Source organism: Venustampulla echinocandica, assembly GCF_003357145.1.
Source record: "Venustampulla echinocandica strain BP 5553 chromosome Unknown scaffold_15, whole genome shotgun sequence".
Classification (NCBI taxonomy): Eukaryota; Fungi; Ascomycota; class Leotiomycetes; order Helotiales; family Pleuroascaceae; genus Venustampulla; species Venustampulla echinocandica.
Window position 1 is genome coordinate 11,995 of NW_022474220.1, and position 68,732 is coordinate 80,726.

Sequence of the window (68,732 nt, forward strand, 5' to 3'; positions counted from 1 at the left end):
GCGGTCCCGAGAAAACTGGCGGCGCCCTGAGAATTTAGATTGCCATAACCGACATTGCTATAATTCATACCATCATCAGTTCCCACATCGATACCTTCGTCCTCGATGCTGTCTTGTAATTGCAAGCCATCGTTCATCACAGCGTCACTAGCGATGAGCGGAGCTGCATCCTCGTCACTTGCTTCGTGGGCTTGGTAGGCAGGGAGGCTCTCGACGGCCGCGGGATGTATAGTCATCACGTCCGCACTAGCCGAACCAAGATTTGGTCGACGGGGAGCTGCTCCTACTCCTGTCAAGGCGCTCGACGACCCACGAAAGGTATTTCCGACGAGGCCCTGCTCTTCCCCCGACTCAGCTGCATCATCTTCTTGAGAATCGGGAGGGTTATCATAGTCTTCGAGGATCTGCTTAAATCTCTCTCCACCAAGTGGGCCATCCGCTCGGCGCCTATAGAACAATAGATATGCACTTTGTGTCACAACGTGTCTAGGATCTTTTGTCCTCGAGACTGAAGAATCTACGAATTGTTAGTCAAATGAGAGGATTGTAAACAGACGAGTTGCCTACCGTTGTACTCGTACCACTCGCCATCGAAGAAGTTCTTGGCGAATGCAGTGTAATGTCCGCCACCAAGCCCGCCCCAATGATCATCGACGGCAATCAGATCGTAAATTTCTTGCTTGCCTTCCTGCGTTTCGACAACGCGTGAGGTGAGATCAAGGCCTTCGATTGGAAAGTCTACCATGACATCGAGTTTATCCCGACGCAGTGCACTGGAGCTAAATCGTTTCAAGTGCATAACAAGAATATCAGGTGTTTTCCAGAGTTCGAATTTCTTGCTTGCTCTCCGGTGCTCTTTGCACCGAGGGCAGTACCAAGTGTCCATCTCCGACAAGATCTCTTCCTTGCCGAATTCATTCAGGCAGTCGTCCAAGGTGATGCCATTTTTCCGTCGTTGTGCACGTGCCCTCCGTCTGGCTTCGAGTTGCGGGTCTGGTAGTGTTGGTATGGCACTGATAGTGTCACGGCCTCGCATTGTGTCCTCCGGACCATCGGCCTCGTACATGGCATTAAAGGCCTCTGGATTCCAATCAACGACAATGCCTTCCCCTAGACATATGAGTGGTCTCTCATCGGCAGGTTCATGGTCCAGTTCGTCGCTAGAGCCGCTGAGTTTGCGTGTTCGTTGATTGCCCTTCTTTGAGTAAGTTTTGATACCACGATTGCGACGTCTGTTGAAACCTACTCTAACCCCAGCTCTTGGTCGGACAGGAAGAGCCTAGTCTTCGGTTAGGATTTGCAACAGAAAGATTTGATAACTCGATCGTCTTATAATGTATAGCAAAGCTGGGACGATCGCAATTATGCAATGAAAATTTAACTTACTTTAGGCACTGAGGGAGCAGAGAGTTCGTCCTCTTCACTCGACTCCTCGTTCATTCGAGTCTGACCCGAGAAATCATCGTTGCAGGATTGATCATCTTCAGTACTGCTGTCCGATCCAGCTCCACCATTTGATACCTCAAATTCGTCCAGCGAGTCGTCACGCGATTGTTGGGTCTGGGGAGCCCTCGATGCGAGGGATGGGTAGGTTTTGTCCTCATCAACGACATTCCAGCCCGAGGGGATTAATTCTTTTGCCCCAGAGAAATAGCCGAGAGTAAACATGTTTTGAATCGAAGGATTGAGATGTGACTTCGGGTCTAGGAATTTGGGTCGACGTTTATTGAAATCCTTCAGAGGGGTACTAAAATAATTGGTTAATAATGGCACACGATTTGGGATAAAGAGCATGCAGTACAATGTCTTCTCAGGACCTGGAGGTTTAGGTTCTCCAGCGCTATTCTCCGCCTCGATATCTGCTCCGCTGCATTCTTTCATTGCTACATCCACGAGCTCGGGTTCCCCGTCGACAGAGGTTGCCACAACCTTACTCCCACCAGCGGAATCAGCATCAGATCCAGTTGTAAGAACAATGTCGGGATCGACGCTATCACTGGCACTTGCATCGGCTTCATCGTCTTCTATAAATTCTTGTGACGTAGTAAATGTTGCGACTTTCTCTAGGACCTTTCGCTTGATTATCTCAAGATTCCGTGCCTAACGAACAATCAGCATATAACCCAGGGCATAATCACGACACACCTACTTCTTCTGGATTTACAACGATGAAATGCGGTGCTGCCACAAGTACCCAAGCCTTCTTGAACCGGTTAGTTCGCTCGGGGTTGGGTCTCCGGTGAAAGACAGGGACAAGCAGCCTCTCCGCGAGCGGGTCATTCCAAGGCGGGACGTCCTCATCGTCGGATTCGTTCATGTTAAAAGTGGTAATGGCCTTAAATTTATGCTTTTTACCTGGCTTCTGGGGGCGCCAGTTTGTTGGTTTGGCTTCCAGTTCATATACAGCCACAATGTCATTGTTTTGAATTTCTTCGGACGCCACGGTAAGATCATCGTAGAGCTTGTAAAACTTGCTCTTGAACTCCTCTGCAGCGAACAGCCTCTCGACTGGAACATCAACTCGTTTACTAATAAACTCCTTCATCGCCAACATAGTACCCTGTTTGTCCATGTCGACATTGATAAGGACTGGCCGATCATTCAATGGGAAGAAGTACACGGGATGTTGCCAAGAACTCTCGATCGGTAATTGCAATGTCAGATTGTTGAAAGGATCAAAAGTGATACTGATTTTCGAACAGACAGGACAGACCAGGGTTGATTTGTACATTCCGGTAAAGAGATCTGCGATGACCGAGTCGTCTCGTCGCTTGGTAATATCCCACACCTTCGCAGCCATTTCTCGGATAGCCTCAGGATTATTCACCATCTCATCCGTTGAATCCGGCTTCTCGATGTATGGCTTCTTTCTGATACGGCTTAAATCCTCCTGGAGTCCGTCGAGTAGGAATCCCAGGAACTCTTGAGAATCTTGCTGGCCGTAACCTGAGAATGACGGCGCATATTTACCAATGGTAGTCTTAAAATTCCGGGGGGCAATTGACGTCGGCACTGGTTCTTTATAGATTTCTTGCAAGAGGCGCTCGTATGCTACAGCAACTTGCCCGTTATTTCCCAAAGGGTTATCGACGTTCAACTCAGACCTGGCTGCACCAGTTAGGAAATATTTAGTCAGCTCCTCGACACTCCGAACACATTGAAGAGCGGAATTCATGTAGCAAGTATTTCCGAGGTTGCTCAACCCAACGGTCCCAAGAGTTCGGCCAGTTTTTTGTGTTCGGCCCCGCGTCATTGGACCAGACGGGGCGGGACTGTTTCTACCGCTATTCGGTGCACTTTGCGAGATGGCGGTACGAGTGAGGGTTGTAGAAGTGGTCTTGGGGCCCCTCGGGGAAACATAGATAGACACGTAGGTGTCATTGGTGACCGCCTCGTCAATGACGATTGTTTGATCGTCACCTAGCCCCACAAACGCGAGGTCCATATTGCCATTGTAATTGGAATCCGTAGTAACATCACGCTGAGTGAGTAATTCCCTACCATTGTCTTTCTCGAGTTGGAGGAATGTGGTCACGTCGAGTAAGAGATGTGTCCAAGAGTCCTGCGGTTCTCGCGGGCGAGCCACGCTGTCTGGCCCAGAGGAGCCAGGTCGGGACGATGGCGGCGTGACAGCATTGGAAATAGGTGCGACGGGATCGGCTGCAGGTAATAATCTGGGAACCCGCCAGACCCGAACCTTTTTTGAAGGATCTATCCCAGATTTTTCCTTGATCTTCTTTAGGAAATCGTAGTACCTGGCCGACCTACTAAAGACGAACACCGGAGCCGGAGGATTGGTAGCCTTGAGCATTTGTGGAATAGGGATCGGGTTGCCCTGCGCGTACAACCTATGCACAGTGAAGATGGCCAGATGATACTCGTAGCTTATATTTGGAATGCCGGTTTTGTCCGGGTTCGTGTTGTGTGCATACCGCACAATTGGGATAGACCCAGGCATGAGGCCGTACCACAACACGATAAGGTCCCAGGCGTCTTGAGGGCACAATATAAATTCGGCGAAACCATAGCCGTGCTTTAGCTGTGCAAATTCAACACCGTCAGCGTCCTTTATGACTTGCTGGATGATGTCGGAGTTGTCCACGGGCCCAATTTCTCCTTCTGGCTCCACTTTGCTGTTTTGAAGTGCCTCCGAGCCTCTATCGGTGACACGTTGGAGCCATCGCCTGGATACCAAGTACACCTTATCTCCTTCGTTGGGCGGGTCTTGTGTAGCCGCCTCACATATTGTCGTCACGGTCTTGATCTGAACGTCGATGGGGGGTATTTCTGGATCACTGTATATCAGCCTAGTAAACATAAGAAGTCACTGAACAGTTTCACCTACCAGTATCTGATTGGGTTGTGGCAGCAGTGCTTCGTCCTTGTTCCGTCGAACAGCTAGCTGAATCTGCCTCGTGCTCGTTCCTCAGCATATCCACCGATGGTGCCTGACTTGCATTGGTGGAGTCTTCGACAGCCTCTAATGGCGCAGGTTGGTCTGCTGTGATCATTTCCACATCATCCTTCTGGGTCGATGCTACCTCAGCTTCCTCTAAATCCGAAGCCCGCCTCTTTAGCGGTGACGATGACCTCTGCGAAAGATTCGATGCCCCTCCCATGATAGCTTTACGCGCAAAACTGCCGATAGGTGACTGGCTCCGATTTATATCGTGGTCGTTAGGGGCAAGTGAGGCTGCTCGGGGTTGTGAAGCTGATGTATCAGCACTGCGATCGCCTTCGATGGAGAGACCGGCGTACGCTGCGCTGGGCGAGCTCGCCGCGGAAGAGATATAATCGAAGCCCGAGAGAGACGACGAGCTCTGGAGATACGAGGGGATGGGCGGAGGAAGGGTTGCTTCGGAGTCGGGTACGTCGAATCGTGGATGGGCGAGTGGCAGAGCCTGGCAATCTTCAACCGACTTCAGCGGAATGTCTGGGTCGCCAACCCTATCAGAGTCCGGATTTTGGCCTTGTATATGCTGCGGGGAGAGCTTTCTTTTCTTTGTGGAAGACGTCGTGAATGCGAGCTGCCTTTGCAGCTCTGTGTTGGCCGGTGGGAGCAGTGTAAGTGTCGCGAGAAGGGCCTTGATCTGGACGATTCCTTGTCATAGGCGATTGCAAGACTGCGGGGCCGACAGACTGCATGCAGGTTATTGGTATTTCCTGGGATAGGCAGATGAATACATCGAACGTGGGATTGGCCACAGATGTGTTTTTGGATATGTAAGGAAGAATTCGCGTTGATCTGTTGGAGGATGGTTGGTGGTTGTTTTGTGGTTGTCGAGGAACCTTCACTTTAGTGGCACTTGCCGTCTAGCGAGACGTGAATTGCATCTGAGTTTGTATGTATCCCGGAAGCTGAGGCAACACACTATGACGAGGTTCACATTTGAGAGTCAATAGCAATGTCAATACCAATACCAATACCAATACCAATGGCGCAGTTTGGCCGGGGAGGGTGAGAATCAGTACAGAATTTTCCGTTTAGCCTGTCAAGTGGTAGATGAGAATGGATTGAGGTTGAGGTTGTGGTGGTGATTGTGATTCAGCCATCACCAGGTCGGCCATCACCAGGCCACCGCCGCTATCCCTATGCTTTCATTATCCATGCTACCAAAGATGCTTTGGTCTTCCGTTAGTGTGTGTTCCGCCATTTAGGGAGATCAAATCCGGTCGTGAGGGCTTTTCCATCTATTCTGATCTGTGCCCTGTGAAATTTTGATTTTGCATCGGCGGGTCTTGGCTTACTCGTATGGCATCAAAGAAGGCATTTTTATTTACAAGCAAACTACTGTTTCTTTTATATGAATCGCTACAAGTAAGATATCTAGCGAGCTGTACTACGAGCGCTGATTACCTTCTTTTGGGGTTCAATTTTTTTCGCGGTTGTCGTCCTTTTTTCATTCATACCAGACGCATTCGATCCAGCCTGGTCACGTGCTTTAACCTAGGCACCCCCCATACAAATAACAACCAGTGATTGGGCAAAGAATGGTCTTTGTAACGATGTATTGGCCCAATACCATGTGCACCTGCATAGACACTCTCTTCCTAAATTTTCGCTTTTCGACATGAATTGGGCGATTCCAGAACCATATGAGTAGGTGGCAAAGAGCTTCTTCTGCCAGTTCCCTGGCTACAATGCCTTTAAGCCCCCAGCCCCACTTTGATTACTGCTCGCTGCTGTGAGCAATATCCCATATTCTACTGCATTTAATAAAGACTAGTTTTACTTTATTTATTTTGTCGTTAACAATAACCCCTCCCAATAAAGACGTATATGGGACCAAGATTTACATCCTTATAGAGAAGTTTTTGTTCTAAAGAGGAAATACATGTAAGGAAATCCAAGGACATTCTTAATTGCAAGATTATCATCATATTTTATACTAAAACTTTGTCGGAGCCAGGAAAAGCATACCTAGAACTAAGGTACTCGTATATAGCAGATCATTATCGATAAACTTGGAAGCGTTATTGTATTACGCCTCCAAAACATGCCCCACCAGCACCGTCTTAACTACACTAGCAATTAACCTCACGTGATTAATTATAACCTAAGCCATAAAAATAGCAGTATCCTAGCCACATTTGATATAGAGCTATACTATGTATGTAGTTACTTATTGCAAGGTTTTTTCGACATGTGTTTTCGGCAGGTTCCTTTAGCTGGCATCTTGTGGGCTATGTCCGTGAGCACGACTTTATTAGCTCTACCTACCTCGAGGTATACATAAAGTTTGGAGCCAAGGGAAAACGGACCAATGCAGGGTATTGATCCCTTCCTCATTCAATGACATTGAGTGAAATTAGCTCTATGGGACTTTGCTAAAAAAAGCATGGCCCATTTCATGATTTGCGGTTCCACGTGACTTCACCGTCACACATGGTCATCTTTTAACTCGCTTTTTGAAAGAAGGCGAAGAATTTGTCTTATGAAGTTGTTACGTAGATGGTAGCTCAGAAAGTTCTTTTTGGATACTAGAACAAACATCATATAAGAACTTCGTAGACAATTTCTGGCAGACTAAAATTAAGTTATCTAAATATCTTAAGAAATTTTGCCTTTGCTCATCGTGATCCGGGCATTGCTTAAAGCGCATTCTTGGGCGACTTTGGTGCAAAACTCTTTTCCCTAGAATTGTAAGGCCCGACGACTCGCACCTAGATATAAATCCGATATCGCGTAAATATCTCACTATTGAGATACTCAAGTTGTACGAATATCTCACTAGAACTGTGGTATTAGTTACGCGAATATCTCCGGTACCTTAGGTAATAGCTGTAGGCGCCTGATATTTCTAGCGAACAAAATCTTGCACCAAATTCGCCCAAGAATGCGCTATAATTGCTAACCATGGCCCTGTTAGGTTGTTTCTCAAGCTGGTGCTGCATCAAGAAATCCATGTCATTACAGCACATGTAACATGTAGATGGGACGAAGCAAAAGCTTACGTGCTTTGTACGAGGTATGATGGCCGAGAAGGAGGGATTCCAAGGCTCAACAGGCCCAGCCGAATCTTTTTCATCCACGCCAGAAATGGTATGGACTGCAATGATAACGCGGAGTCACCGGTACGAGGGCCTTGTGCCTGCGAGCTGTCGTCATAAACTCCAAAATGGCTCACTGATCATACAACATGGTAGGAAAGTGGGATTTGTGACGTGGCGGTGCAGTTCAGTTCTCTACTTCTCCATGTCTCTATGCTGGTCCTGCCTGCAAATTGCAAGCCAGCCTTATGCCTTATGCCTTATGAGCACGCTTATGTGCACAGCCACACCCGCAATTCACCGCTTTGCTCCGTACTTCGAACCGAGTGCACAAATCATCGCCCTACGTCCGTGAACTGCATTGCATGTCCATGTGCAAAGTGCCTATGATGTGCGGTGATTCTTACAACCTAATACTCAATCCCATACCCGCTCTCGCTCTCGCTCCTGCATTTGCCACAGAACACTGCCCTTTCGGTGAGACCATACAGTATAGTGCTAGTGTCGCAGCATTACTCGTACTAATCAATTATCTGCCCACTCACGGGCTCCCTCCTCCGCCGTGAAGTGTCATCGGTCAACGCGATTATTGGCCGTGGAACGACACCAACCAGTCCTCACCGGAACTCCAGAGGCTGCTGCAGATGACTGCATCCACCCCAAGGGTAAGCTTCAACTGCTAGCAGCCCTATCAGAGTTGTTTGTGGACCTGTTCCAGCCTTTGCATGCCAAGCTGATGGCTGAAAGCAAGTGCTAAGTCGAGGTTATTTTGCCTTATGAGTAACAGCTTCCAGGCCTAGCAACCCCAGGTTTAGTAAACTGCGCATATTTGCCTACAAGGGCAACGTCAGATATAAATCCTCAACTTCCCCATCTCTTTTGGCAGGTCCATTCTCAAGCTCAGCCCAACTCATCTCTCCACTACCCAGGAGTTGTTTGTGTTGAGGCGTCTCTTAAATCTTTCGTTCTCCTATTGCTCTCTTCTCCCCCTTCTTATTCTCCCTATATCACAATCACCGCGGCGAATATATTACATACGATAGGTTTGGAGCAGTCGTGGTTCGCCATGAATTCCTCTAACCCACAGTATGGCGCGGCGTCGAGTACAGCCTGGCCTGGCGGCCACAACCCCGACCTAAGCTCGCCAAATCCCCAAACTGCTCTTCTGGAACTCCTCTTTCCGGGCTTCTCTCTACTCTCTTCTGGAATATACAAATATACTAAAGTCGACCTCACGGTTTATTTTCCCCTGCTCATGGCTTTGGGCCTTGTTACATTCGCATCACGGTACATTTCCGATTGGGTATGGGGCTTCATGGATTCGTACATCATGTCCACCGCCGATATCAGAATTGACGATGAAATGTACAATATGTGCATTTCTTGGGTAGCTAACCAGCAATTTGCCAAGCGCTCTCGCCGTTTTGTTGCCAACACAAATCTCAACAGCCGAACGTGGTTTCTTTGGCGGGAGTACGATAATGAAGATGATGAGGAAGAGGAGCAAGTCACGGTGGATTTTGACGAAGATGGCAACCCCGTCTCCAAGGTCAGCGGCAAAGAGGAGAAGAAGGTCCGGTTTACACCATCCTTTGGCACCCATTATTTCTGGTATCGAGGTCGCCTCCTCCTCTTCTCGAGGACCAAAGATGTGCGACAGGGTAGCTACGGACCCGTCAGTGAGCGAGAGGAGATATCCCTGTCTAGCTTTGGCAGAAACCCATCGATTCTGAAGCAGCTCCTGGATGAATGTCGCTCTGATTTTATGAAACAAGATGAGAGTCGCACGGTTATCTACCGTGGGGGGCTGAAATCTGGAACCTCGGAGCCACAATGGACCAGATGTGTGTCCCGTGTATCTCGCCCCTTCTCAACGGTTGTGCTCGACGAGAAGCTAAAGCAAGGCCTCTTGGATGATATGAGAGACTATCTTCATCCCAACACTCGCCGCTGGTACTCTAACAGAGGTATCCCATACCGACGAGGCTACCTCCTCCACGGGTTGCCCGGAACAGGCAAAACTTCTCTTAGCTTCGCCATTGCAGGCTACTTCAAACTAAAGATTTACATCGTCAGCCTCAACTCCCCATCCATGGACGAAAATAACCTCGGTACCCTCTTTTCCGAGCTCCCAAAACAATGTGTCGTCCTCCTCGAAGACATCGACACAGCCGGTCTAACACACACCCGTGACGACAAAGAAGAAACCGATCTCACAAAAGTTCCCGGGAACAGCACCGCCGCCAAACCCTCCGAGCAGGAAAAGAAACCGCAGGGTCGTATCTCCCTGTCTGCCCTACTCAACATCCTTGATGGTGTGGCTAGTCAAGAGGGTAGAGTTTTGATCATGACAACGAACCATATTGAGAAGCTCGACGAGGCGTTGATCCGCCCGGGCCGTGTTGATATGATGATTAAATTTGATCTTGCCACTCAATCGATGCTCTCAACCATTTTCTGCGCTATCTTTGCCACTCTTGAGGGCGATATACCTGTAAAATCCTCTCAAGCCGTCATCCGGGGCCCGAAATCCACTTCCCGTCGCTCGGAGAATCAGATATTGGACGAGCGGCAACAAGAAAAGGAAGCGATAAAGGCCGAGATGGAATTCCTAGACCGGAAGAAGAAAGAGGATGAGAAAGTAGCGGTGCTAGGCGAGGAGTTTGCAAATATTGTTCCAAACATGACGTTTTCTCCTGCGGAGGTTCAAGGATATCTTCTGAAGCATAAGAGGGAACCTGAGAGGGCTGTTCAGGAAGCTGCCGAGTGGGTGAAGACTATGATGACAGAGAAGAAGAAAGAAATCGAGAGAAAGGCAAAGGAGGAGGAGGAGAGGCTTAGGAAGGAGAAAGAAAAGAAAGCAAAAGAGGAAGAAGAGAAGAATGCCGAAAACAAGGAAGATGAAGGAAATGACAGTTCCGAGGTTAATGGAGTCAAGGATGACTAAGAGCGAGGTCGATCCACTGTATAGATTTCTCATGATACCCAGCATTACTTGTAAAACTAATAACACGATGTTTATGATATTACCCTTCTTCTCTTAGTTTCCTACATTAGTAGCATTTCAAGTAAGTGAGCACACATGTAAATGCCTCTAGGGAAATAGGACTCCTGCCACAGGGTCCCTCACTTAAACATTAAGCAATTTTCAAAATTTGAGCACTTGAACAATAAATATGCCCAGGGAACCCATTTTCTACGACTCTACTAACTAGAGTCACTGGAATTGGCATTATTTTAAATAGCTAGAATCGGGCGACGTTTTCCAAGATCCAGCGGAGCTGGAAACAGATAGGCTAAATCTTTTCGGACACATCATTCTCAAGATTAAGCGCCACACTTGCCGTCACATTTCAAAGAGTCTAACCTATCTTCATTATAAATGGATAAATGTTATAAATTCCTTTTGATATTACATTTTGAATAGACCGTTTGCGAGTTGCTGTACATCTCTGCAATACTTATATAACAGAGACTAGAATACCTTGTTACACTTAATACATTTAGAATAGTAATAAAAGTCTCAATACTCCACCAAGCTTCAGAGGTTTAGAATGATGTTAATTTTTTATAATTATCTCTTCGAGCTCCTTCTCCTTCTCCTCGTCGTCGATGTCCACGAAATTCCCATCCCACTCCGCCTTCTCGTGTACTATATGTAAACTTTCATAACTGTTAGAATTCCTACTTAAGACGTATAGGCGCATAACAATGTCTGTTAATACTTCACTTTATTTGAGGCGGTTAATATTAGGTAATACCCCACTGTACTTGAATCATTCAGACATATATCAAGCTTGAATATCTGTTAATACTTCACTGTATTTGAGATGTTTACAATCAGTGAATACTCCACCGTACTTGAGACATTTACAACTTGAACTGGCCTTACCGCTCAATAAGGAAATGTCATAAAACGTCTCACATTCGCTGAGGCATTTAAGGGCCATATTGTTAAAGTATTCCTTCCATTTATGTTGCGTAGGCGCCTGTCGACCTACGACTATAACTCCATGCTAACTCAAACTTAAACCCTTTTTTCCTTCAATTCCGGGTGCAAAACAAGCAGGTGTATAGCAAAGCAAGTGCAATGCAATGTATAGCAAAGCAGCAATGATAGCAAAGCAGCAATGATAGCAAAGCAGCAATGATAGCAAAGCAGCAATGATAGCAAAGCAGCAATGATAGCAAAGCNAAAGCAGCAATGATAGCAAAGCAGCAATGATAGCAAAGCAGCAATGATAGCAAAGCAGCAATGATAGCAAAGCAGCAATGATAGCAAAGCAGCAAAGCGGGCAAGAACAAACAGCCAACTAGTGCCAGCCATATTCACCACCCAGAGCAGTTGGTCTGCCTGCCCAGTTAACCAGGCTACCACCTTGGAAAAGTGGATCCGTCCAGAACCAGGCGTAAGATTGGATCCAAATAGTGGAATCCAACCAAGGGAGGGCTTGGTTAAGGAAGTTGATCTGCTCGTCGGTGGTGCCTGCCGCGTTAAACTAGTATAGGGAAAGAGCAGTTAGCACAAGTTCAAATTTCTGCCGGGGCAACGGAGCGGCAGCACGGCGGTATAAATTCAAAATAGCAGGTGCAACCGTATAAAGAAAAGTTGTAAACTTACCTCTGTAATCCAGATATATCTGCCGCCAGAGATGCTATGTACTTGATTCATATACCAGGTAAAGTAGGCAAAGTTATTGGCGTGGTCGTACCAATGAACAGTAATGAAGTCAATAGGGCAATCGGAGCACAAACGCATGAAGTCCTTAAGCCAGGTCAAGTTCTGGTCACGGTTGGTGATAGCAGGGGAACCCAGAGATGCGCGGCCACGGAACGGAGCCATGTGCTGGCGATAGCCGTCTGCAGCATCCTTTGGAGAAATGCAAGACTGGCCCCAGTCGCATGCATCGGGCTCGTTGAAGGCTATAAGGTGACCGGAACCACGGGAGAGGGCATTGTTCGCATTGTTCACCCACTGGAATTTCAGACATGTTAGTGAATAGGGGCGCTGGTAGTAGCGAGTATGGGGAGTCTTACACCGTCAACGTGCGCACCATCCAAACCCCATAGCATAGGGATAAATTCGAGGTTACCAGGGAACCCATCAGGCATTCGCGATCCCCAATTGTGAGCCCAGCTGACCTTGCTTCCTCCCCAGCATTGGATCCAGGTAGGAGGGTCGTTGAAAGGAACACCACGCTTGCCAACGGCAGCTTCGGCTTGAACGGTGAGGAGACCCAAAAGAAGGCCAGCCAGCTTCAAGACAACAGGGATTAAAGAAAGCATCTTGGGAGAGTGCTAATGATTTGAGGATTCTGTACACTGATAAGAGCCCGAAAGCGATCTTTGAAAAGTTGCAACTTACATTTAACGACGTTATTTGAAAGCTTTAGCTCGCCGACTCGCCGAAAGTAATAGATCGCGACAATAGGATGTCGACGACGCGTTGGCGAAACTCACAAGAAGAGATGCAAGTGAAACCTTTAAAGATCGTTTAAAGAATTTGCAAAGGGGTAGAACGGTTGTGAGATTGTTTAACGTTGGATGTGGGTCAAGAAGAGTTGAAGTTGGATGTAGAGGTAAAAGAATTGTTGAGTAAAGACAAAGATCTCTGGAATTTATAGACCGCTCGACGCGGAGGGGAATAACCTCATCCTCGGGTTTGTATATCTGTCAAACTGCTCAGCCTTGTTGTGAATACCGGCAGAACTAGGCGGCCAATGTTCGTCGGTAGAGAGACAACATAGAGTCATAGACGCGAATCACAAAATGTCATCACTTAGACAACTGCAATATTACTAGGGGGATCAACATCAACAAGCCCAAGTCTCTTGTAGGTGTGAATCCGTTCTGGATTGGAGCAGATTATTTAAGCACCAAGAAAGAATCAATATAAATTGCTAAAGAACAGCTGTTCTTAGATATGCATTTCAGTAGGTACATGATACATGTTGTTTACTTTATGGAATACCTAGGTTTTCTTTTAAGCACGAAGACAAAAGTTATAAATAACTTAAACATAGACACAAGATACAAAATATTACAAAGCAGGCTTTGACTTAAACACCTCTTACGCTGTATTATTTGTAGAAGCTAGGCGAGTTGAAATAAGCTGCCCCTATAGATAGCGTTATGATTGCGTAGATGTACTGTACTTACATTGCAGGGAATTGAATGCAGGCAGAGGAAATTATAAGGCAAAAACATTAGTTATGATGAGTTAAAGGAAACTCCTTCGCCATTCTTTGTTAATAATGCAAATGTAAACGCATCTGAGAATATATGTGCTACAGCCCCTGAATCCTCGACTCGTAGTAAACGGCGGAGCTCGGAAAGCAGAGAGCTCGCATTTCTTCGGCACGTTAGAATAAAAGCAAGGCAGATTTTACAATTTCATTGTTTTGGTTGATAGTATATGTATTAAATAACAGACTAGCCATATATGATAATAAGGTTCAAGACACAACGAGTATGCAAAAGTTGGAGCTAGATATAGCTCCTCTTGTTTCGAATCATCCCATAAACGAACGTCTAACTAAGCAATACGTCCGATAACTAAGGACAAAATGGAGAGTTTAGGAACATAGTAAACATTATAAGAAACAATAACAAGGACTTCTATTTCCAAAGCAACTACTACAGGGAAACTCCACACATTACGCATTTTGAAACTATATCCAACGCTGAGTCTATCCTCGGCTTTGAGGGGAAAGCACACGAGAATTATTAAACTTAGTAACTTTTTCAACTAATCAAGCATCAATGCACCGTTTATTCTGAATGCCACTTGGCATTACCAGTCCGACTTTGTCATCGTCTTCAAATTCAAACATAATATGTAGTCTCTCTCGTAAGCGACAAATTACTCTATGCTATCCACATAGTGCAAGCCCAAACGAAACCATCGAAACCCCTTTCCCCTCCCCGGTTGATTAAGCCGATATAATCGGCACCCAACCCATCCCACTCTTCACCTTCAACGCTGGGAAGAGTCTCGACCTCGTCCCCCATCCTTAGCATCCCGGCCCATAAAAAGAGATCTCGGGTATGTCCCCCGGCGCGGCAACAGCAGCGGCTCGGAGGTACCCATCACGCTAAGTATATTGCAACGACAGAAGCAGCAAAGAGCCACTGAACGTTGAGGCACTAGCCCCAGGGTGGACTCCGGCCATGTTTATGTGTAAAGATATTGTAGCAAGTAGATCTAGCCTCGCCACTACCAGGTTTAATCACTCTTGGAGCTTTTTCTGATCGGCGTTTTTACGCGCTCTAGCGGGGCCATATGCGGAGAATTATATACATGGAGTAGCTGTTTAGAGCTTCATTGGGCGCGAAGTGGTGCGAGCTTGAAGCGAGTTGCAAGACTATGCATTATCTTCCTCCAGACTCTGGATGCGGAGTGGGGGAGGGGAGTTCAGTCGAGACCCATAAATTTGCACTAGCTGCCTGTAAGGAGACCATTGCATATGCTTCAACTTCAAAGAACGGAAAGATAGTCTCTTCGAAGTAATGTTGGGAAGGGATATCTAATTCCGAAAGGGCCTTCGGCACTTGCTTGGGATTGGCTTGATGAAGCAGTGCAATGTGTCACAAAGCAATGTGTCACCAAAACGTCTTTGACATATCTCAGGGTCTGTCATGAACCCCTTTCACCCTCGGCAGCGCCGTACGTAGCACAATGAGAGAATCACATCCAAGAATGAGGCCGTATGATATTACTTATCATATTGGCACTGCCAGGGCATAGTAACCTTTCATGTAAGCCAAAATCAGGGACTCATCTAGTGTACAACTTCACCTTGTTGGCGTAGCAAAGGAGGAGTTTCAACATCGTGGTCCTACTTGGAGTTGGCCGCGGCACTTGCCACCGTGAGAATATAGCTAGGTAGGTTGCCCCTCAGCACCAATTTTTAGTTTATCTTTGAGGGTTTCATGATTTCCGCGATCTCCGTCGATCTTGCCACTCCATCACACCTTGCAACGCACCTAGTATACTGTGAGTTAGCCTGTTGTCTATACTTAAGATAACGACACCCTGAGCCATTAGAATCCATCCGTCTTCTATCTACGACTAGCGCAAACTTAGTTCACCGCCTCTCCTTTCCCCGTGTATAATGAGTGGTCGTTGATTGGTATGATAGGAAAATCTTCGTCGCCCCGCCACAGCGCCAGACTGAGACGCCACATTTTTCGGGCAGTCATTTCCCCTCACGCCAGTTCATGTTAGGAGCTAGAGTTGTATTGTACCCCTCTAACAACTTCATCGACTACACCACATCCCTTTGACTTTGCGTCTGCAAAAGTCGACTGGGCTGGAGGATTGGAGAGGAGGACCTTTACTTCTCCGCAAAACTCAATGCCAACAGCTGCAGCCATAAGATTCCTTCCCATAACATTGCGCCACGATATTACAGCCTATCCTTCTCAAATTATCAGTTGGTCATCTAGACACTTAATCAGCATCGAATTCTCCGCCGGACTAAAATGGCAGCAGCTACACCGATATGATTCCCCGCAATGCCACGACCGCCCGATGTCGTGCATCCACACATCTAGCTCGAAGCATCATACTTCGTACATGAGTAACGGGAAAGTTCACCCAGAACACTTGAACAGCATCGAGTTGTCCACCACACTCAAACGCCAACAGCTACACCGATATTTTCCCCGCAATGCGGCCATCGTCTGATCTAATGCATCCACGCGTCCATCTCGAAAACATCCAGCATGAGGTACCAGAAACCAAACTCTGCCCGAACACTTGAACTGCACCAACTCACCCCAGAATGATCAACCCTAGCAGGATGCACGTATCTCGGTCTATCCGATTTCCGTACAATATCATCACCGAGCGATGTTGCACTACCTTCTTAAACCAGAAGAGGAAAGCCATGGACCTGTATCAGAACACTTGAACTGTATTCAATTCTTCGCAAAACACCCATTAACCAAACTTTCCACATTCATTTGCATATATTTGCCTACTCTACCGTTTTCCGCATGAATACGATATTCGGCATATCTTATTTAGGCGTGTCCTCAAACCGTTCATTTCACATGTCAACTGATCAGCTCAAGTAAGCAGGCAGGCAAGCACTTGCTCGCTCGCTTCTGCGCCAGACATATATCGAAACTGTACGATACGTTGATGCCCCGCAATCGAGCAGCAGCAGCAGTAGACAATCTGCAAGCTGCTACAGTAGTTCCACTGCAGGAGGTCAGGCAGGCTCCCTCCCACTGATCCACCTCCACGCATCCACGCATCCATCCATGCCTCCCACAACAAAACTGGTAATAGGGAAAAAGTCCAGCCTTAATCTATCGATGATTACGCTGCAGATCCCACAACTCGCGGCTGACAAATATTTCTAAATTTCACTCATTGGAAATAGGAAGCCCAGCCGGCCAGTCAAGTTCAGCCGCCTACCTATGCCCCAATTCCTGGCCAAACGCACTACGTAACGCCCAGTTGAAAGCCCCCTCCTTCCACACCGAGGCAGCCGTTTTGTGCAACCCTCCTTCTTCTACTACACTGCATGTAAACAATTCGATAGCCGAGATAAGACACGCAGCGTAGAGCACCCTGCATGAAACGAAGGACTTGGAAGGAGCGCAATCTAGAGGTACATTTTAATAAGAGCAGTATGCGTCTATCCCCAAAGAAAAAGGGGCTTGCATCTACCCAGATTTGTACGAGCGGCGTAGGTGAGCGAACGAGCCACAGCGTAAATACAAAACGATACGGGAGAGCGACCGCCCAGGAGATCTAGACGCTGCGAACTACTGAGCTAAGGCCCAACTGCGGGTACAGGGCGGGCGGCGGCCTCAGATTTTCGATGGATGCGGGCGGGCGAGGTCGATGGATTGCGCCTTTTCGTGATGGTGTTGTACAAATTAAGTTTGGAGGTGGATCTGCTCCATCTGCATGGTCCATTTTCCAGGGGGCGGCGCGGCGGCGATGGACGGATGCGGTTGTAGTGTTAATAAGGGATATACCAATTCCATTTCCTTGACCAACAGTTTGAGCTTGGAGAATGTCTTCTTCTGTGTTCATTATGCTCCGCGGAACGTTAGTAGATATTGGCGTCTGCGAACCAACATCCGTGCGTGGCCGCTTAAGTCCGATAGATAGATAAGGGATGTTATTCGATAGATAGACACACGCCCACCCCCGCCGCCCCCCACCAGGTCCGCCATGGAGTCTAGAACTACGAACTACGACACCCAAGAAAGCGTCAAAGCTCCTTCGTCCGGAGTACGTACTGCGTACTGGTATGCTGCAATCCAGCACCTCGAAGACACCATTGATAACATCATCACAATATGGATAAACTCAGGACGACGACGCGAAAGCAATTGCGCAACGAGCAACAAACGATAACAAGAAAAAAAATATTAAATTTCAGACGTTCGCACGAGATATACCGAGTACTACGTACGTACAAAGTCGTATCAGGGAAAAATCCTCTCGTATCGGAGCTACCCGAGACATCGAGACATCAGGGTGCCGCAGGTGCAACACGAAAAGAATTTTCGAAAGCGGCGTACAGAAAAACTCTACTCGCAGCTGTTTAAGCTTTTTTTTCCTGCTAATATCATTTATCCTGATATAAAGCGGAAATTTTTAATACCTCATCGCGGATCTTTTCCAAAATTATTCCAAGTTTCGATAGGTAGCAGCCTGCTACAAAGAAACATTTTTTTCATCCAACTTGCGCTGAAAATAGAAAATAATCACCGGTTTGGCTAGGATTGGGACATTTGGCTTGGCGTGGCGCTAAATGGTGATGCGGTTTGTTGTGGTACCCCTGTCGTGCAGAAGAATCCGCGCCAAAAGATATGAGATGCTTAAATCTTGATGTCAAGCGTATAGGTAAGAGTGATGGAGAGCCAAGGTGAAAAGGAGCTTGGAGGAAATATAGAAAGGCGTATGTATGTTGTGCAGGTTTTTAGGATCGCAATTATGGATTATTTTTGTATACTATGTTGTGTTGTATTATGAGTAACAGAATCTCGGTGTCCAATAATTGAAGATATACTAAATCAATAGCAGAGCCCTCCTGGTGCGAAGTAAGGTTCAGCGCTACTCTTAGCTACCGCAATGTAGCTACTTCCTCCGTAGGGAATTTAACGCAAGGAGAAGGAATACATCGTGGAGAACGGGGGTCAGTGGCAAGAGATGAGAAGGCTGATGTACCTGTACTTACGTACTTTACCCATACATAAAGTTGCGAGAGGCGGCTACCATGATACGAGGTAGGGGTCTAGAGCGATGGTGTTGCTGTAGCCATTCGATAGAAGCTTCGTACACTCGTACCAAAGCCCAAACAGCTCTCTCTTCGCACGGAGTATCAGTGACAAAAATTATTCAACAGAAATCGAAATTTTCATTGTGGTGGCGAAGAAGGCGGGAGGTAAGTACTACGTAGTACTCCGTACCCAAGGGCCAAAACTGTGGCTTGCACACCATCTCTCCTGCCGCTCGCATGGGCCCGTGGTGGCATATGGCCTGATGGGCCGGGCTGATTGGCGTAGCCGGGAAACTACCAGGCCTGGGGCTCGCCTAGATGTGGCTGGGATTTCCCTGTTTTTCTTGCATTCCGGGTTTGCTTGCACGTTTTGTGTACCGAGGGGCAGGGGATCAGGTACAAGGAACAAGGAACAGGGGGTAGGGAACATGGGAGATCCAACGTCGGACATGGGCTGATTTGATGGGGGGAGTCGAACCGCCACCACCACCGACTGATTATTACTGTCTTCAGTTTACTACTGCTGCACTTCGTACAGAGTCGACGACTGTACAGACACCAAGGCCGGAACCGAACCGGACCCAGGGGAATACTATAGGTACATACCAATTGTGCACGGCTGCAGCCTGTAGATTGGTTCAGGACGCTATCAGGGTCTAAGACCGTAGGGACGCGGGTGATTAGGCAGTGCCGCTTACTACAGTGCACTACTCCTGCGGTCGGGTCCAGAGCAGACTAGAGTCTGGAGTCTCGAGAAGCCGCGAGCGAGCGACGCGGCATGCACTGACCGTGAACACAGCCTGGCTGGCTGGATGGTGTTTCTCACCGCTATCTCCAGAATCATTACGGAGTATTCTTATTTGTGATGCAGGATGCGTGAAACTTGAATGATGCCCTGCAGCTGGAGTTTTGCCTTTCCTCTCGCTCCAGCCATCGATCACCCGTGAACCGCTTTCCACTGGTTCCCCGTCAATTGGAGCTGCTGATAGGCCGACAGCGTCGTGCTGATTACTGCTGTAGCTACTCAAGGCTGATGAATGAAACGCCAGCCAATGTTACTATTGTTTCGATTGGCGAAACACCTTCGCATAGCAGGGGACGTAATCACGGACAACGGCATATGTGAGGAGGAGATGAATGGTTCTGAAGTACGATGAAGTCATCGTTGGGATGCATTGCATGGACTGTGGACAGCCCCAAACGGCAAAAAGCAACGGTGTGTACTGTAGCATCGGCACGTCTTTAAATTTCATCAATCGTCGGCTCGGGAAACTTCTGGATGATGGACAACGGACGATGGGCGGGGTCTGATATATCAGGAGATACCAAGCGGATACCAAGAGGGTGGAGCAGCAACCGCGTAGTAGGTAAGTAGATCAGGTACGTGCAGTACATACATCGCCGATCATCTTCTTGAGCCGCAGAGCAAATATAGTCGGAGGTCGGCCGTCGTTCATAAATAGAGCGTGATCGTGGCCTGATTATTTGCCCAAGCCCACGATCCAGTGCTTTGCACATATAGTACATAGAGTAGTACAGCACTTGGCAGGCAAGCCAGTGTCAATGCGCACAAGGCGCTTGGTGGTGACGACCACGCTCCCTAGACCTTGTCCGCATGCTATCGTTCCCTGTCATGATTTCCAACTTCCAACTTCCAACATCTAATCCCATGCGGACATCAGAGGCTCATGGGGGAATGAGACGGCATTTCAAAACCCAATCCTTCGGGGTATTCCCGGATTGCACACCGCAACGGGGCCCGCTGGTGACAGCTTCATGAGAGCATCGAGCAGAGAGCCCATCAGCTGTGCCGTTATCGTGGGGGAAATTGGTGCGACGGGACTGGCGGGAATGACCTTGGGGGATTCCACAATCAACGAGCAAGTGTTGATTTGTGTACCAATTACACCCGTATCAGCGCGAATGGCAGCACAGCAATTTTGCCTGCCATGACAGCCGCTTGGCCGATAAGACATCATCTCCTGGACCCCTTCTCCATACTATCCTCCTAATACTTCGTACTGATAGCCGTTTCCGGCGCCGAAGTGTTACGGCATCGTCTCAACGAGTCGATCTGACTGGACGGAGATTTGCCATTAATATCAAACCCTGTGGTAGTCATCCATCATCCCTCGCCGCTTTGCTGCAGCGTGCAGACGACGGCATCGACCGACATTCTGGTTCTTGTGGCCCGCCGGTCTATGGTGATGGCCAGCCATGAGCCCGGTAGAGGGCTGGTAGCTTACGCAATTCTTTGCCCGTAGTAGCTTCCATCAGACCTGGTACACGGGCTGACAACGGCATGTGTACTCGAAAATCCGCGTGGACTTGAAGTTGAACCGGATGGCATTAGTCTTCCAGAAGAATGGATATTATCAGTCAGTCAGTTCCGCTGTCCACGAACCATTATTCATTCGGTTACACCGGCAGGCCACCTGCGACCACAGCAGTTGGTATCAACTATCAACGGTGGAGATGCAAGACTCAAACAGCGGCCATGCCCCCAGCTATCGTCCTCGCTGACGCCAAGCCAATCGAATCTGAGCAGGTCGTCTGGGGTTTATATTTGACTTTTGCAAGGGAGGTCCCGAGTGAACCGATGGCGCGAGATACCTTACCTACCTACCTACCTTATGGTGTACTGTACTGTACCTAGCGATCCGCTCGTTCCAGCTGCCGCCCGGGGATGTCGTGGGATGAGGGGCCGCCGATATCAAAGGCATCAAAGTAGATTGTCCCTTCTGTATAATGAGCATATCACGCAGGACTCGCTACCAGAAAGAGGCATGATTGCCACCACCGTCATATCAAGCGTGGCCGGCACCGGCGGGGTGAGAGGCGGTTGGTGATGGGATTTGCCGATGGTGCGATATTCTTATCAATTCTTGAGATTGATAATGTGCCGACGGGCTCTTGGGTCGCAACTGAGATTATTAATACTTACCTCTCGGTTGCCGCTTCACATACGATTATCTCGGCGTGCTCGTCTTACCGAAGTAAAGATTCGCAGTGGCCACCGCGGATCGTTCCCCAAAGACGCTCAACATGAGGTCTGTTTCGTTTCAAACGGAGGGACTACTGGTAACTGTGCCATATGGCGCGCTGGGCTATCCATGTGCTGACTACGGAGGTAGAGTTGGGGCAATGGAGTACTCCGTGTGATAAGGAGAATATCCTCCGTAGTAAAATAATATCCCGGTCTGAAGGCGTTTTTACGACGGCAGAGAGCGGAGTTCTCGGATTCCCATACCCCATTCCCATTCATGACATGAAGCGGTACGGGTACAGTGATCATGCACACGGGAAAGTGGTTACGAAGGACGACGTGCTTTGTACGAAGGGTACGAAGCACGTACGTATTCCAAAGCAGCTCTCGAGTCCCCTCGCCGGCGAACTCCTAAAATCCTCTCGGATCCGTCGAGAATCGAGATCGCGCGAGGCCGGACCCCTGCATGGCCCAGGCTGCATGCGGGTTGGCGGTGGCTTTTGGTGGCGCGCTTGGCATTCCGGGGCGGGGCGGTCGCTTCCACGTCTCCCACCATTTCCACCCCTCCACCCCTCCACCCCGCCGCCCTTGGCTGCCCACCCCTTCCGCCACTCTCAAGCCTGTCTCTTATACACATCTAGATGTGTATAAGAGACAGGAATGTAACAGAGGATTTCTCGTTCGATCCTCGATTTTTCACCCGTTGAGAATCCCATGGTGAGTTCGGAGGTAGACGACTGTTCACAAAACATCTAGCACTATGACTAGAGCGGCCCAAAACGCAGACCCTAACACAACACATCCGTATAGCTAGTTCGCTGGCCGCTCTTGGTGGCTCAGATGCTCAGATGCTCCTTGTGCGCGTACCACCTGCTGTATACTTCCGTCCCCCGGATCTTCTTGTACCGGATGGGGGTTGATAACGTTTGCGTACCAAGTGCTTCGTGGTCGAATAGCGGTGCTACTGCTAGTGCGCACCAGCCGTGGGAGATCTGGGCTTTTGGTAGATAAGGTAATGACTGTGTACAATAACCGCGTACAGTAACTGAACTTAATACAATAATACAATACAATCCATGATACAATCAATACCAGACTGCCAGCCGCCACTCGACCTCCTCCTCACTTACTACCTTGCTACATTGCTACACTATTACTACACTACTGCTTGCACCGTACCACCCACTGCTCCACCAGCGCACTCCACCGCTGCACCACCCAAGTCGCCGCAGTCGCCCATCTATCTGCCCATTGTCCAGTGGCCTCCACCACCCAGCGCCCAGTGCCCAGCGTGCCCCGACAGTGCCCAGCAGCCCACAGCAGCCCACAAGTCGCCTCCAGCTGCCCACTGGACCACTCACCCAGCTGCCCACCACCACACGCTCCTCCTGCTAGAGAGCTACAGGCATATAATATAAATAATATGCAAACTACGCTACCGCCTGCACTTGCGCCTTATTAGTATACATTGGCCGCCAGCTACAGCCACCCACCCCTCGCAACGCACCGCAACAGCACCTCAACGCAACGAGACCGGGTCTTTATTGCAGTGCATTGTCCCCCTTCCCAACTCCTCTATCTACTGCATGCCTGCTCCTCCTCCTCAACCTCTTCCTCCTCCTCATCCCCCTTCACCTCGACGTCTCTAGGCCATTGCCAGCCTTGGATACCGGATACTGGTTGCTGGATTCCTTCGTTTTGAAATATCCCCCCATTCCGCATCCTCCGCCCTTTATCGAACGGCCGCCGCGAATAATCATCCCCCATTCGCCGTCTCGCCTCTTTATCAAAGACGTCATTTGCACAAAACCTCGCAGGTTTTGCTGCTCCACAACCCACCCGCACGCAGAACGGCACAGTTGAGCTGAGCTCGGTTGCCGGTGTTGGTTCATATTGCGAGAATTAAAGTCACGGGCGTGCAGCGGTTCCGTGCCTATACAGGAAGAGAAAACAAAGAAGGGACAGGTAGAAAAGTCAGCATTGACTTTGACCTGGCACTTTCCGTCCTCTCAATCCGGGCCTTTTTGGGATCGTCATCGTCGAAATCGAACGATATCGACCGCCGGATCGTCGCTGCTGTTGAGGAATTGATTTGAGCACGATAGCTGGAATACGCCGTGCTTGGACTTTCTTCATTCGCATCCGTTTCCCTTCCTAAAAAAAAACCTCCGCCACCAACATTCTCTGCCCACTCTCGTAAGTCTTGAATAAACACAAAACAGCTTCTCAACCCAACATCCATCTCCATCCTACCTCATCTCATTCCTTGGATCGTAATGAATCTCGAACGCTTCCTCTCCCGCCTACCTCCGCTATATATCAGTGGGCTCCAAACTGACTCGCTCTGACGTATAGTGCATCCATAATTTCTGCTGGAGACGGGATCTTCACTGCGAAGCAACTCGACCTCTCCATAGCACCCCATCTCCCTAATTAGCATCACTTTCGCCCCATCCCCGGCACGTAGCGCATCCGTCGTGCCAATGCCTTACACTCCTCCCTCCCAGCGATCTCCAGCCGCATCTGCTCCTCACTCTCCAAACATCAGCCGTCGCTCGTCATACCAAAATAATACTCACCCCCACGTCGGCCACCGCGATCACCATCAAAGTCACTCGGTCTCGAGCAGACCTGAGCTCCCCCGATCGACCTCATACCTGACCCGGCATCGTCGGACCCCTTCTGTCAATACGACCACTACCTTCGAACCGGCTTCGGAACCATCACCACCGGGGACGGCAACCCAGCAGAATGATTCGAATGCCTTGAAAGCCCTAGGTAGCCTTAGACAGTCACCGCCGCCCTTAACAAATAATAGGCAAATGCCTGCGGGGGCCGTCATGTCACCGCCCGATTCACCACAGCAGAGTAGTGATGACGAGATGAAGAGTCACAGAGATCGAGAGTTAAAGAACTTGGCGGAGCTCCAGGCGGCGATCAGGATAATAGAGCAGACCAGGGAGACCTCACCCGACCAGACCGCAGAGCAAGCTGGAAAGGCCAATCAGTATCTGACTTCGATGCCACCGTCCCAAGCAGAGGCAAAATTGACGGCGACAAATGGGGATAGGGCAAAACCACCACATCATATCCGTGGTCACCAGAGATCGAAGACTGATACACCGGTCTTCGTCGGCTTGGGGAATGACGGCTCTACCGAATCCCCCTTGACGGGGTCAGACGAGGAATCCGTGAGCGATGGCGATGGCTCCGACTTATTAAAGCGAGGCCTGCCAATGCTGAGGAAGAAGTCTGGTGAGCTGGTCAGGCCAGCATTAAGACCCTCGTCAGCACGGCGGCGGCCGTCCAGCATGCCTGGCACGCCGACCTTCTCCAAGGCGGTTCACTTCGATGCAAACCTCGAGCATGTCCGACACTTTCTCCAACTTGAAAGACCAATGGCAGTCAGTGCAGGTTCGTCCCCAGTTGAGGCGTACGATAGTGACGCGGAATTCCCATTTGGAGAAGATGGGGCTGGTGGACGAAACCCACCATTCGATTGGGAAATCACCGTCGCCAACTTCCCCAACCAGACACCTGAGCGATTGGCACAACCTGTCAGAGTCGAGCGAGTCTTCCTGTCAGCCGATAATAAGACCTTGGTTGGTACGGTTGCTGTGGCCAATCTGGCATTCAACAAGTTAGTTGTGGCGCGGTTCACCCTTGATTACTGGAAGACCACGTCAGAGGTCGTTGCCGAGTATAGCCACGATGTGCGGCAGCCGAAGCACAGTGATGGATATGATCGATTCAATTTCTACATCAGGCTCGCAGACCAAGCTAACCTCGAGGCCAAGACTTTGTTCTTCTGTGTGAGATACAACGTCAACGGCCAGGAGTACTGGGACAATAACAACTCGATAAATTTCCAGGTTGACTTCCGGAAGAAGCATAAGCCACAGAATGGGAAGAAAGGCCCCCTAGGAGCCGCATCCCGACCTGTTGGCTCCCTTCCCAGAAGCGGGAAGAAGTCACCACAGGCCTCTGAAAAGCCAAAGTCGACGCCTCCTACTTTCGACGACTTCGCAGATGGCTTTGATTCTAAATACAAGTTTGATCTAAGGCAACCCGTTGGCGAGGTCCTGGGAGACCCAAGTTCATCATTGAGGTTGAAGGGCGTCAAATCCGCTGTCGATCTTAGTGATAATCTTACTCGACGAAATCCAAATGGCCAAGCATTCGGCAACCGCTATGACTTTGGTGCTTCGCTATCTGCAGCAATCCAGGCTGCTAATAGCGTCCTTGGTGACCGCAGTGGGCTCACGATGAAGCCTCCGGCTAAGAAGCGCGCTCCTAGGTTTGTCATGGATGCGGAACAGACTACCTCGCCCGTCGCAATGACAAGCTCCCAATCATTGAGCAAGCCATCCCCACAAGCCAGAACAGGAATCTCAGCTCATGTGCCTACCCCCGAATCCCCACGACCACATGGGACAGAGAAACCTATCATTGCTTCTCAATCCTATAACGAGCTTCTAGACAAATACTGCTTTGTACGTACCAAGGAGCACCACTGGGGCGCCGCCCCCGTTGACCAACCCCATAAGTACCGTCGAGCTAATTGATACTGTAGTTTGGGTCCGCGAAGAATTCCCCACAGCTCAAGGATGGTACTCTACGATCTGGCAAATACGAAGGTAGCAGTGATAGCTACGTCCTTAATTCCGCTGATTCTACGGCGACCAACTCTCCCTTGATGATGGAGAAGAAGCCATCGCCCCCGCGAACCCAGACACCAAGCAATCAGGGTTCTCGCTCTGCTTCGCCGGCCCCAATGACGGACCTCATTCCGGTTACGTCTCCGGGTTATCTTTATAACAATCACGCTACCTTTCCGTTCCACGACACTCATACTCCAACAGCGATTCTTGGTTGAATATGGGTATTGCGGGACTCTTCTCTCTCAGAATGATCCATCTTGCGGCTTATCAAATGAACGACTTGCTCCACGGAATGGCCTGATCTGCGTAGGCTGATATGATAACGGGAACGATGATATGTTCCGACTACCTCTTTGCTGAGCGTGGTCACGGGGATCCAATAATATGCCTGGAAAAAATAATGGCGGGGACTCGGCTGGGTGGATAATAGCAATCTTCCCGTCCTGTTTATACTGAACGACTCTTCGGATCCGACAATGGCTTGTGATCAGCATTTTTTGCGGGTGGGAGCAACCGGCAACAACTTAGTTTGCCTTGCTTCCGATTGTACATTTGAGCGGCTTTCTCGGTTTCTTGCATGTCCTATCTGCCGCGCTTTTGCGCTTTACACATTCTTCCACTCTTCCGGACATAGACTGGGTTTAATCTTCATTTTATTGTTTTTACAGAGAGCTCTCATTTTGAGGCTCAATAGGGGCATTAGGGAAGCGGAAGGGTTTTCTTCGGCGTTTGCGATTGCAATTGTGTTTTTTTTTTTGGACAAAAGCCGGTATTGCAACAACTAAGGGAACTCATTCGGGAAACTGCCCGCTGGGTTTACGTACATACGATGGGATGAGAAATGGGAATATTGCATTGCGTTTTGAAAAAGTGGTATTATGCCACTTAACACTGGTACTGGGCGGCTGGCAAACAATTTAGCGATGCTAGGAAGGAAGGCCGCTAGTTTAGACCTTTATGGTATGGCGTTTGTCATTAAGAATATAAGGCTTGATGATGAACCTCGAAATTGCTGGATTCTATAATTGCATTAAAATGTGACTGGGCTTTATCATCCCTCGCCCTCCCGCCTAATATAGTGGTTTGACGCTAATTTTCTGGGGAATCGCTAATAACTCTACAGTGTATATCATAAATTCCCCGTATTAATTGTGGTTTATCCAGAACAATCAGCTCGTTCCACGTGCTCGCCAAGCTATGGCACACGTGAACCCTCGCTGCTTTGCTCACCCTCCTCACCCTCCTCACCCTCACCTCACACACCCTTCATGTGTACGCCTACCTCCTAGGTAGCTTGCGGCAGCCAGAACTGGATCTCCACACCACTAAGCATTGGGGCCTGTCTTTTGGCTCCCCGGCTTTCGGTCTCCTGGGTGCCTATTTCGGCTGCTGTGATAGCAGAATCCACCCATCCCTGACGGGCCGGAGCCATTTTGAACTCAACTACTATTTATTAGGTATCCCCGGCCTGTGAGCCTAACGCCACGCTTCAGAATAAGTCCTATCAAACGGTTATAGCTAGCGACGTGCGTCGGTGGTCAAGCGGAGTCCAATCCTAGCCTAAAATTGTTATAAGAGACTTATACAACTTCATTAGGACATGTTAGAGAGATTCTGAATTGAAGCTCCCAAAACTTCATCATTTTGATCCAGCGGCATGATGTGGCGCACGGCAGAAGGCTTGACATTCAAGGCCGGTTATTAGTCACGTTGTTGGAATCTCCAGGTCATGAGGATGATGCTCTTTCTTGATTCTTTATGAGATGGTAGATCAGAAGGGCCGAGTTACAGAAGCAGAATCAATGTCTCTTATTCGCCTAGGGGTCCTCTCCTACTGATGATGCGGCGAAGCTGGGTATGCATCGCCTGCGGACAAGCAAATTGAGCAGAATCTACAGCTTCTTCTATGAATATTCGGTCATTGCTGCCTCCTTTATGTACCTATCTAGCTAGGAGCTGGAGGACAAGCGCAACTTCCTCCTCCTCCACCCCCGCCGCCAAGATTACCGCTTATGAAGACCACAAGCACAGCCGCGTACGCCGCCGTCGCCGCAAAGACTTGATCTCTCTTCGCATCTGTCAATAGTCCAACACAAGCAGCAAACAGTACAGTCCAGAAGCACAGCATTCCAAGTAAAACGGGTTTTGATCCGATGATTGATAGAGATATGATGGCGCCGAACAACAGGATTGAAGCGAGGATGAGGGAGAGGATGGTGGAGAACATTGAAAGCGTCGCGTGGGAAATCAATATCTGGGCTCCTCCTCCTGAACCGTGGGACGTCTTGAAGAATACGCCGAAGTTCTTTTGTATGAAATCTGAGAGACGATCTTGGTCTACAGGGACTCGCAGAGCGACGAGGTCGTGGGGATCGGAGTACGTGTGTTCGCTTGCGCCCCAAAGTTGTGGTATGCAATTATTCGGGTCCTTTTTCCCAGTTGGGTCTTTAAACCAGTTTTGCATAGCTTTTACAGTGGTTGTGGAGGGTGGTGGAGAGTTGAGTAGTCGTTGGTGGGCGGAGAGCGCTTCATCTGGTGTTCGATGTTAGTTCATTGCCTCGTTTGCAGCATTTAGATTTCAGACACTTACGATATTTCTCCAGAGTAGTTCTGATTTTCATAGCAAGCTCCATTTTACTTCTTTCTCTCCCGACTTCTTTCGCATAGTTTGCGAATGTCTCCCAGTCATGTTGACACTCTATGGATGCCTGGTTCAGCTGGTCTCTTGCTTTCCGATCCTCTTTATCGTACTGATTTTGCCGCTCTTCTAATTCTGCAAGCTCAGCTTGGTAGAAAAGGAGATTTCGTGCCGAAAGTGCGTCAAATCGTCGATAAATAGTCGTGCTTTTGTCAGGATCGGCTGCGATCTTTGCAGTGAGGCCTATAAAACCTTCACTAATGGGCGCTGCAGGCTGTTCAGACGCCGAGCACAGCGTTGGTGCCGGTTCTGATGAGGGCTCTGATACCTGACCAAGCTCTAGATCTTGCGATGGCATAGAGAAATACTACATTTCTTCACGTTGATGACTTCTGATGTTGTTTCGTGAAGATGCGATGTTCCATTGGGAGCGCGGGGTCGGAGATAAGAATGAGGCGGAGCAAATCTGCCTCACGAGACGCCTTGCCAGCATGCCAGGACGGAATGCAAATAAGGAAATTCACAAGAGTGCCCCTACTACACCTCCCGAACGATACTCATCATGAAGTTGGTTGATCGTTTTGCACTCTATCACTGATTGTTACGGCCCCCTACTCTTTACTATCCACCACCTTCATTTGTCAACTTCCAGGTTTACTTGCCCTCTTGTGTGGAGATCGCTGGCCTACTTGGGGAGCTGGAACACTTGTAAATCCAACCAAGACGGAAAGGAAAATTGCGATGCAGCAACAACACACAGACTTGAATGATCTTTGGGATCGGCATCTGCGACGAAATCACAAAAAAGCGCTGTCATGGGCGTGCGTGTACTGTGAGGGCAGGAAGAATTTCCTATCCGCTGATGAGCTTGTCGAACATACGAAGTCAGCACACTCTCGAGGGGCCTATGTAGAGGTGATGCGACGCCTTGGAGCAAAATTTGTTTCCGCGGAAAGGTTCGTCGGCTGGACATTTTCTTAAAGTCTATACTTCACTGCGACCCTGCTTTGAGTCCGTATCTCAGCAAGCTACATCTTATTTACACTTCAATTTAAATTGAGGCTGATTATTATATCACTACTCAGAACACCTCAAAGCGAATCGCCATCCGCAAAGGCCTTAGCTACCAAAATACCCCTCTCTCTTCCAGCCCCCGCTCAAAGTATTTCGGGTTTACGAGAGTTGAACATTGGAACACCTAGCGAGAGTGAGGACATTGCGATGAAGGATGTGTCTGATGGCAGCCTAGGGTTAGACCCACGGAGGACGAGAGCTACTCTAGGGAACGGGATCTCTGCGGGTTCTGCGAGTCCTTCTCGTGGCGGATCTGCTTCGCCGCCGCCTCGTCGTCCAAAGGCGAGACCGACATCCACACCAGGCTCATTCGGTCCAGAAACAGAATCTCGGCAACCTGGCATGTTTGACATACCTCGGCCTCCTGCTAAGAACAAACAGTTATGGTCACCGGATCAAGATCTCCCCCTAGCGAGGACATCGTTGGACCGGCCTAACATTGCTTCCGTCCAGGCACAAAGGTCAAGAGCGCAAGCGTTGCGGCCAAAATCTCGCAAGTCATTTAATCTATCACCGCAAACCACGGGTTCAAGACAGCCGCTTACCCGGCATGCTCAGACTACTGGAACGCCTTCTACTAGCTTTAGCAAGGCAAATCCAGCACAAGCTTCTCAAGCAATCCCTAGAGATGAATCGTTTAACATTATGTTGCAACCAGAGACGAGACAGATCTCCCAAGAACAACTCGTCGCAGAAGTAAAAGCCATTTATGCCGGCTTGGTAGCGGTTGAGGCCAAATGTATCGAGGTCGACAACAAACAGGCCACGCTTGCTGAGCAATGGCCGGCTCTCATTGCTCTACATCGCACTCTCCTCCACGAGCACAACGACTTCTTCCTGGCTTCTCAACATCCTTCTGCGAGTCCAGCACTCCGCCGCCTAGCTTCCAAATATGCAATGCCAGCACGAACGTGGCGGCATGGTATGCTTTCCTTCTTAGAATTGCTCAAAGATCGTCTTCCGGCCTCGCTAGATGACACACGCGACAAGCTGACCTTTATGGAACTTGCATACACGATGATGGATCTCCTCCGCGAGGCTAATCCTGCATTCGAAGACACATGGATTACATGTCTTGCGGATTTTAATCGTCATCTGAGCTCAATCAGAAACAATTTTAAGGATACGTCGGCCTGGGCTAGTCTTGTAAGAGAGTGGCATTCAGACGTGTCAAATAAGTTCTCCGTGGCACTATCTTATGTACCCAAGGTGTATGCCAAATCCGCGTTCTTTTTCCGAAAAGCGATTCGGATTAGTGTCAACGGCAAAGAATGTCTTGCACGGCCGGATTCTGGCTCGGAGAAGGATGTTTGTTCCGAGGCATTTGCCAATCAACATGGGCTTCACATCAGCCAGAATGATGAAGACAAAATATTATTCAAGTTGGGCACCAAGACAGAGGTTCAATCAATCGGTCGGACGCTAGTAAGTTGCGGCCTTGCTTCTGATACGAATCCTCCTGAGGAGCGCTGGTTTTGTGTCCTGAAGAAATGCGTCGCCCCAATAATCATGGGAGAACGGTTTATCAAGAAAATAAAACTATACGGAAGGAACAAGCATCTCTTGGTGAGATGTCCAAACTGGTTTGGTCGTTTACCAACTCTTAAGTATATCGGTTCTCCGAATAATCAGATCCGCTTCAAAGCTGGAGGGCATGCTCTGATTGCCTGTGCTGATACGGGATCGGACGAAGATTTTATGTCGCTGGACTGCGCCAAAAGAAATGGGTTCAAGATTGACCGGCGGCAAAGTACAAGAATAGTGATTCAGCAAGCAGATGGATCGATCGTCGAGACTGTAGGCCAAGTCCGTGTGTCGGTAAAGATCGGGCCCATGGACGAGTTCAAAATGAACTTCCATGTTCTACCTAATCTCACCTGTGAAGTTATCTTCTGCGAGGAGTTTCTTGAGCAGACAGACGGCTTCAAAACTCTTGTCGAATCCCCTCATGTTTCCAAGGATGACGATGAAGAGTTCCAAGAGGCCCCTCACGCTCTAAACACACTGATTAACCTTGGTCCTATCAATGCCTATGCCAACAGAATCCGGTCCACCGTAGCAGAGAACACACCTCAGCAAGAGCATGACAATGCAATAGTGGCTGAGATCTATCAACGAAACAAAGTCAACAAATCCATTGCCAGTATCTCAGATGAGAATGAGCGCCAAGAAGCGAGAGAAATCGAAAGCGTCAGAAAGAATGATTTCGATCAGAGTCATGCTGAATGTGCTATTTGCATCCAGCGAAGCAATCAGAAGATAGCTCGCTGATCATGTTATTCCCATGCGTGCCCATCACTGATCCCAACAATGACACTATAGCACCCAAAGTTGTAGATCCGAAGGCAAATGTAATAGATTCTGGATTCATTTGTCTCCTGATATAGCAGAGGTTGTGACTTCAGTGCGAGCTCCTGCCCCAAAAAAAATAGATACGAATACAATGGCCTTAAATTGATGTGTTTGCAATATTGTGAGACTGAGTTACGACTTGACGAGAGGGGTCCAAAATAGGCTCCCAAAACATACCTGGGGTTTTCTTAATTTCAGTCAGTGAAAGCACTTGTACCCGAGGAGTCGAGACGGGCCTCTGGCTCACTTGTCTAGGCTCTGCTTAAAAGAGCCAACAATGGCCGCTAGGGGGCACAAAACAGATCACACTTATAGTGTTCGGGCTAACTTAGGGCTGCTCAGGGGCGCACAGGCTGTAATTATAAAATAGTAAGGCCAATCTCAGGAATGCTCACCCCTCGAGGGAGCCAAAACGTCCCCCTTGGGCGCTAAAATGGCCTCTTAATGTATGCTTAGGCGCTGTTGCTCACCACTGCTCACCTTCGCCTCACCCTTACTCTACTCACCGTAGCTCACCCACAATTGCCGATAAAGCAGGCCTGCTCACCTTTCCAAACAGAAACAGATTTCATGCAGGTGAGGATTCAGGTTAAACAACCAACTGTTATTTTACTCTTCAATCCCGTTAATAAACTTTCCCATTTGACTTCCAGCTATATCCGAAAGGTCACGTGCAGCTTTCGGTGTTAGTAATAAATTATATGGGCCCAGCTTTGGCTGTCCTCGGATGATGCATGGACGCTTAACATGGGAGCTCCAGTTAAGATATCCAACAACACCATTGAACAGTAACGCCGCATGCGCATACACGAGAAGAAGCAGACAAACCATACACACAACTCAATAGGAATTCCAGCTCTCCATTGACCGATACCGCATATCGCTTTCGCCCGTTAAATCCGTTCACTCCATCGTGAACCCTGCGTTCCGGAAATTCGAGAATCCGGTAAATAAAGCATACCAGCGCGACTTCTTGCGCTGAAAACCCAGCGACAACAATAATGGTGAAAGCAATGCAACCAGGCCTACGCGCCTGTCTCCGCACAACCCCCTCCCGAACCCTACGATGCCAACAATCCCTCGCCGAACAGAAATGCATAGCCATGTCTATTTGTCCCGCACGGAACAGAAGACATGTCGCTTCCTCCTCGTCCCCCATACCTACCCGAATTACACAATTGTCGAGTCAACTACGGCGAGATACAACGATGGGGCTGATGGGCGCGGAGAGGAGGTACAGCACGAGGGACGGAACGATCGCGAAGGGTGCCGAAGGTGCTGCGGATGTGCATGTGGTAGAGGAGGCAGAGGAGCAGGTGCCGCGGGCGGTGTTGAGCGCTCCTGATCATTTGGATGAGAATGAGAAGAAGATCTGGGAGCTGCTGAATAAGGAGTTGAACTGTGTGGATTTACAGGTTCGTGTTTATTTATATCCCACCGTATCCTATTTTCATACAAAAAAATCAAGAACGGGATAATCGGCTAACGTTGGGAAATACAGGTTCAGGATATCTCTGGCGGGTGTGGGAGTATGTATGGGATTGATATTGTGAGCGAGAAGTTTAGGGGATTGAGTATGCTGAAGCAGCAGAGGTTGGTTAATCAAGTGCTTGGAGAAGAGATTAAGGGTTGGCATGGTGTGCAGTTGAAGACGAGGGCGCCGTGAGCGTGGGGTTTTCTTGTGGTGGGTGATGTGTAGGATGGAGAGAGGGAATAGGGAGTTTAGGGAGGTGATGTGTTGAGAAGATGGAGCATTACACCGCATATATCTGTCGGGTTTGCATATACTGTGTTATTATTGTAGAATAGGATGACAGATATTTGAACATGAATAATAACGCTACTCAATTTGATTAGCATATAATGAGGGCATACGTAAGGTCGCTCACTGCTTGCTAAACTTATGGATATCGAATTTCCTTCCAGTTGCTTTTTTGACTAATAGGACACTGGTGATAGGCTCAATTTCAATTAGGTTGTAATAAATCAATTGACATGCGGCATCACTCGGTCTATATTAAACCGAGGACCGGATGCAAATCTTTAGGCCCGCCTCCACATTTGAACCCCATTAATGAAAGGTACTTACAAGTTAATACACTCTCACGTTATTTAGATATCCATTTAGGAATTACATCACACAATATCACGTATAGATTTCCAAATACACATATATACACTTCCCTTTAAATTTCCACTCAATCCTAAGATGCCAACAATCCTCATCACCGGCGCAGCCGGCATGATCGGCCCTCTCCTCGCTGAACGACTCCTCTCCTCACCCGAATATCAAGTCATCCTAACAGATATAATCTCTCCACCCATTCCCCCAAAAGCCAAATACCCACAAAATGCCACAACCATCCAGGCAGATCTCACCGACCCCGGATCCCTCAGTTCCCTCATCTCATCATGCCTACCCCTGGATGCAGTATGCATTTTCCACGGAATAATGTCAGCCGGCTCAGAAGCCAACTTCGAACTCGGCATGAAAGTAAACCTACACTCCACATTGGCGCTCCTAGAAGCGTTACGAGAAGCAACCTCCAAACCCGAGGAAAAGCCCCTAAGGGTGCTATATGCCAGCTCGCAAGCCGTATACGGCCAGCCCCTCCCGACCATCATCGATGAAAACACGCTGCCTACACCAGAAGGCAGCTATGGCACGCAGAAACTCATCTGCGAAAGCCTGATTAACGATTACACGCGCAAAGGTTATCTCGACGGGTACTCGCTCCGGTTCCCAACCATCGTGGTAAGAGGAGGGAAACCTAGTACTGCTGCGAGTTCCTTTTTGAGCGGAATGGTAAGAGAGCCTTTGAACGGCCAAGAATGCGTTATTCCGCTCAAGGATAGAACGTTTAGGTCTTGGTTGTGTAGTTGTCGTGTCCTGGCGGAGAATTTGGTGCATGCGTTAAATCTACCTACGGATGCGAGGCCGAGCCATACGAGGACTATTAATATGCCTGGCTTTGGGGTTAGTGTGCAGGATATGATGGATGCGTTTGCGAAGGTTGCTGGGGAGGATAAGTTGAGGTTCTTGAGGGAGGAGACTGATGAGGGGATGGAGAGGATATTGAGGAGTTGGGGGACGGAGTTTGATAATAAGCTTGCTTATGATTTGGGGTTTAGGAGGGATGATGGGTTTGAGAGTGCGGTAAGGGATTATATTGAGGGGTTGGAGGGTTGATATGGGATGACAATTGATGATTGGAAGCTGAATGAACATGAAGGTAAAGCTTGAGAGGTTTAATTCAACTCGTGAGCTATAACTGCTACTAGCTATAGATATTATACTATATCTTTCGTTAATAGCAATAATATAAAACGGTGGTAGGTCTATTAAACAACTCTTACGATAACCACGATTGGGCTCACTCACTTTGATTATGCCAGGTCATAAGTAAATGGGGCAAGAGGATCTAGAATCCCAGGCTCTGGCAGGAATTCTCGTAATATTACAGTTGAATATGGCATAGTAAATTTTATTTATTTATTATGCTGGATTAATAAATGAACAGTCCTACTTGTAAAGTAATATCAAAGCTTACCCCTATTGCGGAGTTATTAACTTGATAGGACCCCTCGGCAAGCCTTCCCCGTGTGATGGCGGGGTACTTGAGTACAAAAGTTCCCCGCACATCTCCGCCTCCGCGGGCCCATATTAGCCGGTCATTCTTCCTCTACGGAGTAAACGATAGAGCCCTAATCTACAAGTAGTAACCCGTAACATCATTTGTTCTCTATTCCGGTTTATTTAAACATACCTGACTTATATTCCCCTCTACAAGTAGTAACCCGTAACGTCACTTGTTCTTCTGTATTCCGGTCTGCTTGAACATAAACATAACATATATCCTCCTTCCCTTCATTTCATCTCTTGTACACGTACTTGTAAAACTAAGTTTAGCAATCCAAAATGGCGAAATCAATGAAGGACAATAAAGCGGTGCAAATGCTAAAAGCAGCCGAAGAAGGCGGTTATGGGGTAATAGGAGTCGTTTCAGTAAGCAGCATCTCCCCAATTTCATATCTTTCTTACCTTAACGCCTTTCTACAGTACAACCTCGAAACTATAACCGCAGTCGTCCGCGCCGCCGAAAAGAAACGTTCCCCAGCACAAATCCTCCTCTTCCCCTGGGCTCTTCACTACTCCCCACTCCTCATCCACCTCGCAGCAGCCGCCTGCGCTACAGCCACCGTCCCAATAGTACTGCACATGGACCATGCGCAAAGCGAAGAAGAAATTGTTGCTGCGTCCGAATATCCGTTTGATAGCATTATGGTAGATATGTCGCATTACGAGAAAGAGGAAAATCTTGAGAAGACGGAACGGATAACGAAATTTTTGCATGAGAAGGGGATTGCGACCGAGGCAGAGCCAGGACGCATTAATGGTGGGGAGGACGGTGTTGCGGATACAGGTGATCTGGAAGGCTTGTTGACTACCCAGGAGGAGGCTGAGCGCTTTGTGAATACTGGGATTGACTTTTTGGCCCCGGCTTTTGGTAACGTGCATGGGAATTACGGGGGAATTGAGAATATCAAGTTGGATTTCAAGAGGTATGTTCGATTTCTTTATTGATCCTCTGCCCGAGTTTCTAGGGTCTTGTGGATGAGAACGGCGCTGATCAGTGGGTGGATGGACAGACTGGAGTCAATCCGCAAAGCCACAGACGGCAAAGCTCAATTGGTGCTCCACGGAACGAATACATTCCCCGACGAGACTATGCAAGGATGTATCAAGGGCGGCATGACAAGATGCAATGTGAATGAGCTTGTGCTGTTTAAGTACAACAAGTACATTGTGGAGAACACTGGGAAAGTTCCCCTAACCGAGTTGATGGGCAGGGGAACAGATTTAATTCAAGAGCAGATTGAGTATCAGATGGATATCATGGGATCATCAGGGAAAGCATGAATTAGTAGCTGAAATTGCCAACTATACATGTAGTCTGAGATTTTAACCTTAAATGCCTAATCGAGCAGCTCGATCTGACAATTCCCAATCCCAAAAGGTTTAGCGCTAGCTATCTTTAAACCCGTCTTCTTGTTTCAAATGCATGTTCGGGAAGAACTCGTGGATTATAATGAGAGCTGTGGGTCATTTGCACCTTAACATTACGACGCCTTTTAACTTTCTAAAGTATGTTATCCAATCATACAAGTATAGGATGCTTGGTACTTGCCACAGGAAAAAAATACACTTTGTTGGGGTTATATAAGGTATAGTATATCCCACTCCTACAAGACGCTCAAGACGTACGTGGGGTAACTTTGTTTTGACTTACAGTCCATTTTGTGCCGCAATTGATGTCATCATTGCGATATGAGCCGTAGTCTATTTCTGAGCTAGCTAGAGAAGATGGCGGCGGTGATTGTGGGGTTGGCGACGAAGTCGTCGGGGTCATGAAACTGTCCAAAATACCTTGTACTCCGTACTCGTACTTGTAGGCTCTTGTTTCAGGGTCGCTTGCCGAGGCCCCTGTTAAGATGATGTTCAGCTCCTCCCCGCAGGCTGCCGAGCACGCCCCTTTACCTGCAAAGTATTCAAATTCTTCTATCGTGAATAGCAAGTGGCCGTTATTCTTACCGTCGGAGTCTCTCAAGCCTATCTTTCTTGTCGCTTAAGGCTTGAAGTCCGATCCCAGTCCCGTCGCCATGGCGGACGCTTTCCACATTCCAAGCTTAGACAGAAAGAATAAAAAACACCTAACACTCCGCCCAACACTCCCCGGCGCCAAATGCTCACCTGATAATGCCGATTATGTAGGCCGAAAGGATAATATCACAGTCGAATTCAAATTGGGTTACCAGCCCGAGGAGTTGAGAAACCAGGACCTGATCCCGCTAAAACAGCTTAGTGGTCAAGTTACGGTTGTTCAACATGCGCCTAGTGGTATTGCAATGGTGCGAAAGGTTAGACATGTAGTCCGAAATTACTAGATTGGCTTTACCTACTTACATCTTTTAGGTTATTCCTGTAGAGGGTGCACAATCTGTCCGGAAACAGATTGTTCGAGAGTTACGCATTATGCATGACTGCGTACGTTCACCATTACTGTTCTCTTTATTATCTATATCCCTACCTTCCTAATACCTGCTGTTACGTCTCATTCTAGCCTCCTTCACTCTCCGAGTCCAAGACTCTAGGTTATTTCTTTTTCAAGATTGCACACTGATATCAATAGCATTCAGAGCATGTATTGGAATTTTATGGGGCCTTTGATGATGATATGAAACGTGACATCTTGATGTTCACAGAGTATATGGATATTGGGTAGCTCCCCTTCTATGGCCGTTTCAACAATAGCCTAGCAGTACCCTAATATATATTGCTATTATAGTTCCCTCGAGAAAATAGTACAACTTGGCTCAATCCCAGTCGATATTTTGGGCAAGATTACAACAGCCGTGTTGGGTGGCCTAACCTATCTCTATACCAATCATCGCATTATGCACAGGGACATCAACCCCTCCAACATCCTTGTGAATGCTCGGGGTCAATTCAAACTGTGTGGTTTCGGGGTCTCTGGCCAGTTGATGAATTCAATAGCAGACACGTTTGTTGGGACAACGACGTATATGGCGCCCGAGAGGATCCGAGGCTTGGAATATTCAGTCAAATCTGATGTTTGGGGCCTTGGTGTAACATTATTGGAACTCGCTACAGGAAGAGCTCCTTTTCAAGGAGAGCATGACGGTGAAAATCCTAGTTCAGTGTTGGAGTTGCTTCAAAGTATTGTTATCGAGCCATCGCCCACCCTCCCTACAAACGGACCTTTCCCATCGACTCTTTGCGAAATGATTGATAAGTGTCTCATGAAAAATCCCAAGGATCGGCCCACTCCGCAGGAGTTATATGTATGGAGCCTAGGCGCATAGCAAATACATTCGATTACATGCTGACTTGCGATAGGATTCGGATCCTTTCATAGCTGCTGCAATGCATACCCAAGTCGACCTTACAAGTTGGGCTACCACTGTTATGAAGCCTGCTTTATCCGACAATGTGCAAGGCGGAGTATCTGGTCAACCAAAATCCGCGGCAGATCCTCTTCCGATGTCCCATAAACTGGACGTAAAATCGGCTGAGGATACAATGGCCATCGAAGGCCTCCTCCTACATTTGCAAAATATGGCTTCGATGAAAGACTTGGATCGTGCAAGGAAATCGCCAGCATCCCTTTGCGCTCGTTGCACAGTGCTGGTGCAGGATTTTCAACCAGCTACCTTGGATAAGCAGGAAGTTAACGGAGGCGGGGCAAAAGAGTGCCCGCTCTGCCGAATTATTCTCGATTGCCTTCCATCCATGGGAGAGCCTCAGATATCAAACGCCAAACCCTCAAATAGGCCACAAAACAATAGCCATCTGGTCCTAAAAGTCGGAAGCCAATATGGTTTGTGACCTTCTTTGCAAACTCACCATTTGCTAACTATCGTAGATTTAATGAATCATGTAATGGAAACTGAGGCTGGACTTGAAGATCTAACTACTGGATCCCATAGCTCGTTTCAGATGGCCGCAGCATGGATGAAGTCATGTCTTACGACCCACAGCAAATGCATTGCGGCAGCAAATCTTACCTTGCCTATCCTCCCCACACGTGTCGTGGATGTAGGCGGCCCTCACGAGACAGGGAACGTTCGACTCCACATGGGCGGTGGGCAACGAGCCTTATATTTTACCCTGAGCTACAGGTGGAGCCAGAAGAAACCTGTGGATTTCGAAACTACCATTTCCAACCTGGATGCCTACAGAAATTCCATCTCACTAGAGACCCTCCCTCAAACTATGCAGGATGCTATCGCTACCACAAGGAGATTCGGCATTCGATATCTTTGGATAGACGCTCTTTCCATTATTCAAGACTCCCGGGATGACTGGGTAGCAGAAGCACAGCAAATGGCTAAGATTTACAAAAATTCCCTTCTGACTATCGCCGCCGCAACTGATGGTGATGCATGGACGGAAGGTTGCTTCCAAGCCCGAGCAAGAATGCAACCTCGGCCTTTGATGGTCAAGCCGCACTCTATTGGCACACCAGCCAAGTATATCTTCGCTGATCGAAGGCTCACTGGTGATGGCATAAGGCCACCTAGCGCTTTAGACACAAGAGCTTGGGTCCTCCAGGAACAACTCCTTTCACCTCGCATCCTGACGTATTCCAATAAAGAACTATATTGGGATTGCAAGTCCACAAACGCCTCTGAAACCTTCCCCAATGGAATCCCGGGGTTTTATGATGCAGAGCTCAAGCACTTAGATGAGAGACTCTTTAAAGAAGTAATACTAAGCACCACCAAGACTGAGATCAGTCCTGATCGCTTTTATACTTCCTGGAAGAAGATCGTGGAAGCATATTCAGCGCGGCAGATGACCAAAGAAATAGACAAGCTCGGGGCTCTCTTAGGCCTAATCAACGAAGGATCTACATTCTTTGGAGGAGATTTATATCTTGCTGGGGTGTGGAGAAAGAGAATCTGCACAGAATTGTTGTGGTGGGTGCGGAAACCAGAAGAGGCTACTCGTCCTACGTATTTCACTGCTCCGAGTTGGTCTTGGGCCTCTTTAAAAGCGCCGATATCGTATGATTTAGGTGGCTTCGACAGTGATGAGAGTATTCAAGTCTGCGCTAAAGTTTTTGGTTACGGATATACCAGGGAAAAGACTGATGATAGTCGGGCGATTCTATCTGGGCATATAACGCTTCATGGGAAATTGGTTCCGTTGAGACCACAGGTACCATTGAAAGTAGATGGTTCGAGCCATTCAACGCAATTACCAGCCCCTCAGATCCCCTCTCCCACCTGGATGGAAGACATTAACGGTCCTGATCCATCGTTAGTCAGATGCATAGTAATTGCAGCCTCCTATCACTATGTATATGCCGTCGGACTCATGGAGTTTGGCGGCGATGACACGCAATACAAGCGAGTTGGTTTGGTCCATTGGAGAGCTTCCCCGGATTTGTTTGGCTGGAATCGCGCCAAGAGTAAATGGAATGAGGAAGGGGAGTTGGAGACCGTCAAAATCGTGTAGTATGTTGCATATACCAAGGCACTGACTTAGCCGGAGAGCCCAAGATTGGGGCATAAAAGTGTCTGCTAGCAAGGATGCTAACATGATAGCCGATAGAACATCAATAAACAAGCAATAGGGCGCCGTGCTCTATCCGGTAAAAATAAACAGCCAGAAAGGAGCACCAGATACATACCTAGCTAGACATTGTTAGACGACTATAGCTTTGTCCACAATTGAACCCTGGATAAGTTACCCTTCGTTGGCTGAAGACAATGTGCCCATGAAATGGGGTTCTCCAGATGACATGTTGATTTTCCAACTGCCAGACAGAGATTCCACCTCTATGTCTTGGTCGGAATGTTTCTGACCTGTGGCTATCTCGATGAGGCCGACTGGCACTACGAGGTTGATTCATTGCTAACAAAGTCGTATACTTCTTGAGCAGAAGCAACCTCGAAGTGCCAACAACGCTGGATTATCTCCCCACAGAGGATCTCCGTTACATCAGAAGGGAAGTTGTGAGCTTTGTAACGTTTCTTAACTTCATCGCTCCCAACATCCTCGTACGGAGCTCTGCCGGTCATGATAAAGTAAACCATAGAGCCGAGCGCGAACAGATCATCTTGGATCGTTGAGCCTCGAAAATCATGACTAGGAGATTGGAACCGTATTGGTGGTGCACAAGCTGACGCCCGAGAGCCTTCGAACGAAGATCCGCTAAAGTCGGCAATCTTAAGATTAAGATTGGCGTCGAGTAGAAAGTTTTTGGGGCCGACATCACAATGAAGGATGTGGGTAGAATGTAATAGCTGAAGCCCTTCTGCCGCCTCCCGCGCCCAGCGAAGGCGCTGTGCTACCAATATCTCATCGTTGTGCATCGTAAGGTAATCCCTAAGGCAGCCATTTGGCATGTACTCCATAGTGAGAACGCACTCGTCGGCATCCCATGCGATTATCTTTACCAGCCGAGCGTGAGGGCCTAGATTTTCATATATGCGCCTCTCGAGTGCTATTTCAGCACGGCAAATAGCCTCCTCAGAACCAGTCCATGGTGATTTAACTACGTTTCCCGATGGTAAGCGTTCCACGAGCCCGGAAACCCCGCCCCCTATCGTATCGCCCCGTGATATCTTCTCAGCGGACTGCATGTTGCTTATGTATTGTTTGGCCAGTCCTTTCGATATAAACCTGCTTGACAGCGAGCATCCTGTTAGCTAACACTATATATAAATTGGAAGGCTTACCTCTCATCTGGGATATGAGATGCTCTCTCTGCACAGCTTAGCGTGTCGTAAAAGAAACATGTGTAACAAAATATGTGACGTTGTGTGGGGAGACTTGTTGCGGGAACTTATCTGATGAGTATTTAAGTACTTCGTACTACCTAAGGCAAGGTACGCACTCGTGGCTGCATGCGGGCATCGGCAGCTGGGGCGGCACCAAGGCCAACCCCGGAGGCTTATATAAGCCCCGTCCCGGCTCCCTGGTGTTGTCCCGGACCGGGACGGGATCTAACAGGGGGTTCATATAGCACCTGGCTCAGCTCCCCACCAGTTCATTGACATAGAATGTTGTCGGGACCAACAGCTTCACATCTACCCTATTACCACGTAGTATAGAGCACTCCGTATGCATCTAGTGGTTCGGTGGAGGCCGCTCTGTCAGACCCACGGTGATCGTACCAATTGGGACGTTAAGAACCACATCAGAGGCGCTCTGATACCAAGCGACTGAGACAGCGGGCCGAGGCCATCGGGCGTTATGGAACTTACGATGTCCTACCACCAGCCACATATTTATAATCGGTGCAATTATGTGGTGACATTTCTGCTTATGTTTCTTTTAGTAATCGTTGGTGCCAGGCTGCCGTCACTCTAGATGAGACATCACGGTTGAAAAAGCGCTGGGCGTTGCAGCTGACAGGACTCGTATCTGCTGAAGGCATCACCTCGAGCCTAACGCGCGTAGTCCAGATAGGATTCTGGATTGGAGTCATCAACCAATATGAAACCAGATCAGTGCTAGATGTTTAATTTGCAACAGGGAGCTGCCAAGAACTTGCTTAGTAGGGGGCGTACCCACAAGACTAGCGAAGATGATTCTTAAGTTCTCTTGTGCTCCGCCATTTACTTTCGCCACCCCAGGGATCATCCGCTGGACATCTAGCTCAAGTGTGATATCCAGCTGAAAAAGTTGTCTTGGAGCGTGCAAATAACCAATCACCAGTCGTCGGCGCCAGGCTGCGATTGTTGGAACATCGGTCGGAAGTAAAAAGTTCCGGTCATCGTTGAGCTCCACCGAGAATCATAGACATGATCTCAATTTGACGGCCATGATGTTCTCGAAGTTGGGTTCTGTACCCTACAACTATGAGTTTGTAAACACACATTTTCCTGTGCATCGATCAGCATAAAATCTGATTAGAGGGGCACAAATGATGCTGAGATAGGTAGGTTATGAAGGCACATTTCTCTGTACGTATCTAAACTAATACTTTAGTTTGGGTCATAGATGACATTTGGCGTACCTGGGATATACCCTCTAGGCACCCCTGGAGCTTGAGTAACAATATCAGCGTCTAGTTTGGGCGAGGGATGACAAAAGGGGCGAGACTAACTGGTACACGGCCTTCCCTATCGGAAGCCTCGTAGGTGGAATGTCGGGTATGTTGTATCTCGGTCCCGGCGACTGGAGATTTCCCGCACGTGGCTACGCTAACAAACAAAAGCAATATTAAATTCGCAAGGCGTAACAGATGCCATCAATGCACCTATCTATGCTCACTGACCACCCTCAGTCGGAGTCCACAGTGACTTGCATAACAGCCCTGACGCAATATGACAAACTTTTGAGAAGTTGAGCAACAATATTTCTAGCTTCTTACATTGCCTTCGGGCCGTTCGGGCACAATAATATGCCGTCCGGCCATGGTTGGGTGGGCGGCATCACCCATACCCTCCTGCCCTGGATGTGACTGCCTTCCAACTATTGGAAGTCTAAAGAACACGCCTAAAAAGGATAGTTACCTTCGATTCTTTCCATCCCGTGTCTCCCAGTCTTCATTCCTTAGATATGATTCAGCCTCGTGGAGGCGCCTTCGGGGGCAATAGAAGGAACACCGAACGATTGTCTCAGCTTAATCGAGTACATCCAGACTTCCGGAATGGTCCGCTCGCTGATCAAAGCAGCTTTCAACTACAGTATGCCAACAGAATCGCAACATATCCTCCAGCCCCACGAGAATCAACGAATCGTCCACTTGGAAGATGAACTCAAGGCTGCGTCAAATTTCTTAGCCCATCCATCCCTTGCTCAATAGAGACTCAAGAAATTGCGCCCACCACCATACTTCGCTACATTAAAGAGATGTTGTTGCGTGTGTGTAACAGTGCTATGGGTATAATTTGGATAGCCATTGTACTTGGGACCGACGATTAGAAGGGCAGAGTCAATAACGCGTCCACTTCGCATGCCGGTAAGTGCAACTCCAGAATAACCCCGAGTCGTCCATATTGAGCGTGAGATCAACCACCTCCCATAGAAACATTAAAAAACACGCTTTAGTCATTCCATATCTCTTTCAAGAAGGAACGCCGATTGGGGCACACCTAATATTTTCAATCTGGCTGCCATTCAGCACCCTTGTTCAGCTGATGTTTATGTGTCATATAAGTTGACGAGAGGCCCTTCAGAAAATCAGGCATTTGCTCACTCTCGGCATATCGACCTTATTCGCACAAACATAGAAAATCCATCAAACTTTGGGCTGGCTTGTGAAGAAATCTATACGAGGACTAGCATAATCAGGTAAGCATGCGTTTAAAATAGTTGAGAATCCTTATGACATAGCTGTTATAACCAAGGGACGAGGTCGAGCGGCTAGGATGAGGATTCACAGGAACCGCCTAGACAGCCGCAGTAGCATATGTCAAGAGAGGCCAAAATAAAACCAGCATCTTTGCGGTTGGCCCTAACCGGATATTGACGATGAACAGGTCGTGGTTCCAACCACGCGAGCAGATACCCACTATGGATTCCACGACGTTGGCTTTGGCCATTCAACCGCCTGTCCGAGCGAGACCTGGGGTAGCTTTATATCCACCTGTGGCGGCTCGGTTGAGCAGCCAGGCCGACATAATCGGGCAGCTCTCCCAAATCTGGGCTGTGGCAACACTTGTTGATCGACAATCTGGCGAGATTGACGACGATAAACTCGACGGAAGAGTGTCCGACTCAGCACATCCTCTGGCCCAAGATACTCAGCGAAGCAGTGTTGCTGTGGAGGACAGAGCTTATTTTTGTTTTCCAGATCTCATTATCCACAAGCCTGGCAGGTACCGCATCAGAGTCAACTTGATGCAGATGGATTATTCTTCCAACTCTTTTCCTGACGGAATTGCGAGGGTGATTGAGTACGTTGATAGCCACTCCATTTCTGTCGAACACGGTGCCACGGATTGTTCCAAGCCAAGTAAGTTATGCTTAGCTGAGCTGAACGGGAGCGTAATTAACAGTGTCAGACGCACAAGAGCGTGCCTTCCTTCGATTGCTGAAGCACGATGGCCAGCGGATCTCGTAACTTGAGGCTTATCGTCATTACTGGAGGTAAAGGGCCGGCCTGCCAGGCCAAGTAATCATGAATGTGCTATCAACTTGCTTCCTGAATGGGGAGATGGATGGTTCCAACATTGGCAACTTGGATAATTTTCTATCTAGCCAGTTAATTTGGTGCCGGCTAAGTGTCAGAGGGCAGGCAGGAAGCCAAGGGAAGGAGTATAGACTGGAGGAGACATCACTGTCACAGCACCATTTCATGAGCAAATTTCGTGTACGGTTTAGATTATTTGAATATCTTCAAACTTACCTTAACTTAAAAGCATCAAGCCATGAGACAAGGCAGCACAATTCTTGCACACCGTTCTAGACGAGCAATCCAAAGCCGTAGCAATCTGAAACGTGGATTTTGGTATGAGAATATGCGTGGCGGAATATGGTCCTCAATAGACGGTATCTCTCTATGATGTCTTGAAACTATTCAATATACGTAACGATTATTCGAAGAACTACAACAATTCTCATGATTTTGTGAATTTCATCGTTGTCTGTGGAGTGGAATTAGAAGACGATGCATCCGATGGACTGGAGAGGAGGCTTCTGACTCCATTAGGCTTGGCAGGTATAATGTGGCGCAAGTGGCGTAGTAGCAGTGTTCCGTCACGTGCGCACGGCTGTAAGGCTGAGAGTGGAAACAGAATTTTGTCCACAACCTTGAGTCAGAGCCCAACAGTCCCGCATGAGTTTCTATTGATGAATTCCTTAGTCTCTTGCATCGCACGAGTATCAGGACACACTCTCAGCAAAAGAATTCTCCCCCAATTATCCCGATCTCCGCGCGCAATCCACATCACATCCTACCACCGCAAAATGGCAGAAACCACATCACCCCCTCTATCTGAGAGTCTTGCGAAGTTAAGCCTGACGCAGCCCTTGCCAAAATTCCCAAACTGTTACCCAGAGTTCAACCCAGTCGACATTTATCGAGCACACCTTACCTCGATTTTGGCAGACGTTACTGGCGTCGACTCGAAAATTATATATCCCGCTTTACAATGGACACAAACGCTGGAGAAGGGCGACTTGGTACTTCCCGTGGCCGCGCTGCGAGTTAAAGGCAAGAAGCCGAACGAACTGGCTGTCGAGTGGGCTGAGAAGGTATTTCCCATCTGTCCAGTTAGTTTGGGATCAAGGAGCCCTGCTAATCGCCCTCCAGTTTCCTGAGTCTCCAATAGTCGAAAAGCCCTCCGCCGCCGGCACTTTCCTGCAGTTCTTTTTCAAAGTGGACAAGCTCGCACAACTCCTAATACCATCTATTCTGCAACGGGGCAAGGACTTTGGACTAAATCCTGCACTTGGCTTGAAGGACCCGGAGGACCCCTCGAAAGGCCCCAAGCGAATGATTGTAGAATTCTCGTCTCCGAATATCGCGAAACCCTTCCATGCTGGCCATTTGCGAAGCACAATTATCGGTGGTTTTCTATCCAACCTGTACAAGGGTGCCGGCTGGGATGTAGTAAATATTAACTATCTGGGCGATTTTGGAAAGGTTAGTGGAGCCTTCAGCTATTTTCATCTCGTTTACTTATTTTTATCAGCAATATGGGTTGCTAGCTTTAGGATTTGGAAAGTACGGTAGTGAGGAGGCGCTCCTGGCCGATCCCATTAACCACCTTTACGAGATCTATGTCAAGATCAACGTGGATCTAAAAGCCGAAAAGGACGAGATCAAGAAGCTGGAGGAGGAAGGAAAGGATGCGTCGGAACTCAAGAATGAAGGGCTTGACGAGCAAGCCCGTCGGTACTTCAAAGCTATGACCGATAACGATGAGAAGGCGATTGCACTGTGGTCGCGCTTCAGAGAACTCAGCATCAAGCGATACAAGGAGACGTACGCCAGGTTAAACATCCATTTCGACGACTACTCCGGAGAAAGCCAAGTCAAGCAAGAGAACATGGATGCGGCAGCGAAGAAAATGGAAGAGATGGGGATTTCCGAGGTATCGGAAGGGGCCGTAATCATCGACTTCACAAAGCACGTACAAGGGAAAGCAGGCAAGTCTCTAGAACGACCTATCATCAAAAAGAAAGACGGCACCGCACTTTATCTCACCCGAGATATCAGCGAGATGTTGCAACGACAAGAGAAATACAACTTTGATCACATGATCTACGTCGTGGCATCACAACAAGATCTACATCTTAAACAACTGTTCAAAATCATAGAATTGATGGAGTACCATGACCTTGCCAAGAAAGTCCAGCATATCAACTTCGGTCTCGTTCTAGGAATGAGCACCCGAAAGGGCACAGCTAAGTTCCTGGACGATATCTTGCGGGATGTGGCGGAGAAGATGCATGAGGTGATGCAGAAGAATGAAGCCAAGTATAAACAAGTTGAGAATCCTCTGGCTGTGGCGGATATCCTTGGTATCAGCAGTGTTATGGTCCAAGATATGAGCGGAAAGCGGTAAGTTCTTCACTCCGCCAGTCCCCCTTTTTCATCGCCTCAAGATGTCTGTTTCCGTAATATTTTTTTAACTTACTAACATGAAAACCAGAATCAACAACTACGAATTCAACATGGACGCCATGACCTCCTTCGAAGGCGACACAGGACCATATCTCCAATACGCCCACGCCCGTCTCTGCAGCATTGCTCGCCGAGCAGACATCCCCACCTCCGAACTCCTTACCGCAGACCTCTCGCTCCTGACCGAGCCGCACGCCATAAATCTCATCCGTGTGATCTCCCAATATCCCGACGTTGTCCAAAACACCCTCAAGACCCTCGAGCCCGCGACGGTGATTACGTATCTGTTCAAGATGACTCATACACTGAGCAGCAGCTACGACCACTTGCGGATCGTGGGCAGCGAGAAGGAGCTGATGAAGGCGCGGATGGCGCTTTATGATGCGGCGCGGGTCGTGTTGAATAATGGGATGAGGTTGCTTGGGTTGAGTCCTGTTGAGAGGTTTGTGCGCCCACTTTCTTCCTCCCTTTAAAGTTATGGTTTCATTTACTAACATTGCGAATTTAGAATGTGAGAACACACGCAATGCAAATTCGTAAAATCGAAGATCATTTTCAAACACATCATCTCATAAGTTATACCCGACATCAGCAGTTGCATGATGATCTATCTAACATGACTTTGCCTTGCGACGATGGATGGATCAACGCCCTAGAAAAGTGTGTACCGCAGCGTAGCGTAGAAACCGAATGGAGAAATATCAAAAGGGCCGCCTATCCCACTCCTTATTATCTCGTAGATGTTGAAAAATAACAATTGATTCATGATATTACCAGTCAAGTTACATGGTATGATATGATATGGTATAAATATGCCTTCCAACAAAACTCCACCTATCCCCTACACCGTCCCTAGCCAATCCCTAAGCGTAGTATCAACAAGAACAAATAAAATGGTATATAACAGCTGGTTTCATTCTCATTCTTCCATTTCCATTCTTCATCGACTTCTTGAGTAGAGTATCATCACGATCACAAAATCACAAGCCACAAACATCCACTTCCTATCTAGTCATCATGCTGTCTCATCCCGCCCATAACAATCTCAGCCAATTTCACCTCAGGCTGCTTAGTAGCCAATCTAATCGGAATGAAATTCCTCATATCCGACTCCTGTTCCGCGTTGTTGCTTTGTTCAGTGTCAAGGATGTATTCACGACCATCGCCGACTTGTCCTAGCGACGGGGGTAATTTGAAACCCCCTAGAAGCATGGAAATTTCGTCCTCGTCCGGGAGGAGGATTTCTGGCTCTGTTGCACTCTCGTCGTTCTGCTGTGGCGCTGGTAATGTCTCCGAGGTTTCCGTGGGGGTAAATACATCCTCACCACCAGGCAGACAAATACTCCTCGCACCCAGCGTCTCCTTAATATCACGAAGGAGAGTATCCATCGGGCAAATATACGCGACTTTCTTCTTCGAGCTCCATGCGAGGACATGTCCGCACGCTCGTCCCTGTTCATTCTCCACCAGCCATGCACCAGAGTCGCCTGGCACGCCAAGTTTACCTGCGGCTTGGTAGCTGCTGGATGGTGTTTGGCGGCCGTAGATCTTCACGATAACCATAGCAGGTAGGATACGACCGCTTTGGAGACCGGATGTGCGGGCCATGCAGTGGACTTCTAGATCAGCTAGATCTTTGGTCGGCGCTACTGCGACGGGGTATTCACCCTCCTTTCGACGGCAAAAGCGCTCGCCGCTTAGGATACGGTTACTATCAGGGCAGCGGTCGGAATTGAACTCGAAGAGTGCCCAGTCGATCTCATGCACAATGCCGTCTTCAGTGCGTCGTCGGATGCCGGATGAGGCGTAGACCTCACCGAGACCGAAACTATCCAAGTGATCTTCATCGCGAGTTTCTTCGCTGGGATAAAAGTCTTCATCTACATCATCAATTGCTGGCTGAGTGATCAGGTATTCTTCACCGCAGCCTGGTGGGATTCCTTTGATATCCCCTGGCTCAGCTTCTTCATCAGACTCATCCTGATAGTCATCGTCATCGAACTCGGATTCAGATTGTTCGTCGGAAAAATCCGAGTCATAATCGGAGAGCGAGTACATAAACTCTTCATCGCTACTGCTGTAGATCGAGGAGTCAGAATGCGTCAGCTCAGGCATTTCAATAGAATGTGCGCTGGAGCGGAGAACTGGCACTTCGGCATCGAGTTCCTCGTCCTCTTCCTCTTCGGGCGCATCCAGCATATGGTGGACCGTCATCCCATAAGGCTTATCATCGACCATGATGAGGCCGCCGAATGAAACTGGTGGCAGGTGGCGCTCGCCCACGTAGGCGCCGATGGAAGCTCCATTCGATGGCTTATCTTGGTGTTCCGCATTTTCTGGCTTGACATCCTCGCCCAACTCCTTCGCCATCGACCGCTTGACACCGGGTTTCCGGGATCGTATGACCTTCCCTCTGCAAACTTTAAGCCCGAATGTGTCTTTATCGTACACTAGGTGCTTCTTCAATATACTGCGGACCTTGTTGACGCTCGTGCAAATGACCAGAATGGTAGGTTTGGTCGTTGATGACGATTCCCCGATGCTCTCCAAGCTTATCTCCACGGATTCAGGGTACTTCCTATAGAAGCCTCGAAGTACATGGTTGATGTGTGGCATAAGCCCCGTGTGCCAGAAATCGAGATGTTCTGGGCTTATTCTGATAGCGGGGTATGTGCGAAGTTTGGTCTTTGTTGGTTTTTGTAGGGGTGGAGCTAGAACTTATATAAGACATTAAAATCAAACAAATAGTCGAGGTTAACTTACCAGTGGTCTTAGCAACCGGCTTTTCAGACCAGCCTGTCTTCTCTGGAAGAGATGGATATGAGGGTTTCTCGGACCAGCTTGGACGGGTGGGTGTAGTTGGCCCTGCTGCAACTGCCTGGCTCTTCGACTCCCGTAGGACTCTTCGAGCGGGTGTGGCAGGACGCGATGCTTTTGAAGGCGTCGAAGGCATCGGTGGAGAATCATCACCCCCATCATTGTCCTCGTCTGAGCTCTCATCGATGGCACAGCAAGTATCGAGTGCCTTGGATACCTTCCAAAACACTTTTTGATGCATGACATCAGCTCTTGTCCGCTGGGACAGCTCATCTGTAGGAGCTTGCCAGCAGGCTTGAACAGCCTTGAGATATAAGCTGCCGCACCTTGAAGCAAGCTGCTTGAAGACGTTGGTGGGGTTTTCAGGAACAGCACTGCTCATGGGGAAAACATCCGAGAGTGAACTCCAAAGACCAATTTCTAAAAGAAGCATAGCAAGGCTGTACAGGTCGAGTGACTTGCTTTCCGATGTAAGATGTGTGTACCGAGTGATCCGCGGGTCCAATGGATGTCTGTAAAGCGAAGTCGTTGACTCCGACGCACCCTCGGAACTGTCTGTAGCGTTATCAGAGAAGAGGTCATATGAAGCGAGGAATGATTGGCGCATGTTGACTTGGCTAAAGTCCTTTCGGTTGATCGATTGGGATTGATGTTCGATGAACAATATATTAGACGATGTAATGTTGCCATGCACAACCCCTTTCGAGTGTAAGTCGAAGACGGCACTGGCAACATTGTAAGCGAGTCGGTATTTGACCTCAAGAGAGGGCTCATAAGGACTGAACAGCATATCCGACAGGCTAGAGGTCGAAGGCATCCTAGGACTCTCTATATCCACGGGTCCAAAGTGGGTAGGTAAAGCGAATAGAAGGCAGAATCTGGAATGGTCCGGCTCTTCAAAATAACCAATCAAGTGCAACAGGCCAGAGAGGATCCTCCCGGAGGAAATGTAGGATTGGGAAAGGGCAGCAAAGAGCTTCTCAAACCGCGTCATGGATGGAGTAATGCCGGTAATCGAATAGATGGGGTCATAAGGGGCATGCTCCAAAAGGACCGGGACGATGGGCGTCTGCTGGCCATATTTCCGAGAATCAGGGAGAGACGTCGGCCGACGCATAAAGACTATCTGCCTGGAATAATTAGCTGGCGGCAGCATGCTCGATTGAATCCCTTTGATATTCCGGGGCCAAATTAGAGTGGTGGGATCAATTTGTTGTGGAGTTTGCATCCGGGTGGACTCGAACTGCCTCTCCTCAACGGCATGGGACTTGGTCTGCAAGGAGGCAGACGATTCCGAGGCTTTGGTAGGGGATGCCTTCCGTGCAGACTGCCTGGTCCGTGAAAGGTCATACAACGTATCGATGGACATCGTCAAGTCGCGGACCAAATCCTGGAATCTCGACTTGTCCCAAGTAATTGATTTTTCGGGCAGCGGGGCCTTCTCATCCGGCGTTCTTTTCGACGACTGCCATAGCGGTTCGGCCTCGGCCAGGATCTCCTTGATGGTCGACATGACGCTTCCCACCAACTCACTCAAGCCGGCCTTGTTGATGGACTCGTCGATGTCAGGTGACTGCGAAGGATCCGACCATTCCAAACCCCACGACACCAATCTATCCTTCTGGATGCGCAGCTTCCGATGCAAGGACATCAGCTCCGGGTCCTCTGCACTCTGCACGGGTTCCTTGACGAAATCATAGGAGCTCTTCGTGTCGGTATACATCTTGGTCAGGCGCCGCTGGAAGGGCAACGGGAGACTGAACAGCGACTCCATGGCTGCGGCTGCGGTGGGGGGGGGGCGTTGTTGCGGGCTACTACAAGGCGACGCAGCGCAGCGCAACGACACACAGCACAACGCAGGATATAGATGCTATTGAAGGGGGAGCCAAAGGACGATTAATATATAGAGTGGTGAATGAAGGAAGAGGACGATGGCATTCGGAGGATATAACAATAGCGACACGACACGAAGGCGCGGCCATGGGGGGGACTGGGAATGGGAATGGGATATCCGTCTGAATTTGGATGCCTACTGGGAGGCCCCGAATGTTGCTGCCTTGCAAGGGACCCCGGCCCCTGATTGGCTCGCCTGGCCGGCGTCTCTACCTAACCCCCAAAGCGGCCATTTGTGGGTCATTCTCTGGGTCCGTCACGTGAGCAGGCCCTCGTCAGCCTGCAGATCTTGATTTGGACTCGGGGCATTTTGCCTTGAGTAGATAACAGCGAAACAAGGACGGGCTTGGATGTATATGGATGTATATAAAGGATATATCTCTGCGACGTCGGTACTTTAGAGTTCATACTGTACACCACCCGGCCATCCAGTTATACCCGCACAAGAACTAAACTGCCTGTAAGGGACAGTACTGTACTGTACGTGTTGAAAAGTTTGAATGAGTCTTCGCTGTGCACTGCTCTCCCACCTAAGGTACTCCTGTAACTACTCCGTACTACAATAATACAGTACGTACAAACACTACTCTCGTACTGCCAGAAGTCCCACCGAACACCTTACGTGGCTTACTTAATAACACGGAGTAGCCGCAACAAGACGCTGCCGCCTAAGTATCAGAGCAATCCGGATCCGCTTTGATCGTGCCCAGAACCTCGTCCTCCGCTAGACCCAACACAACCCGCTGAGCTGAAAAAAAGATTCCAAGGTGACAACTGTAATAAGGCGCCGAGGGTACTGCCGCGCCGAGGCCCAGCTGAAGTATGAAGTACTGTAGGCAGGCATGAAATATGATTTAATGATAATAATAACATTAACATTGAACCCCTTCTTATTTACGGAGTACACCGCTTCAAGTATCGCCACGCTAAATATATCCCAATACCAATATACAATATGTGTGTTGCCGGCAGCACGGTCGGTCTGCCAAACCAGGCGCATAGAACGCCGATCCATAGGTATCCACCTCTTTTGATAAATCTTTGACAAAAAATCTTTGAAAACTCCCAATGAGCCAGATAACCCCAGCTGCCCCGAATATCCAAAATCTACCATCGGGGGTCGTATACCTGCTTCTTGATCCACGCAGTTAATGCGACGTCTCCCCATTCTTCCCATTCAACCCACGCCTCTTCGGGAAGCTTGCTCACGCCGTCTCTCCTCGCTGCCTTCATTACCTCGCGCGCGACGACGACGCTGGCATCCCGCACACGCTCGATCTTCGGGTAGATCAGGCCCATCTTGATTTCCTCGCTGTTCAGGCAGTCTGCCAGCGCGGCTGCCGAGATGTACACCATTGCGTCTGTTACACGGGATGCCTTGGCTAGGATGGCGCCTAGTCCTAGGCCAGGGAACACATAGCTAGAGAACAACGAGTCAGCTTCCTGGCCACTGGATACGGGTACCTAGAGCAGACTTACACATTGTTTCCCTGGTTGGGATAGTAGGTGGTAATTGAATCGTGGTTCTTCATGGTAAATGGAGAGAAGGGCGATCCGGATGCGAAGATGACCGTACCCTCGGTCCACGTGACGGCCTGCTCGAACGTGCATTCTGCCTTGGTCAAGGGATTGCTCAAGGGGAACAGGATTGGTCGTCGTGCAAGGCCTCCAGCATCGACTGAGATCTTCAAGGCGCGGACGACGGATTCGGTGAAGACGCCGAAGGTTGCGGCCAAGCCAATCAATGCGGTAGGTTTGACGTACTCGATGACTTCCTCGAGAGTCTGGAATTGGTGTCCATTATTATCGCTTCTCGCAAAAAGCTTCTTGTGCTCTGCAAGCCTGTCCCCCCGGTCCTTCGTTACCAGGCCCTTGGTGTCGACGAGATAGAATTTATCTCGAGCTTGTTGTTCTGAGAGACCGCGTCGAGTGTAGTATTCCATCACCTGTTTGGCCACACCGACACCTGCGGAACCTGCACCCATGAAGACAAGTCTCTGGTCTTCTATAGGCACACCTGAAAGATTTACTGCTCCGATATACCTGCTCAATGGTCAGCAGTGGTCAAACTAGGCAATCGCCGGATCAACTTACCCTGCCAAAATGACAGCTCCAGTTCCCTGGACATCGTCATTGAAGCACTTCTCCAGCTTATATCGTTCCAGGTATTGGAACGCCTTCTCGGTCTCAAAATCCTCGAACTGAACCAGCATGTCCGGGTATACCTCCTTGACGGCAGCCATAAACTCGTCCATGAATTCAAGAGCCACGTCGGTACTGACACGCTTCTGCCTTAGCCCAAGATACAGGGGATCAGCCAGGTTTGTCTCATTTGCGGTCCCACAATCGAGGACAATCGGGAGAGTCTGCTCGGGATGGATGCCTGCTGCGGCGGTGTACAGAGCAAGTTTCCCAATCTAAGTACTGTCAGCATACCATCCGAACGTCTAGGACTAAGTACTCACTGAAATACCAACTCCGTTAACCCCGAGATCACCAAGTCCGAGAATCCGCGAGCCATCAGTGACCACGCAGATTGAAGGGTTTTTGTATGGCCAATTCCGTAGGATGGTCTTGATGGATTTGCGTTGCTTGATGGAGATATACAGGGCCTCGGGTCGGGTATATAAGGTCGAGTATTGAAGGCAGACGTCTCCAATCGTCGGGGTGTACACGAGGGGCATCATTTGCTCGACATTGTCGATCAGAAGACGGTAGAAAAGGTCGGTGTTATTGGCCTTGATGGAGGAGAGGTAGAGGTATTTGTCCACGTTGGTTCCACGGCTGTTGATCATCCGCAGGGCTCGCATGCATTGGGTTTCGAGGCTCTCTAGGACATGAGGTATGAGGCCAGTGAGGTTTTTTGAGATCCTTTCATCGGGGCTGAATGATGTACCTGGAGAAGAGCATTAGCTGATGTCCACTAGTCGGAAGAGATTCAACTCATTACCTTTGTTCCAGGCTGGTTCTCGGAGAACTTGGTAGCCCGCAGCTTGGGACTTGGGGGTATACTCTGTCTCGGTGTATTGTTTGACTTCGCCGTAGTGCTCTTGAGAATATCCCCGGAGAGTATCGAGGGATGCCATCTTCATGGCAGCTTCAATTACGGCAATATCAACCGCAGCCATTGGGTTGAAGCCTGACATCCGTCGTCCTGAGAGAGACATTCTCTTGCTCACCGTCGTCGTTGACGATCGACTTGTGGTTGAGGCTGGGGAGGACGAGCGGGGAGTCGCAATTGCTGAGCTTGTCGAGCTATAATAGTTAGAAGCCATTCGAAAGGTTGTGAAAAGGAGAGTAGATATCGGGTGCGGTTCTGCGGGGGGCACGTACCTCATATAAAGGCCGCATGAGGTCTTTCCTGTGGAAACATATCTTTACGAGGCTGTATGGCTTTTTTGCACGGGAACCGCCGGGGCCACATGTTACACCGGGCATTTTAATGTCTCGTTTCGTTGGGGTTTCAATCTCACTCTGGGCCTGCCGGCGGCGAGGAAGTCAGGCTATCGTCTTCCTCACTCGTCAATATCCCCGCCTGCCAATATAAGAAGCCCGTGCCGGGCATGGAACGGTGGGAGAATTAGGGACAGGACAGGGCAACAGAGAGCCTAAGAGGAGGGGGACATTGTCACATTGGGTAATCGATCGGACGGACTCCGAATGAGCCAGGATGGCGCGTCCCGCCGAGGGATTGGGCTCCAACGGCATTCTTCAAGTTATCGATACCGTGCAGCACTTGGTGCAGAGGGATGAGTGCTTGAAGGACAGCTCCGTGCCAAAGCAGCATGCCGTGAAGCTACACTGGTTGGGTTTGGCCGCTGCAGGAAGGATTTGATGTGGTGGTGGAGGACATGAGAAGCAAAGTCACCAATCCGAAGTACTCGTAACTAATAACAAACAACGTTATAAAAAAAGTAAACCGTCCGTCTCCCTGTCGACCGGGAAGTTGGAAGCACGGAGAAGGTCGGAAGCCCTAGCGATCCCGGCGACGTGTCACTTCGTTCCGAGCCGCAGAGTCGGGGAACAGATTGGACTACGACGAGTGCTGGCGAGTGGACTGCCACCGCGCAGCTGCACAGACATATGCGGGTTCAGCAGCTGCACCGAAGCTTCTCGGGGACCGGGATCCGATTTCTAATCTCGGGGAGGGACCAGGACCAGGACCAGGAGCAGTTGTTGTGCTTGTTGTCGTTGTTGTTGTTTTGTTGGGGCAGTAGTTCACATGGTGCTTCGTACAAAATACCTGTTCGAGACGCAGTTACTACTTACTACTTACTACCTACTACTTACTTGGTACCAGCAGGTATTTATTATTCCAGCTGTGTTAATGTTAGAGAACATACGTGATACAGGAGTACTTCGGACGTACCCCGGATACCTATGGTACGTAGTGCCTGTACCTTTGTACTGCAACAACACGCCCCACTATGCCTCGATCCAGGAGACAGCGTGATCTTGCCCCGGAAATAGAAATGCGCATTAACAAGTCCCCATCCAGAAGCTACAGCACATGGGATTCGAGACGCTGGTGTGGGCGATGGGGAGTTGCTCGCGTGGGTGGTTCCTCCCAGTTCCAGCGTCTCAGTGTCTCAGTGTCCCACTGTCTCAGGTTACATGTGCTGCTAGTGATTCCTAGGCCCCTCGACCCCTTTTTGCGTCGCTACCAGTCCGACATCTCCCGATGCTGACCCGTTCGCAGTTGTCGCTCCCCCAATCACCAATCTGCAATTCCTCGACCGTCTATTGCCAACCAAAATACGGAGGTAAGGGGAAACTATATGGACAGAATAGGAATGGTGGCCAGGCTGGCTGACCAGGAATTAATTACTGCACCAAGTTCTCCCGTGTTCCATCCTTTGCACTTCCGGCAGATGAATGGCTGGTAACAAGAGGCTTTCCAGCATGTGTTTCTTCTGTTTCTTCTGTGCAAAGCCAATGAAACTCGTCTGAAAAAGTCTCAGATGAGTTAATGGTTCTGCATCCCTAAAACGAGGAATTCTCAGAGCTTTTGATATACTCGTGCTTGTCGCATTATTTTACGGCTTCATGTGCTCCTGCAAGTGAGGTGATGTGAGGGGAAGGATTATATTTGGTTCGGCATGTATTGCCATGTGCGGCTCAGCTGCCATTCTGTTACCAGCCTCGGAAGGTTCGTCTCAGCCCCCTAGTCGTCCAAGCATCCGACGAGTACCCAAAAAGGATATCGTTCTTTTCCGGAAGCGCCGATGCTTGATCAGCTATATGTTCAAATCTACGATCCGGACGTCCAGACGTCTGACAAGGACAAGGACAATCATCTTCCGGACTCCCGACTTGTAGCCATTTGGATGCTTCCTCAACAGCGGATGATGTAGTGAGAATCCTGACTTTTAGAACTCGGTATATTACTGTAAGCGTCTTGCAGTCCGTAGGTTCGGTGTCCGAACTGCCGCAATGTAGCACAAGGGATGTAGAGAGGGGAAACCAAAAGCAAATGCTGTTGGAACCAGTTGCGGCATCTCGAGCAAAACTAATAAGATTACAACTCCTGGTTACAAATCTCTACAGACTGGAATTTAGTGATTAAGCAGCTGAAAGCTTAGCGGTTGCACAGCAGCGAGAGATATCTCCTAGTGTCCGCCCTGGATCCCAACACCATCTCCACGTTTTTATAATCGCTCATTTTTATCCGAAATTATTATCATTCCCTTGCTTAGTTCCGCTCCGCACATCCGTCTCTAGTTTTACCCCAGGTTTTGGATTTGTCACGGCGTACCTAGGCTACAGAACTCCTCCTTTGACATTCCACATCACACACAATCGTATGATTAAAGCAATATATCTTTCGGGATCTGGGTGTTCTATTAATGCTAATGGTTTCGCTGGGGTAACTCCGTTGTATTCTCCACAGTATTCCTCCAGTCACCAGTGAGTTAAAATATAAGCAGTATATTAAATTCAAACCACATCTTCTCACACAATATTCGATTATAGTTTTGCTGTTATCAACTACATGAGGTGGAGAAAATCTGGAAATCACCAACTTACTCACGAATATTTGCTTTGTTTGATTTGAAGAAATATCCCAGGATATTCGAAAAGACACTGAGTTCAAAAGGTTCTTATTTTAGAGACTGTGTTCCGCTTCTTATGCACAAAAAATGCGATATTAAGAGTTTATCGGCACCACTTGTTTATGCAGGCTATAGATAAGGTAGCTAGAGGGTGGGGATCTACTCAATTTCATTTCTAGTACCCGTCTTGGCTCTGCAAGTAAGCCGAAAGGGACTTTTGGGACCCAAGCCGGCCATTTGGTAGATTCAAATCAGCTTTGGCAGCGAATTCGGCATCTCATCTAGCTTTTCTAGGCTTCTTGCGAGAGAAAATAAATCAACTACAAAATATTTCACATCCCATTGTTCAGGCCACCTCTCAAATATTGGTGCAGCATCTCAAAACTGGTTTCCGCTTTAAAATATGTGAACCGATATTAAGGTAACGAATGAGCAGGAGTTCAAGACAATTTAAAATTGTATCAATGCCTTGGTATATCATCATATGCCACATCATGAGACTCGAATTACAAAATGTTCCTAGGCCATCACTATCACTCCCTAAGATTCTGGAACTGAAACAATGTTTTTTAGTCTGATTGCGATTCCATGGAGGTATTCACCCGCAACGCGAATTCTCAGCTCCGCTATATATCGTATTACTCATACAGATGATAAGTTTGAGAGAGAGAAATGTACCACAGCTAATTTAAAGGGCTCTTCAAGGTCCGCATAATAAATCCAACGGATTATCAGAAAATAGCGGTAGGGAACCTCGTCATACGCAAAGAAACATACATCACATAAACGACATGGTCAATATCTGGCTAAAGAAAACGACCAGTGTTTCGATATATCCATAAACTCGAATACCAATTTCAGGGTTGAATTGAAAATCGAGGGGAGGATATTTTCTGAGCACCGGTGAAACTGCCATAAGAAGGCTTACGATATCTTCCCCGTTACAAATAATTCTCGGGGCTTAAGTTAATGAGACTGCTACAGTTGCCGACGAGTGAGATTGATTGGACAATTACGCCGGCGCGGATTAGAAAGTTGGCTGCTGATCTTACCGCCGCTCCCAAATAACTCACGTAAGGTGGGCTTCTATACGCCCTTGTATTCAAGCAGAGTTATAAGCCGAAGAATTTAGAAATGCTATTACTACCGGAGGAGCAGTTATTTCCGAGTTGAGCCTGCCACATGACTATAAATGTGGGATTATGGCTTCATATCACTTTCGGCCGAATTATCTCTCTCCTAATCTTGTTTGTTTTGAAATGCGTTGCTTCCACTAATTAGGGTTGGGCCTGAAAACCGAACGGGATCAATCAGGTGCTTCTGTAGATTTGTTTCTTCTGTGCGTTTATATTAGTTAGTTAGTTTCAAGTAGGACACCCAATGAAAGAAGCTTTCTGGTAAGAAAATTTATCGACTTTTGTAGTTGCTTCAGGGAGTATGGATATGGCACCGTTTTCGTTTAAGAAAAGCCTCGGGGATCGTTCGATGGTGGGTGGACTACCCATCAAGATTTACTTTTGGCTGGCTTGAAGGTTCTGATTGATGGAATATAGGAAATGATATATTATCATTAGATATCTTTATACAAGTCTTTAAAAACAGATAATTGAGCATATTACTAACCCGGATTGGAAGGAAGTTCTAGCACTGCAACCACTGGTTAGCTGGCAATATATAATATCTGCAACCTGCTAGTTTATATCTAGATATAAATTGACTAATTATTTATATATTTCGGCAGAAATTATTAGCCTTATATTGATTATAAAATTAATTAAATAACTGGAGTACTTGGGGTTAAAGTAACATGCATTTTTTCGAGTTATTATTTTTCAACTTAGAACTCCGAGGACTCTCTCGCCTTCAATTTATTTTACCTGAACCCGTGCTAGACACTACGCAATATGTTTCAATAGCTTGACGGTATCTTCAAGGCTATATTGAGATTTAGCTATCCCGTAATTGCTATAAATTTAAAATTTAAATATTGAGGCTATAGTTGATAACAAAGATACAGATTAGTGGAACCGCTGTTTCACATGGAGTTTGGACCAATTTGAATCAAGTGCCTGACTAGAACCCGAACTATCAGTCTGCACAGGTAGTTTATTCTATCAAGCTAGAGAGGTTAAACAGATCACGGAGAAATGAAACTAGCTGTCAACGATAACGATAATTGAAATGGGCATTGGCCCTTGTAAAAATGCCACAATTTTACGGACTGGATTTGGCTTTGCTGGTCGCCACTATGCCGTTCATACTAACTGCGTCGGCTTGGAAGATTACTACCGAGCACCTGGTGTAAAGAGTAATATCGGATATCCACATTCACTGTATGCTACACTTTGAATATTGGGGCTTAGCTCTAGGCACATTCCCATAGTTAGATATCCAGGCATAGGCCTCGTAGCCATAGATTACAATACAACTTCTGCTTTCCACTCTATGCCCACCGATAACCTCCGACAAGTATTAAGGACCTGATTTACCTATAGTCACTTATGGAGGCAAAACGCTATGTATATAGGGTACTCGAGGACAATTGCTTTTATTTGTCTAGGAAAAGGAATAAGGAAACTGTGAATGACAGTACTCTGAAGATTGGCAGCATTTGAAAGTATGACACTTATCAGTAAGTTGACAACAGCACATATGCCTAAATCATTTAGCAAAAGGAAAAACAGAAATTATCCATCGGACCTAATATCGTATACTTGGTTAAATGATAGTTTAGTCGCCTACGCTATCTTTTTAAGTCAGAAATCAGAATCTCCCGCAGCTTTCAGCATGGTCTTCAAGGTGCTACCGAGAGCCATTAGCACCAACCTACTCTCGGTTGGACTTGTATCCTCCATAATGCCCGGACTTCTTTTTGATATTTAGATTATGGACCGTTACGTCTTACTTCTTGCGCTTTGTGTCTGTGTTGTCGCAAGCTAGAAATATATGCAAATCATGGGCTTTTCGCTTTTGCTATAAAAGGAGATGCACACTTATCGCAACTCAAACCGGCTTGTCTGGTTTAAATGGCAAATAAACTCCATGAAGAGAGTGAAGTCGGTTGGTGTGGCAAAGTCAGATCCAAGCCTTCCTCGCCGGGTGAATTTTGGAGACTTCGACGCTTGGATCGAGGGTTCTCGGCCTCCTCGGTTCCCTCTTCCTCTCGACTCTAGATATTTTCATTGCTGTATTCTCTTAGTAGTAACCTTCTCCTTCCTGTCCTCCATCACTGGGACCTTGCCATTTTTCTGTGCCGTTTCACACATCGAGAGAGATAGATGGTGGTGCCAAGCATGGTATAGTGTCCGTCGTCTATCCTAGGTATGTTCACGAGATCGAGACGAAGAAGTAGACGATTGCAAAGAGAAGCATATCCACCAAGGTATTATACCTGTACCGTGGAGCATCTAAGGATATAGCGTGAAGAATTTAAATTTAAAGTAAGACCTTGCCTACGGCAGGGTCCGCATATTTCACATGCTGCATTGAAACGAAGAACTACTACTGTAACTTAAGAGTCTAGATACACTCAAGGAACGCAAGCATCCTTGCGAAGAGTCTGTATGTTGTACCCGGGGAGGAATGGACCTGAAACCGGTCCACTGATCCGGGAGTCAAATATCGGATTCGGTATTCCTCGATGGATATTTCTGAACTTCCTCATGTCTCCGCGTTTACCATGAGAAGCTTGACTGGCAGGGGGTTTGGAGGATTCCATTATCCTAATGAAACCGAGGTGGGGTTTTACACCTATCAGTGTGCTTTGCTGTTTCAAGCTCTTATCCTCATCATTGGCGCAGTCATATATCCACTATGCGGCCCTGCCCAATAGAGGAGTCTCAGCGTCAAGGAGCATTGAGTCCGCATTTTACCGTGAAGCAGCATGCGCATCTGTCGCCGTGTGAGGAGCGTTCCTGGAACATTCTGATCCCGCTAGCGATTCCAAGGCGCAACGAACTCTTATCGCAATAATTAAGCATGGAGATAGGTAGATGAACAACAGATGGATCTCCATGAATTCCGAGTGTTGATGATGTCGTTGCAAGTGGTCTCTGCCGCCCGCCGTACCACCTCCAGGCCGATAAATTCCCCGGTTGCCAGATCAGCGATAATGCAGGGGCAGGGGTTTGGAATCTAAGCATCCCATCAACATCACACGCAAACTTCAGGAGTCGGAAACAGCGACCATCAACACCACACGACCCGACGACGACAACCAGCGCCCGACGACCAACGACCGACGACAACGACGACCTCGACACCGGACGACCTCGACGAATACACCTATTATATCGCCCATCCCGAATTATCAAAATCAGCGCCAAAGGACCAACCGACCGACCGATCTACCCCGACACCGCCCCGGGATACTGCGCAGGACTCCATACAAACACGATACCGATACGACAAAGACACGCGTAACTTATATACGACAGCTTCCACCATTACAGCAGCAGCAGCACCACCGCGCTTTAAAATCACTAGCTCGCCGCAACTTGCGCTAATACGGAGAGGCGCTTCCTTTTACGACCAGAAACTTGCGAATGCCAGATTGTGCATAGTGGAGACACGTTTTGATCAGCACGATGCCTATGGATGATGTACCATCATCCCCACCGACAGATCTGTCCACACCGGAACATGCCCTCGTATATTACAAGTCGCAATATGAACAGCTCGAACATGAACTAGCGGAATTCCAAGAATCTAGTAAGGAGCTGGAGGCGGAGCTTGAGAAGGATGTGGAGGCCGCAGAGAAGAGGGAACGAACGCTGCAGGAGAAGGCAGAGAGCTTGGGATTTGAGGTTGAGGAGTGGAAGGTACGTGGCATGCGCTGTTGTACCGCCCAGCAGTCGCCGTGGTACGATAGAAGTTGCCGATCTGTGGCTAACACGCTCGCAGACCAAATACAAGCAATCTAAGACAGAGGCGAACTCTGCGCAGAATACCTTGCAGAAAGAAATAACCACCCTGCGAGATTCAAACCGGACATTACAGCTGCGACTCCGTGATATCGAGGTACAAAACGATGATTTTGAACGGCAGGCTCGAAATACAACTTCGTCGCTCGAAGATCTGGAGTCAAAGTACAATGTTGGGATCGAGCGGGCTGTGATGATGGAGGAGGAGATCAAGATTGGTGAGAAGGAACGAGAGAATCTGAGAATCGAAACCCAGCGCTTGCGCGACGAGCTATCTGATCTGAAGATCGAAGCGGAGATTATGCAAGATAAACTACGCAAACGACAACTATCACCGATCGCAACAGATATCACTGCGCCCAGCTCCCCAGCGTTCGATGGAGAGCGTTCTCCAGCTTCTACTGCCTCGTCGCCGATGGTCACCACACCTCTGGACACCAAATCAGTTTCAACTGCGGATACAGTGTCTGAGACGCCTACACCGCCATCTCCACCTATGTCGGAGTCCTCTACTACTACCAAACCTGTCGCAAAAACACCCATGAACCATCCAAAGAGCAAACTGAAGCTTCCTTCTGGCGATTCTAGTACGACACCAAAACCTTCAACTCGAATCGCGTCAGGCACTTTGCGCAGCTCCTTCGGACCAACTGGACCAACAGCATCCTCTCGCATGAGGAATGCCACCCCGTCCGTCATCCGAAATGCTAGATCAAAAGCACCGGCCACCCGTGGCTTACCAAGTACTACTACTTCTACCTCCCTCACTCACATCCGTACTCTCACCGCACAAATGCAAAGACTGGAACAGCGGGTTCAGTCGGCAAGGTCCAAGCTTCCAGCACCGATTAATACCCCGCCACGCGCATCTCCACGAAACGGTTCCGCTTTGGGTCATAACCATATCCCTTCTAGTGTGACAATACGGAGTAGGAAACGGACCATCGGGAGCACAGCTAGTGTTTCTTCAATTGCAACGGACGATACCCCATCTACGAAGCATGTCAGCAGGCTATCTACGTCTGGAATCAGCCGTCTATCTTTCGGTCCCCTTCCAAGTCGCGACAATTCCGAGAGTAGGCCTAGCAGCAGAGCAAGTGCTAGCAGCTATGTCCGCCCAGACCGTCCTGTGAGCAGATCTGAACTCTCTCGGCCTGTTAGTAGAACCTCAATGAGCGGGTCGCGGACCCCATTGGGGCACTATTCCCAATCACAAATTGCCGAGTCTCGGAGACCGAGATCAAGCATTGGCGGTAGCTATCAAGCTTCACACGGACACGGCCATTCCCAAAGTGTATCCAATATCGATCTTGACGAAGACCGACAATTAGACTTCGCTACTCCAAACCGCCGGAGCACTTACGGTAAAGTGGACCTGGAAAATTCCTCCCTCCCAGCCCCTACTTCCTCCCTTCCTCGGCGGAAGAGTGGCGGGATTGCCATGGGGAGAAGGACGAGCAGCAGTGGTCAGTTAAGAGACGGAGATGGTAACGCTGCGGACGGTGCGATGAAGCCGCCTGGGCGACCGAGAAAGATTAGCGAGGTTGGAGAGACGTATTGAGTTTTCAAGTAAATAATTCTTTGCCGGCTATTATGGCTTGTATGCGACGATTGTTATGACTGCTTTAAATGGGCTTTGGCTTTGGGACTCGGTGGTTTGGGCATTGCACGGGGGCTATTGGCGTTGGGGCATGTATGATGCTTCAATTCAGGGATCCACGGATGGTTGGGAGGTTGCATTTTTCATTTGTCATAGGAGATGGTGAAGCGCGCGGTGCGGATGGGGGCGATGTATATCCAATACCAGGATAGTGGTAGTTCATTACAATCGAATATTGATTTAATGCTGAAGAAAGTAGCCCTTTGTTGGTTTATTAATCAAGGGATCGCATTCCAGACATTGAAATGTTAAACATACCAAGCCCGGAGCTCCCGTCAAGATGGTTGAGCCCCACTCCCTTACCTAGGTACCTAGGTACATGTACAGACCGAAGGAGTACACATAAGATATGGTCGCCGAGCATCAAAGTCACCTGCTATCCGCTAGCTGCAGAACATAGTTATTGTTGCACATCGATCATTGCGCCATTGGAAGGCTCTGTCGGGGAGTTGATCAAGGTCAGAGGCCTTGTTGGCCAGCTACCAACGGGAACATCCGCAAGCGCCCACCCTCAAAATCATAAGAAATGGATATGGAAATAAGGTCTGAAAGCCGAGGGAAATTAATTTGAAAGACTGCTTATCCTGCCTCAATATTTGTTGGTGGATACGTTACAAGGGAAACGAATTGAGCAGGTCGGCCATTGTGTTGTTGGCTCCTCGTGTGGAGGAGCAGGAGTGTGAGTGAGGCGCGGAAAGCCATCGTTTGCACCACCGACCTTCGCACCTCCTAAGTGCCACCAGAAAAAAGTTGTGCGACTTGTGAGACCAGAGCCCGAGAATGAGAAATACAGAAGCATTCTTCAGAGTCCCATGTTGCACACTGTCTTGAACCCCCACCAGCGCTGCAATTGAGACATCGACCGACTTGGCCTCGAGGCCTCCCACTAGCCCGGATGCTCATGGCTCGGGGGGTTTTGTTGCACGTCGCATTTTGAAGTCTAAAAATGTCCCAGGATATTCTTGGTCGTTGGAATCGTTGCGATCCTGGCCGCATGAAGAGCATCTGAATATAAATAGCTGGCGCCAGCGCTGAGGGCGTAGTATTGGAAGGATTCATGGATGCCCCCTCGCCGGCTTTCTCATTTGTCGCCCTGGTGCCTCATGAAGTAAGCAGCCAATTTCTGAAGCCAGAGAAGCGGTGGCTAGCTGCTAGCAATCGGTCATGGTCATGCGTTTAACGAAATGGACAAGTCATCATCACGGTCTAAAAGCACACTTTCCATGCGCAATGCCGGGGTGGCGAAGTGATGCTCTCTCAGGGCTCTCTCTGTCTCTCTCTTCTTGGTCTGGTTTCCAGGGGGCGTCGGCGCGGAACTCACGGTGGTCGCGGGTTCAACAGCGTTGGCGGCGCCACAGTGTGGCAGTGGGGCCTTTGAACCCAACAATAGTTCGGAGATAGTGTCGAACTCCCCTCCTTGCATTCCTGCTCCCCATTCCAGTTGATCTCCTGTTTTGGCAATCATCGACTTGGACGTTGGGGTATTTGCCCCAATGCCGATCCCCACAATCCCCAATCTCCAATAATCCCCTTGGCTAACAGTTGCAAATGCGACAAAACGTAAAACGTACTCTGAAAAACGTGCTGCTCCGCCGCCGCAGGCCCACAGGTCGGGAGTCGGGAGTCCGGGGCGTTGGAACTTGGCATATCAATCAATGACACTACTGCAGCGTAAGACTGTCACTCTGTTAGACGGATTCCCTCCCTGCGTCATGGCCGCTGGGCCTATGGTTCTGTTGACTGCTCAGAGTGCTGACAAGCTCCTCCTCGCATGGGCATGGGCATGGTGGGCTGCAATGATAATTTAATAATAATTGCTGGGGAGAGTAGGGAGGGAGAAAGATAGCAGTAGAGAGATTTAAGGCTGATTGATCTGAGAGGGAGACGGATATCATTCGGACGGTGTCAAGAAATGCAAGAGGTATAGGGATATATATACGGGAAGGAGAGGAATTGGGCTTTCATAAAGGCTTGTATGTAGTAGTACTTGTAGGACTTGTATATACTTCCATAGAAGGGTTGGGGAGAGAATGAATTGTTGTCGTCCATCATATTTTTTTGTCTCTGCGATAAATTGTCGATTAGCGGCCAGTCTAGGCCCGAAGCGGGAAAGGCCGCCTCAACGCGACGCTCGGTCACCGACCCCAAAACCAAAACGGGTGAGCGAGCTCAGGATCATGAAGGCGTATCTTATTTGGTAGTGTTCACTCGAGAATTAATTGAGGACCGAGAGACAACAACAACAACAGCCAGAATCCCGTCATCCACACAGGGCCCGCCAGCCACAGCACAGCCCTTCACAGATATACGTTAATAATATCTGATCGTCTCCCCGTCTTATTATCTCTGTCATACTATACTCTTACTCCTTTTGAAACTTCCCTCTTCTAGATTTGTTTTAATACCCGCAATTCGGCACCAGCCAGGGAGAGCTGTATACCTTCGCCGAACAAGTCTACTAGGCGCTGCTACGTTTCTTCAGTCTTGGGATTCCCGGTGCTCGAATCTTGGGTATTGGGAGTTTTCTGAGCGCGGGAACACTCGGATTTTACCACTGGCGACGGAATTGCTTTTGCTCGTCAGCAACGAGCTGTGTGAGATATCCCGACAATGACACAAGTCAATGGCACGGCGAAGCCGCATCCCAGCGGAACGGTGCCCATCATGAAAGCCCCAACTTCATACGCAGCGAAGCATAACCTGGCAGACCACTTCATCGGTGGGAACAAGCTAGAGAATGCCCCATCGGGTCCTGTGAAGGACTTCGTAGCTGCAAATGACGGCCACACCGTGATTACGAATGTTCGTCACCCTATTGAGAAAC

At 48.5% G+C, this 68,732-nt stretch overlaps 19 protein-coding genes across 19 annotated transcripts in view; 11 read left to right on the forward strand and 8 right to left on the reverse strand.

Moving 5' to 3' along the window:
* Positions 1-5,691, reverse strand: part of BP5553_10381 (Cysteine proteinase) — a gene marked incomplete at both ends in the record, with an annotated part of 6,049 nt that extends 358 nt beyond the window's left edge. Inside the window, 7 exons of the mRNA XM_032019004.1 lie at positions 1-517; positions 568-1,279; positions 1,387-2,100; positions 2,150-4,287; positions 4,346-5,101; positions 5,416-5,489; positions 5,615-5,691. The exon at positions 1-517 is cut by the window's left edge and continues 358 nt beyond it. Of these exons, the coding sequence (XP_031864711.1) occupies positions 1-517; positions 568-1,279; positions 1,387-2,100; positions 2,150-4,287; positions 4,346-5,101; positions 5,416-5,489; positions 5,615-5,691 (4,988 nt within the window). The remainder of the gene's footprint in view (positions 518-567; positions 1,280-1,386; positions 2,101-2,149; positions 4,288-4,345; positions 5,102-5,415; positions 5,490-5,614) is intronic.
* Positions 5,692-8,557: 2,866 nt separating this feature from the next.
* Positions 8,558-10,438, forward strand: BP5553_10382 (uncharacterized protein; the record flags this gene model as incomplete). Its single annotated transcript, XM_032019005.1, has 1 exon — positions 8,558-10,438. One exon carries the CDS (start codon positions 8,558-8,560, stop codon positions 10,436-10,438), a length of 1,881 nt encoding a protein of 626 aa, XP_031864712.1.
* Positions 10,439-11,804: 1,366 nt separating this feature from the next.
* BP5553_10383 (uncharacterized protein) lies at positions 11,805-12,777 on the reverse strand (the record flags this gene model as incomplete). The annotated part of the gene is made up of 3 exons (XM_032019006.1): positions 11,805-11,990; positions 12,113-12,466; positions 12,529-12,777. The coding sequence occupies 3 exons, from the start codon at positions 12,775-12,777 to the stop codon at positions 11,805-11,807; spliced, it is 789 nt and encodes a 262-aa protein (XP_031864713.1).
* A 4,480-nt stretch (positions 12,778-17,257) lies between these two features.
* Positions 17,258-17,545, reverse strand: BP5553_10384 (uncharacterized protein; the record flags this gene model as incomplete). The annotated part of the gene is made up of 1 exon (XM_032019007.1): positions 17,258-17,545. One exon carries the CDS (start codon positions 17,543-17,545, stop codon positions 17,258-17,260), a length of 288 nt encoding a protein of 95 aa, XP_031864714.1.
* A 6,664-nt stretch (positions 17,546-24,209) lies between these two features.
* On the forward strand, positions 24,210-26,602 carry BP5553_10385 (uncharacterized protein; the record flags this gene model as incomplete). Its single annotated transcript, XM_032019008.1, has 2 exons — positions 24,210-26,219; positions 26,300-26,602. The coding sequence occupies 2 exons, from the start codon at positions 24,210-24,212 to the stop codon at positions 26,600-26,602; spliced, it is 2,313 nt and encodes a 770-aa protein (XP_031864715.1).
* A 1,730-nt stretch (positions 26,603-28,332) lies between these two features.
* On the reverse strand, positions 28,333-29,383 carry BP5553_10386 (uncharacterized protein; the record flags this gene model as incomplete). Its single annotated transcript, XM_032019009.1, has 2 exons — positions 28,333-28,919; positions 28,978-29,383. The coding sequence occupies 2 exons, from the start codon at positions 29,381-29,383 to the stop codon at positions 28,333-28,335; spliced, it is 993 nt and encodes a 330-aa protein (XP_031864716.1).
* Positions 29,384-29,943: 560 nt separating this feature from the next.
* On the forward strand, positions 29,944-32,370 carry BP5553_10387 (uncharacterized protein; the record flags this gene model as incomplete). The annotated part of the gene is made up of 2 exons (XM_032019010.1): positions 29,944-29,981; positions 30,111-32,370. 2 exons carry the CDS (start codon positions 29,944-29,946, stop codon positions 32,368-32,370), a joined length of 2,298 nt encoding a protein of 765 aa, XP_031864717.1.
* A 1,082-nt stretch (positions 32,371-33,452) lies between these two features.
* BP5553_10388 (uncharacterized protein) lies at positions 33,453-34,117 on the forward strand (the record flags this gene model as incomplete). Its single annotated transcript, XM_032019011.1, has 2 exons — positions 33,453-33,866; positions 33,953-34,117. The coding sequence occupies 2 exons, from the start codon at positions 33,453-33,455 to the stop codon at positions 34,115-34,117; spliced, it is 579 nt and encodes a 192-aa protein (XP_031864718.1).
* Positions 34,118-34,660: 543 nt separating this feature from the next.
* On the forward strand, positions 34,661-35,641 carry BP5553_10389 (Uncharacterized protein; the record flags this gene model as incomplete). Its single annotated transcript, XM_032019012.1, has 1 exon — positions 34,661-35,641. The coding sequence occupies one exon, from the start codon at positions 34,661-34,663 to the stop codon at positions 35,639-35,641; it is 981 nt and encodes a 326-aa protein (XP_031864719.1).
* A 729-nt stretch (positions 35,642-36,370) lies between these two features.
* Positions 36,371-37,372, forward strand: BP5553_10390 (uncharacterized protein; the record flags this gene model as incomplete). Its single annotated transcript, XM_032019013.1, has 3 exons — positions 36,371-36,457; positions 36,512-37,014; positions 37,057-37,372. 3 exons carry the CDS (start codon positions 36,371-36,373, stop codon positions 37,370-37,372), a joined length of 906 nt encoding a protein of 301 aa, XP_031864720.1.
* Positions 37,373-38,112: 740 nt separating this feature from the next.
* On the forward strand, positions 38,113-41,494 carry BP5553_10391 (uncharacterized protein; the record flags this gene model as incomplete). Its single annotated transcript, XM_032019014.1, has 6 exons — positions 38,113-38,370; positions 38,426-38,497; positions 38,643-38,731; positions 38,799-39,315; positions 39,371-39,851; positions 39,897-41,494. The coding sequence occupies 6 exons, from the start codon at positions 38,113-38,115 to the stop codon at positions 41,492-41,494; spliced, it is 3,015 nt and encodes a 1,004-aa protein (XP_031864721.1).
* A 380-nt stretch (positions 41,495-41,874) lies between these two features.
* BP5553_10392 (Uncharacterized protein) lies at positions 41,875-42,624 on the reverse strand (the record flags this gene model as incomplete). The annotated part of the gene is made up of 1 exon (XM_032019015.1): positions 41,875-42,624. One exon carries the CDS (start codon positions 42,622-42,624, stop codon positions 41,875-41,877), a length of 750 nt encoding a protein of 249 aa, XP_031864722.1.
* A 2,881-nt stretch (positions 42,625-45,505) lies between these two features.
* Positions 45,506-46,055, forward strand: BP5553_10393 (Uncharacterized protein; the record flags this gene model as incomplete). The annotated part of the gene is made up of 2 exons (XM_032019016.1): positions 45,506-45,947; positions 45,997-46,055. 2 exons carry the CDS (start codon positions 45,506-45,508, stop codon positions 46,053-46,055), a joined length of 501 nt encoding a protein of 166 aa, XP_031864723.1.
* An 845-nt stretch (positions 46,056-46,900) lies between these two features.
* BP5553_10394 (putative Arginyl-tRNA synthetase, cytoplasmic) lies at positions 46,901-49,078 on the forward strand (the record flags this gene model as incomplete). Its single annotated transcript, XM_032019017.1, has 5 exons — positions 46,901-47,188; positions 47,247-47,579; positions 47,629-48,500; positions 48,592-49,005; positions 49,072-49,078. The coding sequence occupies 5 exons, from the start codon at positions 46,901-46,903 to the stop codon at positions 49,076-49,078; spliced, it is 1,914 nt and encodes a 637-aa protein (XP_031864724.1).
* Positions 49,079-49,571: 493 nt separating this feature from the next.
* Positions 49,572-53,103, reverse strand: BP5553_10395 (Uncharacterized protein; the record flags this gene model as incomplete). Its single annotated transcript, XM_032019018.1, has 2 exons — positions 49,572-51,274; positions 51,327-53,103. The coding sequence occupies 2 exons, from the start codon at positions 53,101-53,103 to the stop codon at positions 49,572-49,574; spliced, it is 3,480 nt and encodes a 1,159-aa protein (XP_031864725.1).
* Positions 53,104-54,380: 1,277 nt separating this feature from the next.
* Positions 54,381-56,611, reverse strand: BP5553_10396 (Aminoacid dehydrogenase-like, N-terminal; the record flags this gene model as incomplete). Its single annotated transcript, XM_032019019.1, has 6 exons — positions 54,381-54,693; positions 54,753-55,316; positions 55,368-55,690; positions 55,739-56,169; positions 56,224-56,528; positions 56,607-56,611. The coding sequence occupies 6 exons, from the start codon at positions 56,609-56,611 to the stop codon at positions 54,381-54,383; spliced, it is 1,941 nt and encodes a 646-aa protein (XP_031864726.1).
* Positions 56,612-63,912: 7,301 nt separating this feature from the next.
* Positions 63,913-65,809, forward strand: BP5553_10397 (Uncharacterized protein; the record flags this gene model as incomplete). The annotated part of the gene is made up of 2 exons (XM_032019020.1): positions 63,913-64,146; positions 64,229-65,809. The coding sequence occupies 2 exons, from the start codon at positions 63,913-63,915 to the stop codon at positions 65,807-65,809; spliced, it is 1,815 nt and encodes a 604-aa protein (XP_031864727.1).
* A 1,267-nt stretch (positions 65,810-67,076) lies between these two features.
* Positions 67,077-67,373, reverse strand: BP5553_10398 (uncharacterized protein; the record flags this gene model as incomplete). The annotated part of the gene is made up of 1 exon (XM_032019021.1): positions 67,077-67,373. The coding sequence occupies one exon, from the start codon at positions 67,371-67,373 to the stop codon at positions 67,077-67,079; it is 297 nt and encodes a 98-aa protein (XP_031864728.1).
* Positions 67,374-68,518: 1,145 nt separating this feature from the next.
* BP5553_10399 (putative Acetyl-CoA carboxylase) overlaps positions 68,519-68,732 on the forward strand; it is a gene marked incomplete at both ends in the record, with an annotated part of 7,008 nt that continues 6,794 nt past the window's right edge. The window contains one exon of the mRNA XM_032019022.1: positions 68,519-68,710. Within this exon, the coding sequence (XP_031864729.1) occupies positions 68,519-68,710 (192 nt within the window). The remainder of the gene's footprint in view (positions 68,711-68,732) is intronic.